Here is a 60,948-nt window from a genome sequence, read left to right as displayed (position 1 = left end):
TGAAAGGCCTTTATTTGTGCTGTCTATAACTGAATTTGGGGTGCTTCTGTCTGATGCCTATAAAATACATATTTGTCATATATTGCAATAGTTCACAAATTAGATTAATTGCGAGAGATATCTTTAAAAGAACAATAAAACCTGAACAGTTATCAGCCTTAAATCACAAGTTAGAACAGGGAAAAAAGATTGAATGGACACAGCACTATTTTGTAAAGCCATCCAGATTTCAGCTATTTTTATTATTATATATATATTGATTTAAGATACTGCAACTAAAACAGCAAACTGAATTCTTTAAGAGTACCCTTGATTAAAAACACCCCAAGTAATACAAACCATAAATAAATCGTGGGAGATAAATGATTCATTGTGGTTTATAAACTGCATATGTACAGTAGGGAATATTTAACAAGACTGCATAATAAGAAAATTAGGATTCTAAATCCAACTTTCAGATCATATATGATAACAAACATGTTAGCTTCAGATGGCTGTGTAACTGATTCCAAAGGCATCATAGCTTTTATGAGACGGATCTGTGCTTAATCCATGGATTGGTGCCACGGACATCAAAAGCTGATTCGTTGGAGTAAATGTAGTAAGCCAGTTCTTCGAGTGCTGGTTCTGGGTCAGTGGTGGCAAACTGTGCTGCTTCCTCCACCTCTTTCCTGACCCCAGCATCAATTTCCTACAAAACAACGCGGCTGTTAATATAACTGCAAGTAATACCATTGACAGCAATACTATTGTAAAAAGAGAAAGGTAGCAAGCACTATCACTGCAGATGGACCTTAATTCACCATACTGCAAAAATACTGGGTGCTGGCAGCAGTAACATAAATTCACAGATTGGGTAATCTCTTCAAATACCCAGTACATGAACTGCATAGGACTGAATGAGGGTATACATTTACCCTACTGTCTCCAAGAAAATGAAAAGATAACTCAGCAGGCTACTTAAAATAGGGATTCCCAATTCTAGTTTTTTTTAACTAAGAATGATTGGATAAGACTGCACTAATAATTGCTGAATTTAACTTTTTGCATATGTTTAATGCCTTTCATTTAAATGTCGTCAGTATTGAAGTACAACTTTGCAGGATCAAGTGTAACACCTTCCATCAGAAGCATACCACAAAACAACCACAGAAGGAATGAGGAATTAGTTATTTTAAGATGAAAGTCGATCTCATCATTTTATTTCATTCAAACTACAAATGCCAAGAAATATACCTTCAGTTCTTCGATGTTGGACATGTTATTCTTCAGCATCCTGTCCTTCAACATGGTAATAGGGTCACTTTTACTTCTCACCTCTTGGATTTCTTCTCTGGTACGGTAACTGTCAACATCAACGTGCAAACAAGTGTTTATTTAAATGTCTCGGACGCTGACTTTTTAAACTGATATTGGGATTACTTTGGAAACTTACTAAATACAATTGCACAATTAAAGATTGAGACCAAGTTAACTTTTGATAAGGGAATAGGTAATATATTTTTAATGAAATAAAATTACCTCAGCACCAATATGGATCTTTGGCAACAATGAAGAGGAAGTACTTTGTATTTTACCATTGACATTGAAGACCTTACAGATTGATATTCTACATTTAAGACTACTGATCAGAGGAGGTATTGAACTTCCCTTCTGTGATATATTTGAATGGTATGAACATAAACTAAGGTTCAATGTACAATTTTTTAAATGTCTTTTTTTGAGACACTATATAAAATGATTGCTGACAGGCTTATGCATCCCAATCAGAAATGTATTAAACTAATAAACCATGAGTGAATTTTATGGTTGGATTCAAATTGACATATATACTGATCAAATTGCAGCATTCAATTTGCAACAAATCTAGACAAATAAGTGCAAAAACATGTTACCAGTGGGTGGAACAAGCTGGCCCCTGACAACAATTACAATTCTTCATGGAAAGGGACAGTGGCCTTGATGGACGAAACTGTCCTATGTTACACTGTGTTATAATTTAGTGATTACTTTTTAAATAATATAAAAGCGCCAAACAAGGTCCAATGAACAATAAACGTTGTACATGACAGAAATGGGCCCTTTGGCAAATCGGGTCCATGCTGAATGCGATGCCCAAGTATGTTGATGCCATTTGCCCACACTAGGCCTTCATCCTTCTACTTTCCTTTGCTAGTACCTGTCCAAATGCCCTTTAAACAATGTAATTACACCCACTTCTACCACTTCCTCTTGCAGCCATGATTATTTGTACAAAAAAATTCTCTCTCAACTTAAACCCATGTCCTCTTATTTTAAATTCCACCCTGGAAAACGACTATCCCTCAGAATTTTATAAATCCCTAAACAAAATTACTCCAGCCTCCTATGTTCCATTGATAATAGACCTAGCCTTTCCAATCTTTACTTATAACTAGTTATTCATTCCAGGCAATATCCTAGTGAATCTCTTCTACACTATTGCTACCACATCCTTTCCGTGGTGTGCAACCAGAATTGTACACAATACTCCATGTGCAGTCTAATCAATGTTTTGCACAGCTGCAACTCTTATCCTCAATGTCTTGGCTTATAAAGGTAAGCATGCCGCCTTCACTATCCTATCTACCTATGTCGCCATTTTCGGGGAGCTAGGAACTATTGTCCCCAAGGACTCTGTCATTTGTCCTATTAGTATTTGATATTACAAAGTGCATCACCTCACTTGTCTAGATAAATTCCATCTGCTGCTGCTCCACCTAACTAATCCATATCCCTCCCACCCATTTCCTTTCACAACCTCCTTCCCTATCTACTTCTCTGCCATGTTTGTGTTGGCTGAAAACTTATCAATTCACCTACATGCTCATCCAGGTCATATATATAATATATATATATTATGACAAACAATGGTCCCAGCAATGATCCCAGTGACATAATTCAGATTTCCAGTTAGAAAATCACCCCTTAACTAAGATAGATTTGGATTCAGTTTGCCAACATATCTGGGAACCCATGTACCCTAACCTTCTGAATCAGACGACTATATCACTTTGCCAAAAACCTAACTAAATCCATGTTTAGTCCCAACTTCAATTTTCCTGATTGCCTCCTCAAATAAACTCAGATTTGTAAGACAGGATCACCCCTGAACAAAACTTGATGACTACTATTGAGTCCTTGTCTTTCCAAGTGAACATAAATACTGTACATTAGAATTTTTCCCCAGTGTCTATATATATCATACAAAAATAGCAAAGGGAAAACACAATTAAGCAAATGAAGTCAATAATCAAGGCAACATGTCTGATTTCAAGTTGAAACCAATATCTTGTGTGTTTTAATATCTCATTCAGATCTGTTATTACCTGACCCCTGGATCACTCATGCTATGTCCATGATAGCGATAAGTTTGAAGTTCCATCAAGATAGGGCCCTGAAGTTGAACATAAAGTATTAGAAATCAATGACGTAGCAACAAAGTATCTCAGTGCATCTTCAGCATTCTTTCCAATTTGCATTTCCCATTAAAAACATATTCAACTCCAGATTGAAAAATAATTTCCTTACAGCTTTACTCGTGCAAGGGAACCATGAGTCATCTTCATGTGAACACTCAAATGTGAAGACTTAATGTCGTTAACCACAAATTGCACTGATTATTAGCAATCCATCCAGAAAGCCAACCATTAGCAAAACTGTAGAAAAACTACAGTAAAATTTGGATAATCCTTCACTCTGGACTTTAGTGATGCTGAAATAAGAAGAATTTATTTGTATTATATCAGGATATTTTTTTTTATTAATACCCCAACAATTTTTTGTAAATGTCACATGGTATTACAATACTTTCCAATCAACCCAGTAGGTTTAAAGAAAGCCTGGGAACCGTGGCCAGAAGACAATGCACAAAACAATCTCTGAAAGGCTAGGGGCCAAACCATCAAGATTTCCTACTGATGACATAGTAGATTATAGTTTTACTATAATTCCAAAGAATTTCTATCAAATAGTTGACTGAATTGCTTCAATGGATTAAATATTCTATTGTTATCCTCAAGACTCATTATAGGCTAGACTTTATGACATTGTTCCACACGTACGTAGGGATATATTCCTTTTGAGTAAGCTCAACAAGGTCGTGAATCAACAAGTTAATCTCAATACTCAGATATCCTTCCTGCATTTTTCATCCAAATCTCTGACAATATTATCAACTTTATAACTCGCTGGTATGGCACTGTGACAATGGTTAGGTTCCTGGAGCACGAGCTATGGTTCCAGACCATTGGCCCAGAGAAAGGTTTAAATCCCATCTTGGTAGCTGGCAAGTTTTAATTTGGTTTTAGAGATATAGCGCGGAAACAGGCCCTTCGGCCCAACCAATGATCACCCCGTACACAAGGGACAATTTACACCTTTTTTACCAAAGCCAAATAACCTACAAACTTGTAGGTCTTTGGAGTGTGCAGCACCCGGAGAAATCCCATGCTGCTACAGAGAGAATGTACAAACTCCGTACAGACAACACCCATAGTCAGGATCAAACCAGAGTCTCTGATGCTGTAAGGTAACAACACTACTGCTGCACCACTGTGCTGCCCCACAAATTTAAGACCAAAACAAATCTAGACTCATGAAACTACCAAACTTGTTAAAAGCTCACTAAGAACTAATATTCTGCACTGCTAACAAATGAACTCCTTCCAAGTACAAAGGGAATGTCACATTTCAGTCAATAATACCTTTCCAGACCTGCAGTGGTCTGCTGCAAACTGTGTTGCTTCTCTGACACATAGCACATCCATACCATCGACCTGCAAACACATTGGTGCAAGGTGGATTCATAAAAGAAATAGAGGCAAACATAAATCAATCTTAAGATTCAAACAAGAAATACATATTGCTCTTCTTCCACATTTATATTATAGCATGTATTAGTTTAAACTTTTCCTTTCCTTGGAGACTATACTATTCTGTTCCTAAGTTAGCATCAGCTGACTATTGACAGCCATCGATAAATTGCATGAAAAGTTAATCAAGATGCTCCATTAGGTCTACGTGCAAGAGTTAGTACCCTGCTTTGTAGCAATGTGCTGCATCACTAAAAAATTGCACTGGTACCAATACCCCCTCAATAATAATTATTGTTCTTACTAATATTACTATCGCAAGTAAGAATTTAATTCAACACTCATGATAATAAACATTCCTTACAGGAAACAACTCACTTTTATCTGAATACAAGCACAAGTTATTATACAAAAGAGAATTCAAAATGTGCTTACCACATATGTAATTTGTACCACTGTTATCCAAATTATGACAGAATATAGTTACAAGTATCCCTGTGAATACCACTTAAGTGCTCTCTGTCAATGTGCACTCCAGGTTTACAATTCAATTATTTTCTCTCTAAATAAAGCATTTGAAGGATCAGCAGAAGTGTTAACAGTTCCTCTCTTTACTTATTGTATGTAAGTTGCAGCATAACTGCATGGATTATTTGTGTACATGTACACTGGCTGAAGAAACAAAAGACCCAATACCTCTGTTGTAACAAGGTAAGAAATACCATATCTAGTCCAGGATGTGCAATGTGCAGATTGCACAGTGGATTCTTTTTGATACACTTTGTACTAACAATTCAGGGTAGGTTTTATAATCCAATGCACTCCAACCAGACTTCTTATCAATTCTCTTATTGCTTAAGATATTTTGACCCAATGGATACCTTGTATAGTCATGGATATTGTGCAGAAACAGGCCCTATAGCCCACTGTCCATATTGACAACCAAACACCAATTTACACAGTGCTCCATTAGTACATGTTAAAATGCCCGTTAACTACATTCTCGTTAACTCTTCCCATATTCTAAAATATGGGACTTCCTGGTGTGGGGGGACTGCTGAGGGGGGTGGTGGGGGAGAACAAAGGAGGACCTGGTGAGGGGGAACAGTCAGGAGAGAGAGGGAAGGGGGGGAGATTCAAGGATCTGGCGCGGGATACTTTGTAACTTTGTCGGCACCCTTTACATGGTGACACTTTACAAACCTTGGGTATGTAAAACAAAGAATTTTACTGTGATTTGTCACGTGACAATAATGTATTCAATTCAATTCTATCCAACTCACCTATGTACTTGGGGAAATTTACAGAAGCCAATTAACCCACCAATCAGTGCATTTTTGGGATGTGATAAGAAATTGGAGCATCCAAAAAGAAAAATGGCACCAGGGACAACATGCAATCTTCACCTAGTCAGCACCCAAGGTCAGGATTGAACACCGGTCTCTGGTGCTATGAATCAGCAGCTCTACCAGCAGCATTACTGTGCTACATCATTGCAATTATATTAGGTATCTGTGAAAAATACCAGCTGCAGATGGACTAGCTGGTGATATCTCCACTCAAGATTGGAAAGAAAAAAGATGATTGGTTCGTAAATCACATAACATTTGCAGTCTTCACAAAGTGGGCAGCATCTTACCCTCAGACCAGGGATGTAGTCACCTCTCTTATAATAGTCCGTGCTGGCTGCTGCTCTCTCCACAGATGTACCCATACCGTATCTGTTGTTCTCACAAACAAATATGCAGGGCAGTTTCCAAAGCATAGCCATGTTGTAGGTTTCAAAAATTTGACCCTTTAAAAAAAAAGATTGATATATATAATGTGGTAGAAAAAAGATATAGTAACTACTCAAATAAATCCTACCCATGCATTCCACATTGATTTAAATAATGCAACACTTCAGAAAGTCCTGTCAATGGAAAATGTTTTAGATTTGGGATGTAATCCATCAGCCCATTCACAATTCAACGCATGTTCATATATTGTACTGAAGAGTGCATTAAGCCACAACAAGCCTCTAATGCTTGATACATTCCTAGCCACAGAGTATATCTATAGAACCACATAATCAGTTTAAAGATCCCAATTATTTATTTAGATTAAATTGCTAATGCTCGCAGATTTTGCTTCATGATTTAGGATTGCCTCATCTGGGAGGCAATAGCATCATGAACAAACCTTTCAGACTTGTAAGACTCAGAAATGAGCAAAAATAAAATAAACAAATGGTGCTGAGCCGCCTGGACTTCAACTTAGGCAGAGAGGTTGACCCTCCTATCCTGTCCTCTTCTTATCTGGAAAGTGGAGTTTTTAATATTTTAATGAACTTTCTGATTTGCAATTGACTCCTCGTAAAATGATTAAACACGTTGTTTTTACACACCACCTTTCAAAACCCTTGTGCCATGCCCCATAGCACTTTACAAGCAATTAAGTACTTTTTAAGTGCAATCACTGTTGTAATATAGAAAACGTATCTTTCAATCTGCAGACAAAGCTCCCACCAAATATAACATCAAATATAGATGCTCCCCGACTTATGATGCTTCGTCTTACGATATTTTGACTTTGTGATGGTGCAAACGGCAGCGACCCATAGCAAGCTGCACCTCGCTTCCGGCCAAGTGATCAGGTGCATTAAATGCATTTTGACTTACGATATTTTTGGTTAACGATGGGTTTTTCAGAATGTAACCCCATCGTAAGTTGAGGAGCACCTGTACACAACTTCAGTAATGTGTGATAATTATTGGCCAGGATATCCGGGATAACTCCCCTGTTCCTCTTCAGAGGAGCACTTCCAGGCAGAGAATTCAGACCATACAGTCTAGCTCAGCATGTCATCATTGTACCACAATGTTTTGACACACTGATACACAGTTGAACTTCAGGATCAGTTACCTCTATTGTTTCACACTGTCATACGACTGATCAGAAAGCACACTTTACCTGATTGGCAGCACCATCACCGTACAGAGTAACACAAACCTCGTTCTTCTCCAAGTATTTACAAGCCAATGCAATCCCTGCTCCAATAGGAACCTGATACAAAGGAACAACTATAAATCAGATGTATTGCTTTTCCATCTATTGCTTATCAGATACTTAGTTTCACTGTAGAGTCATGAATTAAACTGCAGAATTTTAGATCCAAACATTTTCCAAGTGGTGAGATCCCATGGACCCATGTTTACCTGTGCACCAACAATGCCATTGCCACCATAGAAGTTGTCAGCATACATGTGCATGGATCCACCTCTGCCTTTTGCACAACCACCACGTCTACCTGTTCAGATCATACATATGTTTGTGAGAAAAGGTCAGCTCGCAGCCAATTCAAGAATATTTAAAGTCGTAAGAAAAATGACAAGACCCCAGGGAATAGGGAGAAACATTCGTTTTACATAAACCCAGAAATACTTGAAGATGCAAGATTAACTTTGTGGTTCATGACAATTATCTGTAATTAATAGAATGTCAGATTCTGTTTGCAAATTTAGATCCTGTGTATTCTGACCTTATACATTACAAAGGGTGCTCCTTAAAGGTACAGGCTGGAGTCTCTTGGATAAATTAAAGGTTGGAAGTTTTTCCAGTTTCTCAGTACACGTGGCAATAATATACAAACACCAAATACCACCTAAATAAAACACAAAGTACAGGTTTAACTCAGTCTGTCAAGCAGCATCTCTGTACAACATGGATAGCGATGTCTCAGGTTGGAATTCTTCTCCAGGCCTGAAGAATGGGTCCCAAAATGAAATGTCACCTATCCATATGCTCCAGAGAAACTGCCTTACTCCAACAATTTGTGATTTATTTATGTGGTATTTGGTGTTTGTTTATTATTGTGTGTACTGAAAAACAGTAAAAAACCTCTAACATAATTTATCCAAGACACAATGCAATTTCAAATTGCTACCTCAAGATGGGGTAGAATATGATACATTTAAAACAAAATACTGTAGATTTTCTTAATAAATTAGCTTTTTGAGCTAAACAAAACATTTCTTACCGGTGAGCTCAGCCATGATTTCTTTAGCACTAATCCCACGCGTGTATGTGAAACCATGAGACCGATAAGCTGTTATAAGGTGATCCGTCGGCTTAATTGCAACTTCAATTCCAACACAACAAGCCTCCTGTTGTTGGAAAAAACAGTAGTCCATATAGATGATATTAACTGTATTTTCCCATCGACTTGATTAATGAGATATGATTTCCCATGCACAAAATCAAACTATCCCATATCAACCCCGACATTCCAAATGCATGTATATCTTATCCCTCAGAATCCCCTCAAGTCACTTTCCTATTCCAGATGTTAGGCTTACTGGTCTTTTGTTCCTGGGTTTTATTTTGCAGCCCTTTTTAAACAGAAGCACAATATTAGCCACCCTTGCCAGCACCGTAGCTGTGGCTAATGATGATGCATACATCTCAGCCAGGGCTGCTGCAATTTCTTCTCTTAGTTCCCAGTGTGTTTGGTACGCCTGTTCAAGCTCAAAAAAAATATCCATCTTCAACTGTTTTAAGATGTGCAGCAAACCTCTGCTGCAATGTGGAATATCCCCAAAGCATCCCCATTAATTTCCCCCAAGTTCGCTTATCTTCATGATTTCTCCAGAGTGGAAACAGGAGAAATATTCATTGAGGATCTCATTAAACTCCTGCGGCTCCACACATAAACATATTACCCCCTCGTTACTCTTTTTCCCTTGATTTATCAAATCTCTTTAGATTCTCCTTAATTTTCTCTGACTAAGCCAACTCATGGCCTTTTTTTCTCTCTCTAGATTTCCTTCTTAAATATAAACCTGCATCCCCTATACTCCTCCAGTAATACAGTTGATCCCAGCTGCCTGTACCTGACCAATGCCACCTTTTTTTTCTGGCCAGAGATTCATTATCTCTCCTGTTCTAGGATTCAGCTTATTTTCCTGACAGCCATGCCCTTCACTCTAATAGGAATATGCAGAAGAACTCTTGTTAGAAGCCAGTGTCTGGGCAGAAAAAACTGTCCCATAGCTTACCACATAGCACCTTGTCAAACTACAAGGCGAGGATCCATTCTGTGAGCCAGACCTCTTTCGCACAATAGCCTTCTGAACAACCAGTTTAGGAGAAGCTCAAACCTAATGACTAATATTACTTGCGATTTAAATTTGATTCTCTGATAGAATTTGAACATTCTCATGTTTCCGAAAAATTATTTCTACTTTGCACGAAGTTTCACGCATGGTTCAAGATACTTTGAATCAATGGAACAACAATGGAAATTTTCCCAAAGACTTTTCAGAAAATAAGCTGAATTAAATTAAACATCTTTTTTTTGGAGAGACAATGTTAGATGCTAGGGATGTAAAAATTGCAGTCACATTTCTAGCCCATGTAGTATTTTGTTTTTGGACTTAAAAAACAATTCTCTGAAGGAACAATACTGATTAATTTTCTATTACATACTTGGCCATCATACAAATGGCAGAAACCACGAATGATCTTCTGTTTGTATAGTTGATCTGCCTTCAGCTCCATGCGACGAATCAGTTGCATTGTCCGGTAGTATTTAAGGCCATCTTCTCTTGTCAGGATGGTTGTGCTGGGAGGACCTTCTTCAACACGATGCAAATCACATTTCTAGATTTAAAGAGGAGAGAATGAACGAAAGAGGGGTGGAAATGACTTATTTTTGCCCCATTAGAAAGTTAATATACAAACACCCATGAATGTAGCAGACGTTTGAGGGAGATAATATTACATTAGGAATATTGAAGAATTATTTAAAATGAGAATAAATGAAATAGCAAAGAGCTTCCAAAAGGACGTCCAAATTACTGACATGTTATCTATAGATATTTTGCAATTCATAGCTTGTGACTGACTTAAATTCAGTCATGTTTCAATTCTCTTATCTCTCATCTATTCAAATAAAGAACCTCGGGGGTTATATTTCACAAGAAACGAAGAGAAAATACCCAAAATTGTATTACCTTAATATCAAATGACGCTTCAGATGCGAAGTCTGCATAATTGCGAGATCCCACAAGAACTTTGGCAGGCTGAAAGAAATCAAATGCAGAATTTTGAAGGCCCAGCAAAAATCAAAAGCAATGAGATGCATAATGGAGTGTGCAGACAGTGCATCAAAAAAGAAGAGATAGAGAAATCATGTATTCGCGGCAGAACCACTAACAAATGGAACAGTAATTTTCTATGCTAAGGTATTAGCCTTACATTGGGTGCACAGGATAATTGAATAGGTGAAGTGCAAGCTAAGTGTAGTCAGCATTATTGGGTTGGGGTGGGGAATATGGATGTGTGCTATAAATTCACATATAGCAAATTAAAGCAGCAAGATCAATGACCAGTTAACATGCCTCTGGTAGTTTTGAAAGGAAGAACCATATGCTCAAATGCTCCAATATTCAAAAATGTATGCATAAACCAAACTTTACAACAAAAGGCAAATAGCATCATTAGCTGCTCCCCTTTGCAAATATCAAAGGGGAGAAATGTGTAGCTTTTGCCTATTCCCCTTGCAACGTGGCTAAAAATCAGAATTCAATGAAGGCTTCTGATATAAATACACTTGGCAGAATATATGTTCATGTCACAACATGAAATACCACACCATTGGACTTTCAGAGCATTATCGTCCAATGTTGGCAATTCCCCACGTAACCGGCAACAAATTTTGCCAAAGGGGTCATCCAATGCCAGAGTCCAAATCTCGAGAGTGATGTTGCAGCAAATCCCCTGCACTGGGTATGGGGAACCAGTCCAGAAACCTGCGCCAGGCCAGACAATGTGCAGGAAGAAAGAGCATCTCCATTCTTCGGAATGGAAAGGTACAGCTGTAAGCTTTTATAAATTTACATTGTTAATTGATTTGCTTGGTCAGTCTGGAGAAAAGGATAAAATATGCACAATATTTATTGGGTAACAACGAGAGGCAGAAGGCAAGAGAGGAAAATATATGTTTAGTCTGAGCTATTGTAAATTGATGTATTTGAAGTGATTTCTCATTCTTGTTCTCTACCTGTTCCAGACTACAGTCAGACCTGTTACAGTGAGTGAGGGGGAACTGATTTAATTTTTTTCGGTTTCATTCAATTCATTAGATGCAGTGAGAACGGGGCAAGGGAAATTTTATATTTTATTTAGTTAGCTCAATTGATTAAAGAATTGGAATAGATTTTTTGGCCAAATCAGTCAGGAGGTTGACAAGACTTGAGCCACAAAAATAAATTGACCATACCAATAAATAGGACATTAAAAAAAAAAATCAAATTGGCTGATCAGAAAAGTGACTGACGTTTAGCCTACAATACATTATTACCCAGTAAAAAGTTGTATTTGATTATCTGCAATAATTAAAACCATCATAACTCACTGGTACCTCTAGAGTTCACATAATGCAGGCAGTCCAGCCAATGATTTTGATTAAACCAAAATCATTGGTAGGAATCCTCAGTATAAATTCTGATTTCATTATTTGAATCTTTTGTTTTCCCTCTGAGATATAACATCATTCCACTTTCTCAAATGATTATCTATGAAAATTTGACAATCCTCCTTGGAATCCTGTTGCCGCTGTGCAAAACTTGAGGATGTCACCTATCCACTTCCTCCAGAGAGGCTGCCAGTACTGCAGAACTGAATTACTCTAGCATATTGTGTCTTTTTTTCACCAGTACATGGTCTGGATTAGAGAAAATTAACAATGAGGAGAGGTTGGCCAAACTTGAATTGTTTTCATTGGAGTGCCAGAGGCCAAGAGGTCGCCTGATATAAAATTATGAGAGGCATCAAAACAGTATACAGTTATTTTCCCATTAGTTGGTAGCTCATAAGAGGCAAACCTAAATCCTCCACTTTACTGTATTGTTAATTTATGCTATTTAAATAGGACCAGTTAACTTTTAAAAAATTACCTAATGAATTTGAATCCGGGGGCCTGATTATCAATTCAACCTTGAAAGTCATATAGGCCTTAGATTCAAAGTCATTTTCAAACACTGAACTATAAATAATTGCTCATGACATTGTACAAACACAATGCAGCACAACCTCAGAATTATAAACACACCAGATCTCTTAAAGATTGTATTGCATCACTAGATTCTCTACTAAATATTCAATCTCAAGATGAGGGAGATCCGCATTGCAAAAAAATTATTACCTAACCTGTTCCTCACTTTTTGCACTGTCATTGGATTATACTCTCCCAATCCAACTGCGACATCTTTCAGAACAAGATTAAAACACCATCTTTGGCTCTAATTGCTTATGCTAACTGCAATTCTTTGCCATTTTTGACCTATATAAGATCTTTGGGTCAGAAAGTCAAAGATCCAGTGGCAGAGGAGGGTGCTGATTCCTATATCCAGGAGTTTGGAGATGAATTTGGATGTGTTGAAGGTGGAGCTATAGTCGATGAATAGGAGTATGTGTTCTCTAGGTGTCATAGAGACTTACAGCATGGAAACAGGCCAACATGGCCCAACTACACTAGTCCCACCTACCTGTTTGGCCCATATCCCTCTAAACCTGTCCCATCATTGTGTTCCAGAGATGAGCTTAGGGCCAAGAAGATATGGTGAGTATATGGAATGAGAAATAGTTGAGACAGGTACAATAACATCATTTAAAAGATGTTTGGATAGGCACATGGATAGGAAAGGTTTAGAGGGATATGGGTCAAAGATGGGCAGCTGGACCCCACTTAGACAGGGCATCATAATCGACATGAATGCTTTGACCTTAAGTGCATCTTTCTGTGCTGTATGATTCCATACCATAGATCAGTTTTCTTCAGAACTAATCAGGAAGTGTTTAACTCGGGGTGAACTAAACTCCAGAATGAAGATCACCCAAAGCTCAGTAGTTGACCTGCAGCATGCAGACACTACTTACATTTGCACGTTTTTAGTCATCATTAGCTTCTTCACTCAAGAACACATGGATGTTCTTGCACTCAATATTATATAACACAGAACAGTACAGCACAACACAAGAACAGCCCCTTCAGCCCACATTGTCTATGTTGACAATGATACCAATTTAAACTAACTCCATCATAGTATATTACCTGCCTGTTCATGTGCCTGTCTAAATGTTGCTATCGAAACACCAGAGACAAAGGTCCTGTACCAACCTGCCTCTACTACACCACAATGCCCTCTTGAATAAAGGCTCACGACAAAGACGCTTGAAAATATGGACCACTTCTCATAACTCAGGAGTCACCAGTCAGCAAAGACAGACGTTGACCATGAAATTCAGCATCGTCCTCAATGAACCAACACAATTGTTGGATTGAAGAAAACAGCATTTGAAGATCAAAAGCAACTGACATGATACTCAGCAGATTCAATCACTTCCTGATCACTGCCCTCATATATATATCTAAGACCTACACCACCTACAATGGGCGTCTCAAGGCATAGGACAGATAGCACCAATGCTGTCTGCATAAAATTCCCCAACATCATTGGAAGGACCAGTGTCCTTTCCCAAGCTAATATTCCCAGCATTGAGGCTAGTTACACTCTATCAGCTATGCTGTGAAGGTCATTTGCTTGCATGCCCGACCAGACTTCAAAAACAAATAGTAGACACCAAAATCTGAAGTAATTCAGCGGGACAGACAGCATCTCTGGAGAGAAGGAATGGGTGACATTTTGGGTCGAGACCCTTCTTCAGACTGGTTAGGGATAAGGGAAACAAGAAATATAGACAGTGATGTGGAGAGATAGAGAACAATGAAAGATATGCAAAAAAATAACAATGATAAAGGAAACAGGCCATTGTAAGCTGTTTGTGGGGTGAAAATGAGAAGCTAGTGTGACTTGGATGGGAAGAGGGATAGCGAGAGAGGGAATGCTGGGGCTACCTGAATTGAGAGAAATCAATATTCATACCACTGGGTTATAAGCTGCCCAGGCAAAATATGAGATGCTGTTCCTCCAATTTGCGTTTAGCCTCGTTCTGAAAATGGATGAGACCGAGGACAGAAAGGTCTGTGTAGGAATGGGAAGGAGAATTAAAGTGTCCAGCAACCGGGAGATCAGGTTGGCGCACGCGGGCTGAGCAAAGGTGTTCCGTGAAACGATCGCCCAGTCTGCGTTTGGTCTCGCCGATGTATAAGAGTCCACGTCTTGAACAACAGATACAGTACATGAGGTGTAAGTGAACCTCTGCTAACCTGACAGGACTGTCAGGGTCCCGCAACAGAGTTGAGGGAGGAGGTATAGCAAAGGTATTGCATCTTCTGCGGTTGCAGGGGAAGGTACCTGGGGAGGGGGTGGTTCAGGTGGAAGGGATGAGTTAATCAGGGAGTTACGGAGGGAACGGTCTCTGCGGAATGCGGAAAGGGGAAAACACTTGGAAAACAAATCCCTTACTCCCAGCCCCAACATAGAAAGAAATGACCAGACGGACAAAGAAAATGATTCAAAATGTGCTCAGTGCCTCTGGAAAATAATGCACTGATGCTAGGATATCCTTGGTTTGTGACATCTCAATTTAATGAATAAAAATTAAGGATGATGTGAACCTTGAGGCCATATATTGGAAGCACACCAAAGCCCTGGATAAGCACATCTATCCAACCCATTGGGCATCACCTGCCTGACCCATCTGGCACAACCTGCCCCATCTGTGGCAGAGTCGACAGCTCCCACATTGGCCTTATCAGCCACTCCAGAACACACAAATACAGAAAGGAAGCAAGTCCTCCTCTATTCTGAGGGACTGCATAAGAGGAAGAAACCAAACATCAATTGGAGGGAATATGTTGGAAAGTATTATTAAAAAGATAATAGGGCACCTGGAAAATTATATGCCTATGTTTACACTCGCCAATTGTATATTGTGAAAGGGAAATCTCGTCAGACAGATCAAGAAAATGGAGGCGTGACTAATTAACTGGGACTCCAGCAATGATTAAAGACAATGTCTTTGGTCTTCCTATTAAACAGCAAGAACAAGTGTCTGCCCATCAGAATGAACGCTGATCAAGCAATCTGATAATTGAGAGACAGCAAAAGGCATCCAGAGAGTGCTCATTGAGAGTAGGAGAAAGCTTAAGGTCAGCCAGGCACCAGGAAAACATTTACATGGAACATAGAATGGTACAGCACAGAGGAACAGGCCCTTTGGTCCACACCGCCTGTGCTGAACATAATGCCAAATTAATCCAATCGCCTCTGCATGTGATCCACATCCCTCCATTCCCTCTACACTCGTGTGCCTATCTCACAGCCTCTTAAATGCCTCTGAACTATCTGCTTCCACCATTACCCTCAACAGCATATTTCAGGCACCTACAACTCTGAAAATTGTGCTCCACACTGACTGAAGGAAAGCAACCATATACCTTCTTTACCACTCTATCTACTTGTGTGCCACTTTCAGGGAGCTTATGGACATGGAACCAAAATTCCCCAGTATATCAATGTCTTTCTGTGTACTCCCCCCTTACATCCGACCTCCCGAAGTGTAAAACCTCTCACACTTATTCGTGTTAAACTCCAACTGCCATTTTCCCCATCCATATCTGTAACTGTTTCGCACTTGCAAACACCGGTCACCTTGAAGGGGTAGAGGACAATCCTCAGTCAGTTCTGAAAGGGTGGAGGTGGAGGCTGGGGACTGTGGTTAAAGGGAAAAGAACACAAACCCTGTGAAGCCTGACAGGTGGGTGCTGGGGTCAGGGGGGGGTAATGGTTTTGTTTATAACGTTGCTTTAATGTAACGTTGAAAGAGCTGAAGAATCCAAGCCACTCCATTCCCAGCGGCCCAGCCCCTATCTGCCCAGATAGATTTCTCCCTCCCATTGACAGCGGGGGGAATGGGGTTGTTGGCGCTGCTCGGAAGGGGCCGGCATTGGCTCGATGGGCCGAGTAGCCTCCGTGGGACACGCACGCACACGGGAGAGAGACACGCTCCCCACTTCACCCCCGGATCTCCCGCAGTCGCGGCCCCCCCTCGTCCTCCCGTCACCTTCAGCCCCGGGCGCCCTCGCCCTCGGCTCCGCCATCTGCACCGAGGCGGGGGGGGGGTAACTGAGCCCGACCGACCGCACTCTCCCTCGCTCTCTCCCTCCCTCCCTCCCATGGGCCATGGCCCCGGTACTCACGCCGTTGTTTCCCCGGATCAGACTGCCCAGGAGCCGCAACATCGTGGTCATCACCGAAAACCCGAGGCACAGGGCCAAGCGGAGCGGAGCGAAGCGGGCGGGCGGGCCGAGTAGCGGATTTCCGGAGTTGGGTGACGATCAGCGCACTCCCGGAGTGAGTGAAGAAGGACTATCGGAGCAAGTCTCACGTCTGCAGATTCTCAAGTGTTTTATTGTCATATGTCCCAGATAAAATAATGAAATTCTTATATTTGCAGCAACACAACAGAATATGTAAACATATTACGCTGTAAACAATATAATAAATTGGGCGGAGTTGCTGCCTTAATACTGACAGCGAGACCCGGGTTCGATCCCGACTAAAGGTACTGCCAGTACGAGTTTGTATGTTCTCTCCGTGACTTACATGGGTTTTCTCCGAGATCTTCGGTTTCCTCCCACACTCCAGAGACGTACAAGTATGTAGGTTAATTGGCTTGGTAAATGTAAAAATTGGCCCTAGTGGGTATAGGATAGTGTTAATATGTGGGGATCGCTGGTCGGCGTGGACCCGGTGGGCCGAAGGGCCTGTTTCCGCGCTGAATCGCTAAACTAAACTGAACGAGAGAAAAAAAAGTTCTGTATATGTGTATATACATTCAGTATATGTGTATACTCACAAATACACATATCATATATATACACACACACATGCACACAAACAATAATAGTGAAGGCGAAATGGGGAATATATTGTTAACATTCTTAAAACTGCATAAAACCTCATTCTTACTCTGCATAAAGAGGATGCCAACGACAGTAAGATATGCCCTTCACCCTTCTTATGGTGGCCACTACTATCTTCATTGAGTAAAGAGATGCCATGAATTTAGAACTGGCCTAGTTATACTACTTATTAGATAACATTGGAAACATATCTGTCAGTATTTGTCACTTTTAAAACTGCAAACATTCTCCAGTATTTAATGTTTATTCTTTATTTTATGAAATTCACAGAAGCAAGCCACTGTGTCACCAGGTATAAGACAACCAGTAAAATGCCCTGCACCTCCTCTCTTCTATCTTTCTTCCCGCTCAGAGGCACTGTAGGGAAGAGTGAAGTCAGACAGGGTTATAGTGATAGGGGGACGGACAGGAGATCCTGTAGCCATAAACAAGACTCAAAAATGGTGTGTTACCTCCCTGATGCCAGGGACCAGGTTTTTTTGGAGCGGCTGCTAAAACATCAGTGGGAGGGATGAGCGGTAAGAAGTCCTTGTGCACATTGGCACAAATAACAAGGTCCTTCAGAGTGGAAGTAGGGGGTTAGGCAATAGGTTATAAAGCAGGACCTCGAGGATAGACATCTTGGAATAACTCCCAGTTCCATATGCTAGTGAATAAGTATGTTCAAGGTGGTGCAAGGTATGCACGTTTTTCTTAGAGTGAAAGGCCAGGTAAGCAGGAGTAAGGAAGCCAAGATGATGAAAGAAAACGAGGCTCTAGTCAGGAACATTGAGGCATGAGTTAACTAGAGGCAGCTGGGATCAAGTGTATCCCCGGAGCATTATAAGTGATGAGGAAGCATAAGAAGAAAATCAGCAGGTCAAAAACCAGACATGAGTTAGCTCTGGAAGATATGATCAAGGAGAATCCAAAGAGAGTTTATAAGTATATAAGTATATTTATAAGTATAAAGAGAGAAAAGGCCCCTTCAGGAACCAAAGTGGTAACTGTGTGTGGAGTGCAGGAGATAGGCAAAGTTCACAATGAATATTGAGAATAAATATTCTTAATGAATATTAAGAACTTCCTCTGTATTTTCTGTGGAGAAAGACATAAAGACTAGGGTACTTGGGGAAAGTTAATTGTGATGCCTGTATTACAGTCTGGATGTGCTGGATGTCTTAAACGTATGATGGCATTTAAATCTCCTGGGCCTGATAAGGTGCACAAAGATCACCATGGTAAGCTAGAGTAGAAATTGCAAGATCATTGTTAGTCACAGGTGAAGTGCGGGAAAACTGGAGGGTGGCTAATTTTCTTGATGAGGCCATAGGACATTACAAATCACCTTTGCACAAAATCCTTAACACTAACCTTCTCTTGCTGGTCATTTACCATCTCCCAGTCTACCATATGATGGATCCCCAGTAGCTGTAGCCAGGGTGAGGGAAGATGCTGGAGCATTGCTGATGGTCAGCAGTACTCAACATGCTGACATCTTGAGTTACCAGATAGTGGCGAGAGTAAAGCAAGATCGCTGAAGTGGCAACTAAAAACTAGTCTGGTTATGGATTGTAAATATCCTCAGACCACTGCACCTGTATCATTTTAGTTTAGTTTACTTAATTTAGCTTCTTATTATTGCCACCTGTATCGAGGTCCTATGAAAAGCTTTTGTTTGCTTGCTATCCAGTCGAGCGACAATGATGCAGCAGTAGAGTTTCTGCCTTCTAGCGCCAGAGAGTCGAATTTGATCCTGACTATGGGTGCCTTCGGTACAGAGTGTGTATGTCCTTCCTATGACCTTGTGAACTTTCTCCGCGCGCTCCAGTTTCCTCACACATACCAAAAACGTGAAGGTCTGTCGGTTATTTGGCTTCTGTAAATTGTCCCGATAGAACTAGTGTGGCGATCATTGGTCGGCAAGGACTCGGTGGGTCGAAGGGCCTGTTTCCAAGCTGTATATTTAAGCTAAATTAAACTAAACATGAATACTATCAAGCTGTCCAGAGTGCACAAGTATGCACTCTTGTATGCAGTTCTGTGTATGTTCAAGTAATGCCAGCAGGGGGACACCTGGAGCTAAACATGTCCACAGTCAACTTTGGAAAACTGGAAAGCACTTGAGAAAAAGGAGGTTGGTAGCACTCATAAGCTCTTCTGGATCACTGTTCAGTGAGGCAAATTAAATTATGCAAATAACTTATTATTCATTTACAGAAACACTTTGCCTATTCCTAACTATAAATGCAGTAGAACATACATTTATAAGCGTGTAACCTCAAACTTAATACACAATACCCAATGACTAGTACAATAATTACAATTATACAATAGTTCAAAATTACATTAGGATTTACAAAGAGAGTAATTATTTATTTTGCATAATTTTTAGTTTTATATAGCTTGGAAACAGGCCCTTTGACCCACCGAGTCCACGCCGACACTAGTTCTATTTTATCCCATTTTCACCTCCTGCACACCAGGAGGGGAATTTACAGAAGCCAATTAACCTCCAAACCTGCACATCTTTGGGATGTGGGAGGTAAGCGGAGCACGCAGCAGAAACCCACATGGATACGGAGAACCGGAAAACTCCACACGGACAGCACCCGAGGTCAGGATTGAACTGGGACTCTGGTGCTATGAGGCAACAACTTCACCATTGCCCCACTGTACCGCTCCTTAATGCATCCTTCTTTTTGCCTTTGCGCACACTCTCTGACTTGCGCTGCAGCTCTCTCACCAGCTCGGCACGGACAGTTGTCCTTTTGCAGTTCCCTGTTGCCCTTTCATGTGTGAAATTCCATGACATTGTCCATTAATTGCGCCTCAATAGCATATAACCCAGTCATCGCAGTTCCCAGTGCCTTGTATTGCACCTTGGCTGCACCATAGTGAACCAACATCAGGTCTTGCTCGGGACCTTGGTGTAAAATCCAAGGATCCCTGAAGGTGGCAGCACAATGAGATGTGGTGAAGAAGGCAGTTTGGATATTTTACTTCATTACCTGGGACGAAGACTACAAGAGCAGGGAGTTTATGGTAAGGCTATATAAAACATTGATCAGACAACACTGGAGGATTGGATGTAGTTCTTGGTCACTGCTCTATGGGAAGTATGTGGTTACTCTGGAGTGATATCCGGAGATTCATCAGGATTTGCCTGTACTGGAAAGATTCAGTGATAAGGAGAAACTGGATAAACTGGATTTGATTTCATTGGAGCAAATAAGGTTGAGGAATGACCTGATTAAGGTGTACAAAATTCTGAAGGGCATAGATGGTTTAGAGAGCAGGAAACATTCCTTTACAGCAGAAGTATCTAAAACTAGAAGATGTAGCGTTAGGGTAAAGTAAAAAAAGGGTTCGGGGGATCTGGGGAAGAATTATTTTCACCCAAGGGTATTTGGAATCTGGAATCTGAGTGAGTGGTGGAGTAGAGAAGCTCACAACACTTAAGAAATATCCACTTGAATTGACAGGGATGTACCAACTGGCAGTAATAGAGATGCGTTTTTAATGCTTAGCATAGACATGCTGGGCCAAAGGGTCCGTTTCTATACTGTATCCAATACCTGAAATTATCTTATCTTTCTGGTGGACTCCTTGCCCCAATACCCAGGTGGCTGGCTGTCTTGTATCAACCAAATAAATCAGTCTGAAGGTCTGAAGAAGGGTCTCGACCCGAAACGTCACCCATTCCCTCTCTCCTAGATGCTGCCTGACCTGCTGAGTTACTCCAGCATTTTTTGATACCCAAATAAATCAGCAAGTCGTTTTCCAAACTGACCATTTCTCAGGACAATAAATACTCCCATCATTCAGAAATGCCCACCAATTGTCCAACTTTGGAATCAAGGGTGGTGAGAGCCTGGAACGTGCTGCTAAGGGTGGTGGTTTGAGGAAAATACGATAATGGCATAAAGGAGACTTTTTGGTAGGCACTTGAATTTGGAGGGATATGGATTGTGTGCAGGTAGATAAGAGTTGGTCTAGACATCATGTTTGGCAAAGATGGGCCGAAGGGGCTACTCCATGAACTGTGCTGTATGCTATGCAATTTTATTAGTCATTGGAATGGTGTAAATGCATTTGTTTGGATTGTTAAAGGGTTGGGTCATTAGTATTGGTTCAGTCAAGGTTTACTCATGTGAACCTGACGTGATTTTCCCTTCAGCCATGCAATACACCTACTGCATCATTGCAAAGGAAATCAGATCAAGCAGTCCTGGGTGTGGTCATCAAAGGGTACCTTTGGAACAACTAAGCTTTCACAATGTATTGCTGGATTGGAGCCCTCTATGATTAGTTCCATACTTACCTGTATTTTTACAAACCTAAAAGAACCCATCCTTTTGCTACATAGATAACACCAATCCATTTCTGCATTTTTGATCTCTCACCTCTCCTGAGCGCTCATTGGCGAACCCCAACCTCTACTCCCCATCCGCTGGCTCTGATCTTGCAGCTGGTGGAGCTACTGATCCACAGTTCCAATGAGTTTCAAACATGATCTCGAGTGCTGACTGCGTGGAGTTTGCATCTTCTCCCTGTGACTGCAAGACCTGCATGTCTTCCCAGAGGATGCCCATACAGTCATGAGGAGAATGTGTAAACTCCACACAGGCAGTGTCTGTAGTCAGGATCGAACCGGGCCTCAGGCTCTGTAAGCCAACAGCTCCACCAGCTTCGACACTATATTGCCACTATATCACTGGAGCTTATTTCTTGCACTGTTTCCTGTCTACTTTGTTAAGTATTACTTCCTCTTGAAATTTCTTTAATACCATACTAATGATATTAGTTTAGAAGCAGGCTTAACCAATTCATTTTATATCTATTTATTAAAAAAATAAATTTCCTTTATCTTCTATCTATTCATGTATCTTTTATAATTCCAGGAATATTGATCTTTACTCAGTTCAAAACCAAAGGTATTTATTCACAAAATGCTGGAGTAACTCAGCAGGTCAGGCAGCATCTCAGGAGAGAAGGAATGGGTGACGTTTCGGGTCGAGACCCTTCTTCAGACTGAAAACCAATGTGTTTTCCTTTGAAAATCATAACCACTCATCCAAAATGCTGCTCTGTACACAACCTTGCTAATTTACAACCTCCACAAGGAATAATATTCACCATTGACATTTTGAGATAAAGCTGGCCAAGGTGGTTTCTGAAGCAGATGCACAGTTCAGTGTTTTGTGCATGACTCCATCCTGGTAAAGGAGTGAAATGTTCAACACGAGACTTCCTTAGCAGTTGTATGTCATTTAAAATGCCTGCTGACATTCATCAAAGAAGATATCTGGCATTAAGTGCCAAGCACTTTGATTAATGGCCTCTCTTACCAATGATCAATGCTTTGGGTAGAAACAAACAACTGCAGATGTTGGCTAATGCACAACAGGACACAAAGTGCTGGAGTAACTCAGCAGATTTGGCAGCATCTCAGGAGAACATGGATAGGTGATGTCACCTATCCATGTTCTCCAGAGATGGTACCTGACCTGCTGAGTTACTCCAGCACTTTGTGTCCATCAATGTACTGGGTCTATACCCAGCATTGATTCCATTGTCAAGTGCTACTCAATGAGACAGTCAATACTTAAAGGGATAGTTATCGTACACTGCTGCCAGAGCACTGAAGAGAGTAGTTGTGCGGAGACAATCTGCAAAACAAATGGAGAGGTTTGCTGGAACATTCTCTGAAGGTTGTAGTATCAACCAGGCAGAGTAAATGTTGCCCTACTCCACCTTACAAGAGTCACCTTACAAGAACAGAAGCCTCTTTGGGTGAGAACTGAGGAGGAAATGAGGCCAGGTACTGAACAGTGGGTGCTGCTATATGGAGGGAGAGGCAAGAGGAACAGGAGGAGGAAGTGAAATACTTCATGGCAGCACAGTTGCATAGCGGTGCAGTTGATGGCTTACAACGCCTGAGCCCCAGGTTTGATCCTCTGTACGGAGTTTATACGTTCTCCCCGTGACCATATGGGTTTTCTCCGAGTGCCCCGGTGTCCTCCCACACTCCAAGGACGTAAAGGTTTTTTATCTTAATTGGCTTTGATAAAATTGTAAATTGCCCCTAGTGTGTAGGATAGTGCTAGTGTATGGGCTGATCGCTGGTCAGCATGGACTCGATGGGCCGAGGGGCCTGTTTCCATGCTGTATCTCTAAAGTCTAAAGTCGAAAACATCCAAGAAGTGGTACCCACTCTCCTTCAGCACAGACTATACCACATGCATCGTATCTAATCAATGCATAGATGCTTAAACGGCAGCTGCAAGTTTATCAGCGTCAGGAAAACGTTTGGTGACCAGAAGATTTGTCCACTGGAACTAACTTTTCATGCAGGTTTGGCTCATTGGCCCCAAATTAAAATCAGCAAATGTTGGAAGCTCTCTGCAGATTCAAGAGCATCTGCAGATAAAGAAGCAGAGTCAACCAGATTCAGGTCCACAGTGGCGCAACTGCTGCTTACAGCACCAGAGACCCCAAGTTCAATCCTGACCAGGGGTGCTGTCTGTATGGAGTTTGTACGTTCTACCTGTAACTGCGTGGGTTATCTCCGGGTGCTCCGGTTTCCTCCCACATTCCAAAGACTTGCACGTTTGTACATTAATTGGCTTCTGTAAATTACTCCTAGTGTGTAGGATAGGGTACGGAGGATCGTTGGTCGGTGCGGACTCAGTGAGCCAAAGCCCTTCCACTAAACTAAATTAATATTTTGGGTCAATTACTTTTCTCAAACTTTAACTTTCTTTCCCTCCATCAGTGCTGCTTCGCAGCAACTTGTGTTAATTTCAGATTTCTGGTGATCGCAATATTCTGTCTCACTAATCCAGTGTTGCATTTTTCTTTCCCCTTTCCTCTGATTTCATTCATTTCCTTCTGTTTGCATCGATGCCAGATAGATCATGACCACCCTCTCCCAGCCAACACGACAACACTTGATTACTAAAGGGCCTGTCCATTGGCGATTTTTTTAGGCGACTGCCGGCGACTGTCAAAGTCGTAGCAGATCGCCGAAAAGATTAACCCTACGACAATGTCCACGACAATGACTACGACAAGTTAAGACAACCTACCACGTAGGGGACAGCAAGCTGACGACAACTGGCGACTCAGTCTTCGCTACCCAGGACGTCCACTACGACAGGGACCATGGCAAGCAAGCCAACCAACGAAAACCTGCACGGTAGCGCAGCGGTAGAGTTGCTGCTTTACAGCGAATGCAGCGCCGGAGACTCAGGTTCGATCCTGACTATGGGTGCTGCACTGTAAGGAGTTTGTACGTTCTCCCTGTGACCTGCGTGGGTTTTCTCCGAGATCTTCGGTTTCCTCCCACACTCCAAAGACGTACAGGTATGTAGGTTAATTGGCTGGGTAAATGTAAAAATTGTCCCTGGTGGGTGTAGGATAGTGTTAATGTACGGGGATCACTGGGCGGCACGGACTTGGAGGGCCGAAAAAGGCCTGTTTCCGGCTGTATATATATGATATGATATGATGATATTATGTGGAGGTGTCAGAAGCACAACTCACACGTGAACAAACCGACAGCAAGGTCGGTCCAGTGAAGTTTCTAGGTATATTTTGCATTTGTTTGAAGTGTCCGTTTAAAAAATATATATTTTTGCATGCAGTTATCCATCTTTCATAGGAATATGTTGTTTTAGAATAAAGTTGATTTTGTTGATTTTTTAAAAAATAGGTGTCGGAATTTATTGAATTTCTAAGTACTTTATCATGACATCTCATTCACAGATTCTAATCGCATTCATTTTGACCATTAAAATCAAACGCTGACACACGCGCTGTGCTATGAGAACTCTTTTCATTAATTTAGATCAATGAGGCAAACACACACACAGGCATTTCACTACGTTTATTAAAAGCCAAAGCTCACACATAGACGGACACTACTAAAAAGATATACTGAGTTTTACTGCTATGCTGTTTGTAGGGGGACTGCACATAGGGGGAAAGCACACCTGACCATAAAGGACAGCAAAGTCCGGCCAGCCCATTTCACAGGTCAATGGCACCTCCGAGCACGACATCTGTGGTCTGGACCCATCCACTGAAAAGCAGCTGCAACAGCCAGGTGTGGATTGTGGGCGGAGTCCACGATGCATGCAGTTTCCCATCTTTCATAGGAATATATTGTTTTTGAATAAAGTTGATCTTGGTGATTTTAAAAAAAAAGAATCGGAAATCATTGAATTTCTAAATACTTTATCATGACACGTCAATCACAGATTCTAGTAGCATTCATTTTGACCATTAAAATCAAACGCTGACACACGCGCTGCGCTATGAGAACTCTTTATTTGTTTAGATCAATGAGGCATACACAGACACAGGCATTTAACTACATTTATTAAAGGCCAAAGCTTACACTTTAAAAATCAACTTTATTCAAAAACAATATATTCCTATGCAAGATGGAAAACTGCATGCATCGCGAACTCCGCCCACAATCCACACCTGGCTGTTGCAGCTGCTTTTCAGTGGATGGGGTGGGTTTAGACCACAGATGTTAAGTTTGGAGATGCCACTGACGTGTGAAAGGGTATGGCCGGACCTTGCTGTCCTTTATGGTCAGGTGCGCATACCCTCTACAAACAGCAGAGCAGTAAAACTCAGTTTATGGCGAGTCTAGAGGCTCGTTCTTTGTTGAAGAAGTTTATTGCGACAGCAATATTCGATCGCAAAGTTTACATGCCCACGAACTCTTGCAGACCCTTCACAGTGGTGGGCCGCGGGAATGCACGGATAGCCTCCACCTTCTCGGGCAAAGGGATGGCGCCGGCAGGGGTGATTCTGTGCCCTAAAAAATCGAGAGAAGGGAGGCCAAATTGACACTTGGAGGGTTGGATGATGAGCCCGTGGTCTTGGAGCCGCTGGAATACAGTCCGCAAGTGGACCAAGTGTTCCTGCTCCGAGGGGCTGGCGACCAGGATGTCATCTAAATAAATGAACACAAAAGGCAAACCTCGACCAACACGGTCCATGAGTCGCTGGAAGGCCTGTGCCGCATTCTTTAAACGGAAAGGCATGCGCAACCATTCGAACAACCCGAACGGAGTAATCGTGGCAGTTTTTGGTATGTCTCCCGGACGCACAGGGATCTGGTGGTAGCCCCGCACCAAATCGATCTTGGAGAACACCATGGCACCTTCCAGCCCAGACGAGAAATCCTGGAGGTGCGGTATGGGGTAGCGGTCGGCCGTGGTGACGGCATTGAGGCGCCGGTAATCGCCGCATGGTCTCCACCCCCCAGATGCTTTGGAGACCATATGCAACGGCGAGGCCCACGGGCTGTCGGACTGACGGACAATGCCCATTTCTTCCATCTTCCTGAATTCTGTCCGCCCCACCACCAGCTTGTCGGGTGGTAACCTCCGGGCCCGAGCGAAAACGGGTGGGCCCTCGGTGCAGATGTGGTGGACCACGCCATGCCTGGCCGAAGGGGCGTCGAACCGTTGGACGAGCAGCTCTGGAAACTCCGCCAGGACCTCAGCGTACGGGTCGGGGGCCACGATGATGGCCTGGACAGTTGGGCTGGGCAGGGTGGCTGCCGGCGGAGCGGCGGGCTCATTGCTGCTGGCGTATGGTCGGAGGTCGTTACCATGGATATCAGGGACTAGTGAAAAGGCCCAGAGGAAATCTGCACCTAGGATCGCCTGGCCGACGTCCGCGATAATGAATGGCCATTCGTACGTGTGGATGCCTAAAGCCAGGGACATTGTCCGCGTACCGTACGTGCGGATGGGGCTGCCGTTTACCGCGATGAGGGTAGGACCTGTCTTACCCGATCTGGTCTCGAGGCCGGTCAGCGGTACGATACTGACTATGGCTCCCGTGTCCACCAAAAATTCTGTGTCCGTGAATCGAACTCGGACGTAGAGACGTCGGTTCTGGCCAATCGCAATCGCCTCTATGTACGATCGGCCGAGGCATTTCCCGAGAAGGTACAAGGTGAGCGGCAGTTGCGGGATTCTCCACCCCATCGTAGATGGTAATAGCACCAGCCGTGCTTGTGCGGATCCTTTCGGCGGGCTTTTGGAGAATTGGCGGGAGACACGGCGCCATCTTTATGCTGCTGTGGCACGGCCGCTGATGTCGAGACCTTGCTGATCGAACTGCTTCTTTTTGATTTGGACGCCATGAGCGCATCGGCTTTTTCTGCATATGCCACGGGATCCTTAAAAGAACAATCCGTGAGCATGAGTTTGACATCTTCGGGAAGCTTCTCTCGGAATGCCTGCTCGAACATGAGGCAATCCGTGTGTTCACCTACTAACGCTAACATTTCAGCCATGAGAACTGACGGCAGCCGATCTCCGAGATCCGGTAGGTGCATAAGCCTCTTAGCTCGGTCATGCCTACTGAACCCGAAGGTTCGTAGTAACAGTGCCTTCATGGCCTCGTACTTGTCTTCTGTGGGAGGGTTGACGGTGAACCGCATCACCCGTGTGGTCGTCTCCGGCGGTAGAGCGCTGACGAGGTAGTAGTATTTCGTCGCATCTGCCGAGATGTTTCTTAAGTGAAACTGGGCTTCGGTATGGACAAACCAAGATTGTGGTTGATGTGCCCAAAACGACGGAAGGTGAACGCTGACCGCGCTTAGCTCCGGTGCGCCGGGCATAGAAGCCAAAAACGAGGCTTCGTGTTCACTCATGGTCGGTGATCGGCTGGATCACGTTGGGGTCACCAATATGGCGAGTCTGGAGGCTCGTTCTTTGTTGAAGAAGTTTATTGCGACAGCAATATTCGATCACAAAGTTTACATAACGAGATTACAGACAACCATTAAAACTAACTGTTCTCTTCGAAGAAGTCTCTCAAAGCCGCACGTGACCACGCTGTCCAATCAGCGATCTCACTCCCTGGACCAATCCCTTCGGTCGCACCCACACGTGACCTCGCTGGCCAATCTGAGGGTTCGACATCTAGGACCACTCTCTATGGTCGCTACAAGTTTATCTTTTTAGTAGTGTCTGGCTATGTGTGAGCTTTGGCTTTTAATAAACGTAGTGAAATGCCTGTGTATATGTTTGCCTCATTGATCTAAATGAATGAATGAAAAGAGTTATCATAGCGCAGCACGTGTGTCAGCGTTTGATTTTAATGGTCAAAATGAATGCTACTAGAATCTGTGAATGACATGTCATGAAAAAGTACAGGCGACAACCTTGCATACCTGGGGACAGCATGCGACAATGCCCGCAATAAGCAAAGACACCTGGCGACAAGCCAGCTGTTGCCGAGAAATTTCAAACCGGATGATTTCTTAGCGATTCGCCAAGATCCACTACGATTCTTTGAAGACTCCTCACGATCATGCCCCGACACCCCGGCGAACTGTCGGCGACAGCCTAGTCGCCGGCAATCGCCTTAAAATCGCCTAAGTGGCACAGGCCCTTAAGGGTGTTGAGGGTTATGGGGAGAAGGCAGGAGAATGAGGTTGTGAGGGAAAGATAGATCAGCCATGATTGAATGACAGAGTCGACTCGACGGGCCGATTGGCCATAATTCTGCTCCTTTGACATGAACTTATGAACTCGTGCCATTCAGATTCTCTTGTTTTTCCATCTTATTGGGGGCATTCCCTTTGTTCACACTGTCACTGCAATTAAGTGCATATGTTTTCTAACTTTCTAAGGTTAAGATGAACGATCATTATTGTGAAACATTAATCCTGTTTCTCTCATTTCAAATGTTGCCGAACCTGCAAGTATTTCTAGTATTTCTTGTCTTAATTTCAGATTTCCCAGCATCTAGAGTTTTGTTTCCTTTTGGCCCTACACCCTTTTAGCATCTATTTTCACCCACTTGCCAAAACAAACATAAGCCTCCCTAAACTGCACGGAATCGCAAAGGTTGGAAATATAAATTTCCTCGTCACAAACTGCTTACAGGCCAATGGATCACTGAATACTCTTGGCATGAAAGAGGTAAAGAGTTGACCAAAATACGAGCTTAAGCTGAAACACCGTTTTAAGCTACTTAGTGGGAGATGCCATCATGTGAAACGTGGTGCTGTAGCGACCATAGAGAATGGTCCAGGTCGTCGAACCCTCGGATTGGCCAGCGAGGTCACGTGGGAACGCGACCATGGGGATTGGTCCAGGAAACGACATCGCTGATTGGCCAGCGATGTCAGGTGCGCGTTTGGCGCCCGATTTAGGCAGTTCGGCGAAGTCTTCAAGGAAGACAGTAAGTTTATATTGGTTGTCCTGTAACTTGTTGTTTTGATTCTGTATTCGTGTATTGCGGCTGCAATAAACTTCGTCTACAACTAGCAAGTTTCGGACTCGCCATATTGGTGACCCCGAACGTGATCTGGACGATCACCAACTGAGCAGGAACCCGACGCCTCGTTGACGATGACCGAGCAGGGCACACCGGAGTCAAGCGCGGCAGGCGTTCATCTTCCGTTATTTTGGACGTACGCACCGCAAGCTTGGTTTATCCACGCCGAGGCTCAATTACACATAAAGAAGGTGTCGGACGATTCCACGAAGTACTTCTACCTCGTCAGCGCTCTATCGCCGGACACAACCAAGCGCATGATGCGGTTTATCATAAATTCACCTGCGGAAGACAAATATGAAACCATGAAGAAGGCATTACTGCGAACCTTCGGGTTAAATAAGCATGGTGGTGCGGCAAAACTTCTGCACCTACCGGAGCTTGGAGACCAACTGCCTTCCGTCCGCATGGCCGAAATGATGGTGCTAGCCGGTGAGCATACGGATTGCCCGATGTTTGAACAGGCATTCCGCGAGAAACTTCCCGAGGATGTCCGACTGCTGATTACGGATTGTTCTTTTAAGGACCCCGAAGCATATGCAGCGAAAGCGGACGCGCTCATAGCGGGAAAAAACAAGGCAAGTGATTCCATCAACAAAGTCTCGACATCGGTGACCACGCCACAGCGACGGCAAGATGGCGCCACGTCTCCCGCCAATTCTCCGAAAGCCCGCCAAAAAGATCCGCACAAGCGCGGCTGGTGCTATTATCACCTACGATGGGGTAACGAATCCCGCAACTGTCGCTTGCCTTGTACCTTCGCGGGAAATGCCTCGGCCGATCGTACATAGGGGCAGTTACGATTGGCCAGAACCGGCGCCTCTATGTCCATGATCGATTCACGGACACAGAATTTTTGGTAGACACCGGAGCCATCGTCAGCATAGTGCCGCCGACCGACCTCGAAACCAGATCGGGTAAGACAGGTCCCACCCTCATCGCGGTTAACGGCAGCCCAATTCGCACTTTCGGCACACGGAAGATGTCCCTTGCTTTAGGCCTCCGCACGTACGAATGGCCATTCATCATAGCCGACGTCAAACAAGCGATCCTGGGCGCAGATTTTCTCTGGGCTTTTTCACTGGTTCCTGATGTCCGCGGTAACGACCTCCGACCCGCTGCTGAAGACGAGCACATCGCTCCGACAATCGCCTCCTCGCCCAGCCCTACTGTCCAGGCCGTCGTCGCGGCCCCCGACTCATATGCTGCGATTCTGGCAGAGTTCCCAGAGCTGCTCGTCCAACGTTTTGACGCACCTTCAGCTAAGCACGGTGTGGTCCATCACATCCGCACCGAAGGCCCTCCCGTTTTCGCTCGGGCCAGGAGACTACCGCCAGACAAACTGGTGGTGGCACGGGCGGAGTTCAGGAAGATGGAGGAAATGGGAATTGTTCGTCAGTCTGACAGCCCGTGGGCCTCGCCGTTACACATGGTCTCCAAGGCATCTGGGGGGTGGAGGCCATGTGGCGATTATTGGCGTCTCAATGCTGTCACCACGGCTGATCGCTACCCCATACCGCACCTACAGGACTTTTCATCTGGACTGGAAGGAGCGGTGGTGTTTTCCAAAATCGATTTGGTGCGAGGATACCATCAGATTCCGGTGCGACCGGAGGACATACAAAAAACTGCAACTATTACTCCGTTCGGGTTGTTTGAATGGTTGCGTATGCCTTTCGGTTTAAAGAACGCGGCACAGGCTTTCCAGCGACTGATGGACCGCGTGGGCAGGGGTTTACCCTTTGTGTTTATTTATTTAGACGACATCCTGGTAGCCAGCCCCTCAGTGCAAGAACACCAGGCCCATTTGCGGACCGTGTTCCAGCGGCTCCAAGACCACGGGCTCATTATTCAACCCTCCAAATGTCAATTCGGCCTGCCTGCGCTCGATTTTCTAGGACACAGAATTACCCCTGCCGGCGCTGTCCCTTTGCCAGAGAAGGTGGAGGCTATCCGGGCTTTCCCCAGGCCCACCACAGTAAAAGGGCTGCAGGAGTTCGTAGGCATGGTTAATTTCTACCATAGATTCGTTCCGGCAGCGGCGCGAGTCCTGCGCCCACTTTTCCACTGCCTTGCAGGTAATCCGGTAGAGTTGTTGTGGTCCCCGACCGCAGAGTCGGCTTTTACGGCAGCTAAGGCAGCCTTGGCAGACGCCACCATGTTGGTCCATCCGAGCCCCTCCGCCCCCACGGCCCTGACGGTTGACGCCTCTGACGTGGCGGTGGGCGGGGTTCTGGAGCAGCAGGTTGGTGGCCGTTGGCAGCCTTTAGCGTTTTTCAGCCGGCAACTAAATTCGGCCGAGCTGAAATATAGCGCATTTGACCGAGAGCTTCTAGCTCTCCATTTAGCTGTCCGTCATTTCAGGTATTTCCTCGAGGGCCGCCCATTTGTGGCATTTACGGACCACAAGCCATTAACATTTGCTTTTTTGAAATTGTCTGACCCATGGTCGGCCCGCCAGCAGCGGCACCTGACTGCTATCTCAGAATTTACCACAGATGTCCGTCATATCGCGGGTAAGCTGAATGCCGTTGCTGACGCCCTGTCTAGACCTGCTTTTCCCCCTATTTCGGCGGTGGACTGCGAGGTGGATCCCCAGGAGCTCGCGGAGGCACAGCTCCTGGCGGATACCGTTTCGACGTACCAGTCCACCACTTCGGGATTGAAGTTGGCCCAGGTAGCTTGTGGGTCGGAGGGCACGAAAGTCTGGTGCGATGTTTCTCTTCCTCGCCCCAGGCCGGTAGTACCGCCCTCCCTTCAGCGCCGGGTTTTCGATGCCATTCATGGGCTGGCGCACCCGTCCATCCGCTCCACCTCTGCCTTGGTGGCAGCGAGGTTTGTCTGGCATGGCCTGCGGAAACAGGTAGCGGGGTGGGCACGTTCCTGCGTGCCCTGTCAGACCGCTAAGGTCCAGCGCCACGTCCAGCCCCCCGTACAGGATTTCGAAGTCCCGGCTTTTCGTTTTTTCCACATCCACGTGGATTTGGTCGGGCCTTTGCCTTCCTCCCGGGGCTACACCCACCTCCTCACGGTGGTGGATCGGTTCACCCGGTGGCCGGAGGCTTTCCCATTGTTTGATATCTCGTCAGCGTCTTGTGCTAGGACTTTGGCCCTTCATTGGGTAGCTCGTTTCGGGGTCCCGGCAGTTATTACAACTGACAGAGGACCACAGTTCACTTCGTCCCTCTGGGCCGCGCTGGCGGAACTGTACGGGTCCAAATTACAACCCACAACTGCATATCACCCCCAGGCAAATGGACTCGTAGAAAGGTTCCACCGCCAACTTAAGGCGTCCCTCTGTGCAAGGCTTGAAGGCCCAGACTGGGTAGACCAACTCCCTTGGGTTCTGTTGGGCATCCGGACGGCTCCTAAGCCAGATCTCGGTGCGTCGTCCGCAGAGCTGGTATATGGCTCGACCCTTCGAGTACCTGGAGATCTGTTTCCGGACACTTCAGCCCTGCTCCCTACAGTCCCATCAGCGTTAGCAGCTCTCCGGGAACGGGTGGGCTCCCTGGCTCCAGTGCCGACTTCACGTCATGGGTGTCCCATGGTACATGAACCGTCTTCCCTGAAGGACTGTGAGTTTGTTTTTTTGCGTAAAGATGCCCATCGCGCCCCGTTGCAGAGGGTCTATCAAGGGCCGTTTCGGGTTTTACGTAAGGGAACGGCTACTTTCACCTTAGACATGGGCGGCAAGAGTGAACTCGTCTCGGTGTCCCGGCTCAAACCTGCCCATTTGGACCCGGATCAACCAGTCCTGGTCGGTCAAACCCCTAGAAGAGGCCGACCTCCGTTAGTTCCGCCCAGTCCACAAACCCCCATTCCGACAGTTCCTCCGGGACCCCCAGTTTCGGCAGTTCCCCTAGGACCCCCCGTTTCGGCAGTTCCTCCAGGACCCCCCGTTCCGGTAGTTCCTCCAGAACCTCCCGTTCCGGCTGTTCCACCAAGTCCGGAACCTCCGGCTCCTGTGGTTCAGGCTGTCCCTCTCCGTACTCGTTATGGTCGCGAAATCCGGCTCCCTGCTAGGTTCCGCACCTCGGGTTCTGGGGGGGGTCATGTAGCGACCATAGAGAATGGTCCAGGTCGTCGAACCCTCGGATTGGCCAGCGAGGTCACGTGGGAACGCGACCATGGTGATTGGTCCAGGAAACGACATCGCTGATTGGCCAGCGATGTCAGGTGCGCGTTTGGCGCCCGATTTAGGCAGTTCGGCGAAGTCTTCAAGGAAGACAGTAAGTTTATATTGGTTGTCCTGTAACTTGTTGTTTTGATTCTGTATTCGTGTATTGCGGCTGCAATAAACTTCGTCTACAACTAGCAAGTTTCGGACTCGCCATAGTGCAGCCATTTGTGTTGTGACCTTATGGTTCCAGAGTCCTGGGTTCAAATCTAACCTCGGATGATGACTGTGTGGATCCTATCATATCATATCATATCATATCATATATATACAGCCGGAAACAGGCCTTTTCGGCCCACCAAGTCCGTGCCGCCCAGCGATCCCCGTACATTAACACTATCCTACACCCACTAGGGACAATTTTTACATTTACCCAGCCAATTAACCTACATACCTGTACGTCTTTGGCGTGTGGGAGGAAACCGAAGATCTCGGAGAAAACCCACGCAGGTCACGGGGAGAACGTACAAACTCCTTACAGTGCAGCACCCGTAGCCAGGATCGAACCTGAGTCTCCGGCGCTGCATTAGCTGTAAAGCAGCAACTCTACCGCTGCGCTACCGTACATTCGCTCCACGACTGCAAGGATTTCCCTTGGGTGCTTCAATAACCACCTACATCTTAAAATATTGCTGGCAGGTGAATTGACTGCTGCAATTAGTGTAAATGTGGTAAAAGTATCAAAGTGTAGTTGATGACCACATGAAAGGGAACACAGCTGGTAGAATTGCTGCCGAGTGGTGAAGACCCAGTTTTCTCCTGACCTTGAGTGCTATCTGTGTGAAGTTTGCATGTGCAGCCCTGTGACTTTGTGCATTTCCTCCCGGTGCTCCAGATTCCTCCCACATCCCAAAGACATTTCTGTTTCTGTTTCTGTTTTCTACTGCACAACCGCCAACAGTTGGGCTATCTCGTGCAGGTTTCGCTCGCGTGGGTACTGGTTGCAAAAAGGTTATTTAGATTTTTATGTGGGCAAGTTTGGTGCGATGATCCATGTCCAAGTTGTCGAGCTGTGACTTGAAGAGAGACAAGGTTGGTGCACATCTGGTGGTGTCAGGAAGGATGTTCCACTCTGGGATAGTCCATGGATATAGTGACTGTAGGTAGCTATTTTTGTTTGCTCTAATTCTAGTATAAATGAAGTGTCCTGAGGACCGTCTTGTAAATTTCTGGGTATTGGATTGAATAAAGTAAGATATGTTACTGGGGATGATGCCACGAGTCTCTTTGTAGACAGCACATAAGCGGGCTGTGGTGCGTCTTGACTCTAGCGTCTCCCAGCCAAGGCGATTTAACATGTCAGAGACACTTGAGTAGTCTTGAGTAGTCGTCACAAACAAACCATGCTGCACGCCTCTGAACCTTGTCAAGGGTGTCAATGTTATTTTTCTGGTGAGGGTCCCATATTGTCTGGCAATATTCCAACGGTGGGCGGACAAGTGTTTTGTACGTGCGGGTTTGTTGGTTAATTGCCCTCTGTAAATTGACTGTAGTGTGCATGGAATGGATTCTAAAGTGCGATAACATAGAACCAAAGTGAACAGGTGATTGATGGTCAGTGTTGGCCGAAGGGCCTGTTTCCATGATGTAACCTTTCAATCAATCAAATCAATCAATCAATCAATAAATAGCAGGGATACAGGGAAGCAAGGAGAGGAAGTCTAGGATCAATGGGATTGTTCTTCTGAAAGCTAGCATGGACCTAATAGGCCAAACAGCCTCCTTCTGTTTTGTTGGTAAGAAGACAAGGCTGACAACATTCCTGGACAAAAGCCATTAAATTACTTAAGCTCAGTTGGACACAGCAGACACAAGCCTGAAATTCTACACATGAGTCACTGTGAAACAGGTTAATAGAGTAATTCCTCAGACACCCTGCTGAGAGAGTATGAGAAATGTTCAAGAGACATTGAAGCCGCGTATTAGATTGCCAACAACACATGTGCCGAAAGTACCTTTCCTTCCTATTATCTGTAATCTTTATTCTTATTTTAAATATTCTTACTTTGCTTCCAGTGTACTTGTTTCTAACATGTGGGGATTTCTTCTGATTCTAAGTAATTGTGGGTGGCGATAATTTACTGTAATGATTTCACAAGATATTAACATTATAGTGCAAATAAAATTTGATGCTGATCAGCGATCAAGGAATGTTGTCTTTCTAAGTCCATAGATTGTAATATCTTCATATACTGTATCTTGGGCTTAGAGGAATTTATTTGTTACTGACTTCCGGAAATGTTATTATAGAGACAGTTTAGTTTAGTTTAGTGATACAGCGTGGAAAGAGACCCTTCAGCCCACAGAGTTAGCGCCGACCAACGACTCCTGCACACTACCACTATCCTACACACACTAGGGGCAATTTGCAATTATACCAATTAACCTACAAACCTGTACATCTTTGGAGTGTGGGAGCATACCAGAGATCCCAGAGAAAACCCACGCAGGTCACGGGGAGAACGTACAAACTCCATACAGACAGTACCCGTATCTGGATCTCTGGCGCTGTAAAGCAGCAACTCTACCTCTGTACCTCTGTGCCTCCCCTTGGCGAAGGAACCCTAACAAAACCTGGAGACTGCCTGTGGCATATATATTTTTAAGAAAACCTTCAGTTAGTGTGTGCAACATGTTAACAATAGGCTGCTCTTCAAAAAAAGCTTATCTTCAAAAAACGAGGGAACATGGGGGACTGGGGTTACCGTGCTTTTTATATTACTATTGGGCGGCCAATGTTAGAGTCATGGTATACTGGCAATATGCATATGAACGGGGAGTTGGATATGACCTGCCCCCTTGGCTGGCGATTGAGAAAAGCATAACCCCAAAAACTTCTCTCCCTGCTCTCCTTTTTTCATTACCCAGATCTCTCACCTCTCTTAGAGAGGATCACTTCACTCTGTCCAATGCTCAGAGAATATGGCACCAAATTAGGAAAGCTTGTGAGCTTCCGAATACGTCAATGCACGCCCCAATCTGGCATAACCATGCTTTCCCCCCATCATTTACAGACACAGCGTTCAGAGAGTGGAGCTGTAAAGGGATAGTTACAATAAAAGATCTTTACATAAATAGACACTTTGCATCATTTGATCAGCTACAATCCACAGTTCTCATTGCCCAAAACTCAATTCTTCAGGTACTTACAGCTGAGAAATTATGTTCGACAAAACAATTAGCTTTTTGAGTCCCTGCCCGAAGACGACTCATTGTCCAAAATTTTGCTGGGTCCCCCGGAAGCAAAGAACCTAATCTCATCTTTTGTAGGAATCTTTTCAAACAAACTAGATACATCTACTTTAAAAATAAAACAAACCTGGGAAGAAGACCTTAACATTGAAATTGATGACGATGTCTAGAAGGTAGTACTGAAAAGTATAAAATCCTGTTCTATTAATTCTAGGCTACAACTGATTCAATTCAAGGTTATACACAGATTACACTACTCTAAGGTTAAGCTGCATAAAATCTTTCCTGATCTCTCACCTTTGTGTAATAGATGCAAGACCGCTGAGGGTACACTCGCTCACCACTTTTGGACTTGTCCAAAACTTCACAACTTTTGGTGTCTTTTATTTCAATGGTACTCTACTGTTTTAAACGTCACTTTAACTCCGGACCCTGAAACTGCTCTATTCGGGTATTCCACAATGCTTGAGAAGCTAGACCATAATGCTCGCACAATCTTGGTTTATGGTATGGTAATTGCCAACAGATGTATTTTGAAACTATGGAAATCAGACTCTGCTCCTCAGTTTGAGACTTGGTTAAGAGAATTAATGGGCATCTTACACGTAGAGAGGTTGAGATATGAATTGTCTGGCAACCCTCAAAAGTTCTTCGACATATGGAACCCAGTGCTGCAGCATATTAAGGACAAGTAAAACTATCCCCTCAATGCCACATGCTTTTGTACCTTCTTTGAATCCAGCAGTGAAAATACTGAAATATTTGACTTGTGAAAATTACCTTGCCTCATGTTTTTGTGCTTTTGTCTTTTTTTGTCACATTGTAGTTATGTTGTTTAAAAAATAAATAAATATATTTATTTATTTGTTTGTTTTTGTTTGTTTGTTTTCATGATTATGTAGGGAAGGGGAGGGATGGGGTTTACTGTTGTTCTTATATGCACTGTAATTAATTATTTTATTTTTATTTTTTTTAAACATTAAAAAAAACCAAAAAAACAATAGGCTGCTCAACCCATTGTCCATATCGTGCCATTGCACAATATCAATTCCATTAATAAAATAATAGCAAATAAGTTTCAGCACCTGGTTGGTGTCACATTGCATCAAAGAGGACTCAGTGCTAAGGTTTTACTTGTGCAGACCATATGTCGTGTGATGACCTTTTCTCTACCATCATAGCCTATTTTTCTCAGCTGATGAAATAGACTCAGTGCTGTGTCAAAAGCTAGTGCAATGTTAGATCATGCCAGGAAATGAAGATCAGTCAGGCTTTTTGGCTCTGATGATGGTCTGAACTTCTCTTTTACTGACAACAAGACTAGTCTGGTCTACACTTGCAGACCAAAATGAATCACATATATTTTCCGCATATTTGCTTCCTTGCAGCTTGAATTCTTGTTAATGATGCGTTCTGAACACTTCTTCAAGTATGTGAAGATTTTTGTTTGACCAGGAATCAACCACTCAATCCGATGCAGCAATACAATGTAATATGTATGTTATGTATCGCCAATGACTAACATGTTTGTAGAACAAGACTTCTGTATTATGACACATCCATGCATTTTGGTAGGAGGAATAAAGGCGTAGACTATTTTCTAAATGGGGAGAGTATCCAGAAATCTGAGGTGCAAAGGGACTTGGGAGTACTGGTGCAAGATTCCCAAAAAGTTATTCTGCAAGATGAATCGGTAGTAAAGAAAGCAAACTCAAAGCTAGCACTTATTTCAAGAGGGCTTGTACACAAAACTGGGATGTAATGCTGAGGCTCTATAAGGCACGGGTAAGGCCGCATTTGGAATATTATGATCAATTTTGGGCACCATATCTGAGGAAGGATGTGCTGGCCCCAAGAGGGTCCAGAGGAGGTTGATAAGAATGATCCCAGGAATGAGTAAGTTAACCTATGATGGGCATGTGTCGGCACTGGGCCTGTACTCGCTGGAGTTTAGAAGGATGAGGAGGGACCTCATTGAAACGTACAGAATAGTGAAAGGCTTGGATAGAGTGGATGTGGAGAGGATGCTTCCACTGGTGGGATGTTTCCACTGGTGGGAGAGTCTATGACTAGAGGTCATAACTGTAGAATTAAAGGATGTTCTCCTATGAAGGATATGAGGAAAAATGTATTTAGTCAGAGGGTGGTGAATCTGTGGAATTCTTTGCCACAGAAGGCTGTAGAAGCTAAGTCAGTGGATATTTTTAAGACAGAAAAGGATAGATTTTTGATTAGTACAGGTATCAGAGGTTATGGGGAGAAAGCAGGAGAATGGAGGGAGAGATAGATCAGCCATGATTGAATGGCAGAGTAGACTTGATGGGCCGAATGGCCTAATTCTACTCTTATCACTTATGACCTTATGGCACGAATAGAGAAGTTGCAACTACGTGTTTGCACCGATGACCTCAATGTAAAAGTACAAGAAAAGAGGTCAAAATTAATGGGAATATGTTTTGTTCTTCAGAAATCCCTCACTTGGTGACGCACATTGCCATCAGGATGAGCAACAATATCAAATTATAGAGGTGGCTATGAAACCTACACATTCCATAACATTTGCAGCAGGTTAATCAACGGCTGTGGAAATCAAAGGCAGGTTATAATTTTTTTGTAGATCTGAGTTGTTCACAAATTTGCACATTCCCATCGTTGCTGACCTCGTTTCTATGCTATTTTAATGTCAGATTTCCAACTTGCTTTGAACGGCCTTTTTGATTTACTGAGCTTCACCATGCCACCGGCACTCACTTCCTCAGAGCCTCTTGCATAACTTCTCATGCATTCATCGGCCCATCTTAGAAGTTCTTACACCACACCTTATGGATAGCATTTGTCATGAGGCTAAACCAGAAACCAGATGGATTAGTTTTTGGGCAATTGCTGCCCTATTGTTTAGAATTTTTTTTTTAATCCAAAGGTCATGATATGTTGTTGCATTTAAAAACGTCCCAGGGGAGTAGCTGGATGCTTCTAAATTAGTATCTATGGATTTTGGTTAATTCTGTGCTGATAAAGTGGGACCGATAAAGGCAGACAGGCACGTGGGAATAGCAGGCCAAAGACCCAAAGCATTTTTATGAGGACCTGCTTTATCTTAATTGGGCAGAAAGGTGGCTCGATCCCAATTCCAATTTAGAAAATCCTACCCACCCGTCCAGCAGTGGGGATGAGGTTAATCTTGCAGCTTTATCAGGAATCTGTGCCAGCAGTGTGGAGGCTTGGGAATACCTGCCTAGCTCATAAAATGGATGATCGAAGCTGCCAAAGAGGCTTAACCTGGCTCTAATTTATTATTTTGATGATTATTTGACCAAAGGGGATCCCAATGAGATGTCAGCCTCATCCAGGGTTCAAGTTGATGAGTTCTCAGCCAAAAGGTTGCAAGTTTAATTCTCACTCCACTCACGAGTAGGGGATACATCAAGGCTAACATCCCAGCACACTTGGATAAAACATTAGTCCGAGTACCCCTTTGTCTGCTCCGCCATTATAAAATATCCCAGAGCAATACTTCTGAGAGTAGAGAGGTTCTTCCCAATGTTCTGGCCAATATTTACCTTTCAATCTACTTCACTCAAACAAATTAATTGGTTATTGTCACAAGGTTTTTTATGGGAGTTTGACGTGTCTTAACTGAGGCACTTTGAAAACTCGCCGGGAACTTTGGGACTTCAAGGGGTTGTGAACGGTGCTATTTAAATACAAGATTTCTTCCCTTTTAGTCACAGCTTCCCCTGCCTCCACCTCCCATGCAGATAGTATTTGAGAACTGGTCACTTTGTTTTCTCGAGTTATTGTTGGTCTAATTACTATTATTAACAAATCCATATGTCAAGTCAAGTCAATTTTATTTGTATAGCACATTTAAAAACAACCCACGTTGACCAAAGTGCTGTACATCTGATTAGGTACTAAGGAAAAAATGAAACATACAGTAGCACACAAACATAACAGCACATACAAAACAGTTCACAGCGCCTCCTCAATGAGCCTCAAACGCTAGGGAGTAGAAATAGGTTTTGAGCCTGGACTTAAAGGAGTCGATGGAGGGGGCAGTTCTGATGGGGAGAGGGATGCTGTTCCACAGTCTAGGAGCTGCAACCGCAAAAGCGCGGTCACCCCTGAGCTTAAGCCTAGACCGCGGGATAGTGAGTAGCCCCAAGTCGGCCGACCTGAGGGACCTGGAGTTAGAGAGGTGGGTTAGAAGATTTTTGATGTAGGGGGGGGAATGTCCATTTAGGGCTTTATATCTGAATAGGAGGAGCTTGAAGTTGATTCTGTACCGTACAGGGAGCCAGTGGAGAGAGGCCAGAATCGGGGTGATGTGGTCCCTTTTACGGGTACCCGTCAGGAGTCTCGCTGCGGCGTTTTGGACCAGTTGCAGGCGGGACAGGGAAGATTGGCTGATCCCAGTGTATAGGGAGTTGCAGTAGTCTAGGCGGGAGGAAATGAAAGCATGAATGATTTTTTCAGTGTCGTCGAATTGGAGGAAAGGTTTGATTTTAGCTATGGTTCGAAGTTGGAAGAAGCTGGCTTTTACCACAGCGTTGACTTGCTTGTCAAACTTGAATGCAGAGTCAAATATCATGCCGAGGTTTTTGACATGCGGTTTGACTAGGCAGGATAGGCTTCCAAGACTGCCTGTTATCGATTTGATGGAGTCAGGGGGGCCGAATAGGATGACTTCAGACACCATTGAAAGGGGCAAGAGTGATCAAGACCAACTATCACGCTTGATGTTGGCTCTGATATTTTCTGTTGGTTTGGCTACTGCAGTCACAGTTTCACTAGAAAGTGCTTGCACTGAAAACTCACAATTGAACCAAGCTCCTTTGTGTTTCCAACCTATGTAAATGTTTGACTTGGACTCAAGTAGGTGTCTGTCCAGTTTTGGTGGGAGCAGACCTCACTATTCTCCCCATTTCAAAACTGTGGTGAGATCAGAATGGGGTGGAAAGAAGATGAAGCTCACTCTCGTTGGTCTGCAATGAATGCGATCCCCCTGAACTCAGTGCCAATGAGAGAGATTTAAAGACCATAAACCAATGTCTTACTCCTTGTGGCAATACTGAAAGTATATCACTGTGCAGGAAGGAACTGCAGATTCTGGTTTAAACCGAAGATAGACACAAAATGCTGGAGTAACTCAGCGAGACAGGCAGTATCTCTGGAGAGAAGGAATGGGTAATGTTTTGGGTCGAGACCCTTCTTCAGACTGAAGAAGGGTCTCGATCCAAAACATCACCCATTCCTTCTCTCCAGAGATGCTGCCTGACCCGCTGAGTTCCTCCAGCATTTTGTATATAATTGTGGTTTGATTACATTGACATCATGTAAATTGTTGATGATTAACAGTGACATACAGTGAAACAACACTGTAACCAGCTTTGTATTTATTTATAAGACATTTTAACAGAGGAAATTCCAGCCCAACCATCTTCAGCTGCTTTGTCAATGTCCTTCCTTCCATCATAAATGGGGATGTTCATGAAGCATTGCACAATTTGCTATTCCACTGCAAATGAAGTAGTCCACGTCTGAATCCTGCAAGACCTGGACAACACTGGGCTGATAAGGAGCAAATAATATTCATGCCAGATTACGATCACCTCTAAATATTTACCCTTGACATTCAATGGCATTCCCATTGACGAACCTCTCCCCATCATCAACAACCTCATGGTCACATTGATCAGCAACTCATCCAGACCCACCACTGTGGCTGCATGTGTACGCAAATCCTTCCTGACACATAAAAAAGTGTTTTCTTTCAACCTGGCACGTCAAGAGCCTGATGGAGTACTCTCTGCTTGCCTGGGATAAGTGAGGCTCCAGTAACTCTCATGAACCTCAATACCATCCACAACAAAGCAGCACACGTAATAGTAGACCATCAACCATTCTAAACATTCATTCCCTCCACTGATAGTGGATAGATGTGTCCCATCTCTAAAACCATCTACCACCAAGAAAGGCAAAAGGCAACAAGTGGATGGGAACATCACCACCTGCAAGTTCACATTCGATGAACCTGTAGGTGGTGATGCCTGAGCCATAGGGAGAGGTTGAGAGGCTAGGACTTTATTCCTTGGAGTGCAGGAGGATGGGGGGTGATCTTATAGATGTGAACAAAATCATGGGATAAATAGATTGGGTAAATGCCCAGAGAAGGGGAATCAAGAACCAGAGGACATAGGTTTAAGGTGACGGGGGAAAGATTGAATAGGAACCTAAGGGGTAACATTTTAACACAAAGGGTGGTGGGTATATGGAATAAATTGCCGGAGGAGGTAGTTGAGGCAGGTAGTATCATCTATATACTAAAACTCTCATTTGTTTGTTTGTTTGTTTCTGAACTACAGCCAAAACAGTACACAATAATGCAACAATTTTAGGCCCGCCTTACTCACCTTTGTCGTCCTTTTGGTGCTAATGGAAGACGTTTTATTGGAATCGGTGTTATATTTTTAAAGTTAATCACATTTTAAAGTTTAAATCTATCTCCTAGGGAGGGAGGGGGGAGGGAGGGACAGAGGGAGGGGGGAGGGAGGGAGGGGGGAGGAGTGAGGATAAAAGGGGTTGAGTGGGATGGAGTGGGAGGAGGGCAAGGGGAGGGGAGGGGGAGGGGAGGAGGTGGAGGGGGGAGGTGAGGAAGGGGGGGAGGGGGAGGGGGGTGGGGGAGAGGAGGAGGGAGGGGGAGGAGGGAGGGGGTTGGAGGGGAGGGGGAGAGGGGAGGGGGAGAGGGGAGGGGGAGAGGGGAGGGGGGAAGGGGGGGAGGAGAGGGTGCTGCAGGAGAGGTTTGGGCCCAACGGGTCTACTTGGTCTAGTAATAATTATGAGACATTTCGACAGGCAGATAGATAGGATAGGTTCAGAGAGTTATGGGCCAAGCCATGTCCTTTCGTGTGCTATCAAAATGTACTCCAAATATGTTATAAGGTAAGACCTTTATCAAAAAGGCCACCAAAGATATCCCGTATACAGACTGAACAAGTAAATGCCAATAAGTGGACCTTTAAATCCTTGTTATTTTGAAAATATGCCTATAAAGGTGTCTTGTTTACAGTGGCGCCAGTTCATTCTATAAATAAAATGAGCAGCAATAGTCTGTGACTGTCAGATCATTGAAATAAACAAATGGTCAGTCATAATCTGAGACTCAGTGATTTACTCATTTGTTCCAGAGTGGAAAAGCTTCCTTTATCCATCCTTGGAGGAGACATGAGATTTAAAATCGGTTTTAAAACATTTTCAAAAGTAAAATGGAAGGATATTATTGGTTTTACAGGATGATTTTCAGTTTAACATTCATAAATAATTTCTACCCACTGCGACTCTATAACAGTAGACAGGGCTTCAGATTTATGATCCCTATCACTTAAAATGTCCCTGGTAAAACATGGGACACTTATGCAGTCCAAAAATGAAAACCATAAGCCATTTGCATTCACATTGATTTACAAATTGCTGGCAAGAGATTTTAAATATTGTGTGCGTTTTCTCCCAATGTAATTGAGCTTATGCAATTCAAGATGTACTCCAATTGACTTTACATTATAAAGAATCTACTAAGTAAGCATGTTTAACTGGACTGGCAAAGCAAAGAGGATTTTATCTGCATTGCTGTGAAACAGAATACGTAGATTCATAGAGTTATACAACATGGAAAGGACTGTTCTCTGTGAAGTAAAGACACACATTCATAGTTATAGTGTAAATGAAACAATCCCATCGGCCCATACGGTCTATGCAAACCAAGATACTATTCTACACTAATCCCATTTACCTGTATTTTGTTGCATATTCCGCTAAAAAATTCCGATCCATGTATCTGTCCAAATGTCTTTTAAACATTTTAATTGTACCTGCCTCTACAATCTCCTCTGGCAGCTTATTCCATAAGTCACCACCTACTGTGTGGAAAAACCTGCCCCTCAGATCTCCTTTAAATCTTCCCACTCTCACCTTAAACCTATGCCCCTTCTTTTTAGACTCCTCTACCTGGGAAAACGATTGTGACTGTCTATCATATCTATGCCCCTCATAATTTTAAAATCTCTGTGAATCACCCCTCAGCCTTCTTCACTCAGGCAAAACAAACACATCTTCATAAGTTCATAAATGATCAGCACAAAATTAGGCCATTCGGCCCATCATGTCTACTCCACCATTCAATCATGGGTGATCTACCTTTCTCTCTGAACCCCATTCTCCTACCTTCTCCCCGTAACCCATGACACCCATACTAATCAAGAGTCTATCTATCTCTGCCTTAAAAATATCCATTGACTTGGCCTCCACATTCCACAGATTCACCACCCTCTGATTAAAATATGTCCTCCTCCTTCCTAAAAGATCATCTTTTTATTCTGAGGCTATGACCTCTGGTCCTAGACTCTTCAACTCGTGGAAACATCCTCTCCACATCCACTCGATCCAGGTCTTCACCAATTTCCCCTTATAACTCTGGCTCTCCAGTCCTGGCAACATACGTGTAATTTTTTTCTGCACCCTATCCAGCTTAATAAAATCTGAAGAATTTCTGAAGAAGTTTTCATTACAGGTTAAACAGGTTTGATCTGCATATCTTAGAAACAGGCTATTATCATCAGCTAAATTCACCAGTAGCACAGCACCACAAAACAAGTTGCAAGGACACATTGGCCTTCCTGAAGGGCTTAGATATAAATGATTGCCCTATGGTATGCTAAGGAAGATCAAATACACTTTCTTTGATCCATTTTATACTGTTAGAAATAGAGGGTTAGAATGTTCTTTGTGGAACAACAGAGTCCATCTGTCAGCAATGGCTGGATCTCTGCACTTAACTTGACATGTGCAGCATTGGTTCTTGCTGACAACTTTCCCTCTAGTTATCACAAAATGCTGGAGTAACACAGCAGGCCAGGCAGCATCTAGGAGAGGGAATGGGTGACGTTTCGGGTTGAAACACCCTTTTCAGACAGGTCTGAAGAAGGGTCTCGACCCGAAACCCATTCCCTCTCTCCAGATGCTGCCTGACCCGCTGAATTACTCCAGCATTTTGTGATACCTTCGATTTTTACCAGCATCTGCAGTTATTTTCCTACACAACTTCCCTCTAGTTATGATAGGGCAGCAGCCATATTGTTATAATTAAAGTAAAATCCATTTTTAGATTTAGTTGTCACGTGTTACCAAGAGCCATATCACAATGAATGGCGGTGCCGGCTCGAAGGGCATAATGGCCTCCTCCTGCAGCTATTTTCTATGTTTCTATGAGATACAATGAGAAGCTTTGTTTTTGCATGCTATCCAAACAGATCAGATAATAATATGCATAAATACAATCGAGTCAATCTCAAGCACAATAGATAGAGCAAAGGGGAAGCTACAAAAATTTTCTACATGCTACAAATCCATGTCTCTATACGTCAATGGCATAGCAGATCTATGAGGAACTAGGTCAGCAAGATGGAGCAGGAGAGGAAACGTAATTGAGCTTTGCATGATTTTTCCCACATGATAATGTACTTGTTTTAAATGGTTTACTATTGTACTTTTGCAAATCCACTTGGGTAAGATTTTATTTTGTTTAATTTTGTTTAAACATACAGCACAGAAATTGTGTAGCAAGGGAAATTGAGGAGGAAATTGTACAGGCAAAAAGATCCTAATGGGAATTATCTACAGGCCCTCAAACAGTAGCCTGGATAAAGGGTGCAAGTTGCATCAGGAGTTAAAATTGGCACCTAACAAAGGTAATGCTCCAGTGGTTATAGGAGATTTCAATATGCAGGTAGACTGGGAAAATCAGGTTGGTACTGGAGCCCAAGAAAGGGAGGGTCTAGAGTGCCTCCGAGATGGATTCTTAGAGCAGCTTGTACTGGAGCCTACCAGGAAGAAGGCAATTCTGGATTTAGTGTCGTGTAATGAACCGGATTTGATAAGGGAACTCAAGGTAAAGGAACCATTAGCAGGTAGTGACCCTAATATGATGTTTTGATCTGCAATTTGAGAGGGAGAAGGTAAAATCAGAAGTGTCAGTATTGTAGTTGAACGAAGGGGACTATGGAAGCGTGAGGGAGGAGCTGGCCAAAGTTGACTGGAAAGGGACCCCAGCATGGATGACGGTGAAATAGCAATGGCAGGAATTTCTGGGAATAATCCAGAAGGATCATTTCATTCCAAAGGGGAGGAATGATTCGAAGGGGAGTAAGAGCCAACCGTGGCTGACAAGGGAAGTCAAAAACGGTATAAAACTAAAAAAGAGGATGTATAACATAGCAAAGATGAACAGGAAGCCAGAGGATTGGGAAACTTTTAAAGAACAACAGAAGATAACTGAAAAGGCAATACGGGGAGAAAAAATGAAGTACAATGGTAAGCTAGCCAAAAATATAAAGGAGGATAGTAAAAGCTTCTTTAGGTATGTGAAAAGGAAAAGATTAGTTAAGACCAATGTGGGTCCCTTGGAGGCAGAAACAGGTGAATTTATTATGGGGAACAAGGAAATGGCAGACGAGTTGAACAGGTACTTTGGTTCTGTCTTCACTAAGGAAGACATAAACAATCTCCAAGATATACTAGGGGACGGAGGATCTAGGGTGATGGAGGAACTGAAGGAAATTCACATTAGTCAGGAAATGGTGTTCTACCGCACGGTAGCGCAGCGGTAGAGTTGCTGCTTTACAGCGAATGCAGCGCCGGAGACTCAGGTTCGATCCTGACTACGGGTGCTGCACTGTAAGGAGTTTGTACGTTCTCCCCGTGACCTGCGTGGGTTTTCTCCGAGATCTTCGGTTTCCTCCCACACTCCAAAGACGTACAGGTATGTAGGTTAATTGGCTGGGTAAATGTTTTTTGAAAAATTGTCCCTAGTGGGTGTAGGATAGTGTTAATGTACGGGGATCACTGGGCGGCACGGACTTGGTGGGCCGAAAAGGCCTGTTTCCGGCTGTATATGTATGATATGATATGATATGAACATGGAACATGCTATCCATTTGCAAAACAAAGCTTTTCATTGTACCTTGGTACATGTGACGTTATTAAACCTAAAACTAAAACTACGATGGGTTTCAGGTCGGGACCCTTCTTTAAGACCTTTCAGTGGTGTCGGTTCCTCTTCCCTCTCCCCCCTTCCCCCCAACAGGAAAATGTAATTTATTTAGAAAAGGAAAATAAAATTAGACATCGAAGCATAAAAGTGAACTATTCTGATTCTTGAGATGCAAACTAAAAGGGATTGTTCTGTGGCAGAGTTGCAGCATTTGCCCAGTCACAGTTCAGAGAATGTTATTACCACAATGGGAACAATTATTGGATGACCTCCAAAGCAGAAGAAGCTCCAATGAAGTTTTAATAATTAAAGGGAACTATTGTTTTATTTTCAAATGTCATGTAATTAAAATTAATTACATCATTCAAATGATGTAAAATCTTCAGTATTTTACAGATATCAACAAACCTTATGCACTGGTATAACTTTGGAACATTCAGATTGCAAGTACTGCATAGAATCGTAGAATCATAAAGAACATAGAAACTGAGATTGTATTGGCCCTCAAATACCCTTTTGCACCCATTTGATACTAAACCCATTTAATTCTCCCCCATTTTCATCAACTCAACCCCAGATTTTACCTTTCACGTGCGCTGAGAGCAATCTACAATCAAGCACCAAACCTGCATATTTTTGGGATGTGGGAGGAAATCAGGGGAAACAAATACAGTCACGGGGAGATCATGCTTCTCTCACCTTAAATCCAACCCATGCTCTCCAATTTTAGACTTCCCCAACCGAGGAAAAAGTCTTTGCCTATCTACCTGATCTATGCCATATCACTGTATAAACCTCAATGAAGTTACTCCTCAGTCCATTCAGAATAAATCCACCCACCCATTCTCTTTAGAGTTACAGGACATGAAGGTGTTGAGACAGGGGAGGATAGGAATTGTATCTGCACGGGAGAGAGATATAACCCTGTTGTCATATCCAACAACAGGATGTGCTGTTTCTGTTCCTACAACAGGAACAGCACATCCCTGTTCTTCCAGTTCCGTAGGGAGGGAAAGGGACAACTGTGAGAAAGTGTTTTATTTTGGAACTACCAATCTGTTGGCCTGCAATCAGTGGTAAGGAATATGCCCAAATCTATAGCGAAGAATGTGTTGAAAAGAGTAATAGGACTAAGCAGAATCGGTGCGGATTTATAACGGAAAATCATTTTTTGACTAATCTATTGGAGTCCATTGAAGGTGTGACTGAAAGAATAGATAAACCTTAAGTAGTGGATATGGTAGATTTGGATTTTATGACAGCTTTCAACAAGATTCCACACAGGAGGTAGGTCAACAAGTTTCGGGCATGCCCGAAGTGGGATTAATATATTGATGTAAATTGAGATTTGGTTATCGAACAGAAAACAATGAATAAATTAATTATTCTCAGGTTGGCAGCCAGTGATTGATGGGGTACTGCAGGGAGATACTTGGCCCTAGCTTTTCACAATCAATGTCAACATTTTACTGAGTGACCCAAATGTCATGTTTCCAGGTTTGCTGATGATACAAAATTAAATGTTACTGTGAATGCAGAGGAAGAAGTACAATGGCTTCAAGGGAAGAGATCGCCAAACTGAATGAATGGGCACCAACTTGGCAAATGTGATGTAATGTAGAAACAAAACAAGATTTTAACCTTGGGAGCACAAAGTTGTATTTTTTTAAATGAAGATAAATTGAGTTGTGGTACGGTATATTGGTAACAAATAATTGGCTGGGTAAATGTAAAAATTGTCCCTAGTGGGTGTAGGATAGTGTTAATGTACGGGGATCGCTGGGGGGGATCGCTGGGCGGCACGGACTTGGAGGGCCGAAAAGGCCTGTTTCCGGCTGTATATATATGATATGATATGATATAATATGCAGGTGAAACAGGCAATTGGGAAAGCAAACGGTATGTTAGATTAGATTATGAGACAATTTGACAAAAGGAGTAAGCAAATCTCATGTCATTTATATAGACTGCTTATGGAGTATTACTTACAGTTTTGTCCTATTAAACTAAGATACAATCTGCTTGCCATAGAAGGAGTGCAGTGAAGATTATCTGGTATGATTCCAGGGATGATGGGTTTACTGTATGAAAAGAGATTAAGTAGACTGAAACAGTGCCCTTTAGAGTTTGTGATATTGAGAGGCAATCTCACTGAAAGTTTGAAGGAGTCTGAAAAAAGGTCTCGACCTGAAACATCACCTTTTCCTTCTCCCCAGAGATGCTGCCTGTCCCGCTGAATTACTCCAACATTTTGTGTCTCTCTTTGGTTTAAGCCAGCATCTGCAGTTCCTTCATACAATCTCACTGAAAGTTTTGACAAGACTTGAGAAGGTGGATGTAGGTAGGCAGGATGTTCCCCTCGAATGAGGAATCTAGCACCAGGAGTCACAGTCACAGATTAAAGTGTGAGATGTGCAGGGCAGAGATGAGGAGAACTTTCTTACTGTAGAGATTGCTGAATCTTTAGAATTTACTATCTCATAGAGATATGGAGGCTTAGTCACTGAGTTTGTTCAAAACAGAGATCAATCGTTTTCTGGATATTATGAAATCAAGGAATTTAGTTAGGTATGGTGCAGGAAAAGATTTCAATGTGGAATATCAGCCAAGAGGTTAATGAATAGCGGAGCAGGCGTGAAAGAAGGAGACTGAAAAAGGGTCCCAACCTGAAATATCCTCTGCCATTCCCTCCACGGTTGCTGCCTGACCCACTGAGTCCCTCCAGCATTTTGTGTTTTGAAAGGTCTGATGGACCACTCCTGCTCCCATTTCTTATGTTCCTATTTTCTAATGTCACCATATACAAGACATGTCGGGGGAGTCTTGAGGCTTTTTGAGGATATCAAATTCAAGACCCCGTGAGATGTGCTAATGTCTCAAACCTTTGACGAGGTAACTTATTTCGACTACTTTCTCTGGTCAATTAATTAACTCCTCTTAATTTGTTGCATCAGTCAGATGCGTCTCATTAAATACAAATGTTGTCAATAATTTCTAATTCAAAGCTCTCTTTGATTAAAAACAAGAACTTAATTAAATATTAGTTTCAAACTTCTCTGACATTGATTGAGCAATTGCAAGTAAACATATTTATTTGCATGCTAACTGAGCCTTTGCTTTGATAAATCTGATGAAAACCCTGAAATTCAATGACGGTGATTGTAATGTCAAGTTACATTTAATTGGAACAAGATCAATGATGAGGGAATCTGAGATGCTAGCCTTTGATCAATTGTGGGGTATTAAATACATAACACCAAATAACTTTGTGGTTTACCTTCATTTGGATAAAGGAATCGGAGCAATGCCAATTTAGGGTTCTGATGGTAACGTTCAGATTACCTTTGATTGGAAATAATCTTTTGGAAGCTGAATTGTTTTTAAAGGCAAAAATATTTCTTCAGGTCATTTCATTTTAATTAAAAAAGGTAAAGCAGGAGACATAAAGTCAACATTTCACCCAAGATTGTTCCTTTTGTCTGCACAGTATTATTCATTTCAAAACACCACATAAGAGACTCTCAAGGAATTTGTAAATTTGTTTTGAGAAATAACATTTTATTTTTTAATATTATATAGTAATAGACAAACAAAAGATCAACACTCAGGACCTTTTCATGTCCACCATTAAAGACACCTACATAAATTAGAGATAATGAGTCATTGTTTCCCTCTCTGTGGATGCTGTTTGACATGCTCAAAATTTCCAGCATTTCCTGTCTTTATTTCAGGTTTTCCATAGTTTCTTCTGCTCTTCAGTACTTACATAAATAGTTACTCGTAGTTATAAGCAGAAGTGTCCAGTCTTTATTGTGGCTTGTCTACACTACAGCCACAGCATGTGAAGAAGCCTGTAAATATTTCAACACTAGAATTGATAACAAAATAAGATGGATATCGTAAGGAATTTGTAATTACCAGTTTTAAGTTAATGAAAAACACAATGATAGCAAAACATGGCAAGTGTGTCAAGGTGCGTAGGGCCAATTCATTCGCCTTGGAGACAAGTCGATAAGATCAATGATGCCCAATTTGCTTGCACCAGTGCTGATTTGCCAGTTATCATCAAATTGCAATGGGAGGGGGAGAGGACTCAGAGAATTTTCTCTTTATAAGCTTTTTGATCAACAGAGGAGAATCCAGAGTCAATCCTACATCCTGGTATTAAGCTCAGATGATTGTCTCAGCAGGTTTTAGTTGAAAGGAGAGTTATTTCTGGCACTGAGATGGTACTTCGGTTTTTGCTGTTACCCCAGGTAACCAATGGATTCTCTAAAAGACCTAGGATAAAGGCTGGTAACAGCTGCAACATAAATGAAACTTTTTAATCCAAAGACAGTCCTGAGCTACAAAACCCCTCTGTGAAGCCCCTATGTATTTCCCTGTTGTTTTCTGTGAACAGAGCTTTATGCCTGTTGGTGGATTTCCACAGATGAAGAACAGTATAAAATTATTTTTATATGCCCTAAGTATAAACAGGAATTCACTATAACATAAATTTATCAGTGCTTCTGCAAATTATTTGTAACGTTTAACAACCATAAAAAATGCTTTCATAGTCCGATGTCTTTGAGCAAGATTATTTGGGCGACTGAAGCATTAAATTTCTTTAAATGTCTTTAATTTTCTGATTGTCCACCACAGCTTCAGCTTCTGAGCCTGAACCAGGATGTCTGGTGGACTCATTAAGTGTTTGTGTTCAGTGGAGCAAGTTTAGTTTTAACGTAATTTAAAGATATGGCATGGAAACAGGCCCTTTGGCCCACTGTGTCCATGCTGATCATCAATCATCTGTTCATGCCAGTTCTATATTATCCCACTTTCTTATCCACTCCCTACACATCAGGAGCAATTTACAGAGGCCAATTCACCCATAAACCTGCACGTTTTTCGGATGTGGGTGGAAACCTGAAAACCCAGAGGAAACCCATGCCGTCACAGGGAGAATGTGCAAGCTCTACCAAGACAGCACCCGAGGTCATGATTGAATTTTTGTATCTGGAGCTGTGAGGCAGTGGATATACCAGCTGTGCCACTCATTTTTCAATAATTAAAGTATCACGGAAAGTGTTGAGGTTAAAATAATGTTTGATTAGATATTAATGGTATTCCTGGCGTGGGAAATGTATTTTAAACCATTTCTAAAGCAAATTCCCGTGTATTGCATAAGACCACGTCAAGAGATGGGAAAAGCCACGGTATGACTACAACTGCTTTGCTACAGGTTCCATCCAATCTGTTTTAATTTTCCAAACTTTCCCCCATTTTCTCCGTAAGTACAGCTAAAATCCACCATATTTGTGCTGCCTATATTCTATGTGATGCTGCAGATAAATGACTGGTTCGAGAAAAGTAAGGCAGTTAACTGGTAAAATAAAGTAAAATAATTCCACCCCCTGTACATTTCTGACCACCACTGCTCCTCTAGAGAGCGGACCAGACTGGAATTGTAACAATAACTTTATGAAATCAGGAATTCCCAGCAAAGTGCTGCTCCTCTAATTAATTTAGGGGAAGCTTGAAGTTGCTAGGGATGTGGTGGGGAGATGTAAACTTTCAGATCAGATATATAATTGGCAAACAATTTTCAATATGTGTGTGTGAAGTGTTGCATTTGTAGAAAGAATACGTAGGTTTAATGGTATTTCATTGTTACATGCACCAAGGTATGGTGAAATTTATTTTTACATACAGTTCAGTTAAAAAAATCTTACTATACATAGGCACAATCATACTTAAGGCAAAAGTGTAAGAATAGTAGATTGCACTGAGACAGTACACAAGTGAAAACCCAAAACACTGTGCTGGGGTGGGAGAACGTCTATGAACTGGGATATAGAGAGCATTAACCTTCATCCTACAAGCAATAAAAAAGATCGATATACCTAGAGTTTATTCCCAGGAAGCACTTGGGTTAACGTTTACAAGCTTATAACAATCGCCTCATGAAACACATCCACAGTTTGTGCTGCTTGTAAACTCACCAGCATATGTCTCCAGCCCTAATACCAGCAGAAATGTCACTTTCCTCTTCACATATACTTCCTCAGTCAATGTAAGGAATAGCATCTGTAACAAGATATTTGTTCTGTTGACCTCTCCGTTTGACTTTGGATTAGATAAACCAATCTGTCTCCTTTAATATTTTGAATTTATTTTGGAAGTGTTTCTAACAACAAGATATACCGTCATTATTTACCCAAATATGCACAGTCCAAGTTATTTCTTCTGCCACGGGAAGGATATTAATGAATGGTTATCCGTTGCTAGTTTATTATTTTGAGCTGAGTGTATTAGATGAAAGGTCCAAAACGAAAGTGAAAGATCTGCTGGATAGCTTCTGTTAAAATGTCTGCAGGAATGGGAGTCAGAAGCAAAGAAGCTTCAGCAAAAATTACAACCAGAAAATGCTGGAAATACTCACAAAGTCAGACAGCAGCTCTGAGGAGAGGAACTGACTTGGTATTTCAGGTCCATGACCTTTCATCAGGAATGGGCAAAGTTAAAGATGAACATCATTTAAAATGCAGAGTGAAGGGGAAAGAGGAAGAGAGAACATCTTCCATTTTTATTTCAACTTTCCTACAGCCACAGATTTCAATTTTATTAAAACAAGAATTATTATTTTTATAATTATTTCATGTTTTAGAAAAGTACTTTGCAAATTTTTTTTTTCTTCTCAACTCTGCTTCCTTGACTTTTTCCTGCTTTATGACAGATCATAATTACATTTATTACCTCCCACAGTGGAGCAAAAACATTGCTTATTCATCAGCCAAAGACATGATGTAATCAATGATCATTAACAAATCTTGGAGCAGTGCATTTACTAATCTCATATCAGACTCTTGAAACAGCAATGTTCATTATCTCTCAATCAATAAGGACCACGATTTATTGAAACAGAATGGGAAACATAGAAACATAGAAAATAGGTGCAGGAGTAGGCCATTTGGCCCTTCAAGCCAATATGATCATGGCTGATCATCCAGAATCAGCACCCCGTTCCTGCTTTCTCCACATATCCCTTGATTCTGTTAGCCCTAAGAGCTATATCTAACCCTATCTTGAATACATCCAGTGAATTAGCCTCCACTGCCTTCTGTAGCAGAGGATTCCACAGATTCACAACTCTTGGCTGAAAAGGTTTTTCCTTATCTCAGTCCTAAATGGCCTACCCCTTATTCTTAAACGGTGACCCCTGGTTCTGGACTCCCCCAACATGGGGAACATTTTTCCTTAAAATTCTTTAACTAAAAAGAATACTCCATTTACTTTTAAACAACTTATCTACTGGTCATCAGTTGGAAGTTTCCTTGCCAGTGCTTGATCTGTGCATTGGGACTTCATGGGATTGGGATGACTCGAAGGCCTACACATTTGTACTATTATATTTAGCAAGTCTGTCCTTCCAGTGTGACAGGACAATAGACAATAGACAATAGACAATAGGGGAGTAGGCCATTCAGCCTTCGAGCAGCCCGCATTCAATGCGATCATGGCTGATCACTCTCAATGGCATGGATGTTCACTTCTCATCAGTACCCGTCTTGCCTTCACTCCTTAAGAGCTCTATCCAGCTCTCTCTTGAAGCATCCAACGAACTGGCTCCACTGCTTCTGAGGCAGAGAATTCCACACCTTCACCACCCTCTGACTGAAAAAGTTCTTCCTCATCTCCGTTCTAAATGGCCTACCCCTTATTCTTAAACTGTGGCCCCTTGTTCTGGACTCCCCCAACATTGGGAACATGTTATCTGCCTCTAATGTGTCCAATCCCCTAATTATCTTATATGTTTCAATAAGATCCCCCCTCATCCTTCTAAATTCCAGTGTATACAAGCCCAATCGCTCCAGCCTTTCAACATACGACAGTCCCGCCATTCCGGGAATTAACCTAGTGAACCTACGCTGCACGCCCTCCATAGCAAGAATATCCTTCCTCAAATTTGGAGACCAAAACTGCACACAGTACTCCAGGTGCGGTCTCACCAGGGCCCGGTACAACTGTACACCTCTTTGCTCCTATACTCAACTCCTCTTGTTACGAAGGCCAACATTCCATTGGCTTTCTTCACTGCCTGCTGTACCTGCATGCTTCCTTTCATTGACTGATGCACTAGGACACCCAGATCTCGTTGAACTCCCCCTCCTCCTAACTTGACACCATTCAGATAATAATCTGCCTTTCTATTCTTACTTCCAAAGTGAATAACCTCACACTTATCTACATTAAACTGCATCTGCCATGTATCCGCCCACTCACACAACCTGTCCAAGTCACCCTGCAGCCTTATTGCATCTTCCTCACAATTCACACTACCCCCAACTTAGTATCATCTGCAAATTTGCTAATGGTACTTTTAATCCCTTCGTCTAAGTCATTAATGTATATCGTAAATAGCTGGGGTCCCAGCACCGAACCTTGCGGTACCCCACTGGTCACTGCCTGCCATTCCAAAAGGGACCCATTTATCCCCACTCTTTGCTTTCTGTCTGTCAACCAATTTTCTATCCATGTCAGTACCCTACCCCCAATACCATGTGCCCTAAATTTGCCCACTAATCTCCTATGTGGGACCTTGTCGAAGGCTTTCTGAAAGTCGAGGTACACCACATCCACTGACTCTCCCTTGTCAATTTTCCTAGTTACATCCTCAAAAAATTCCAGTAGATTTGTCAAGCATGATTTCCCCTTCGTAAATCCATGCTGACTCGGAATGATCCCGTTACTGCTATCCAAATGCTCAGCAATTTCGTCTTTTATAATTGACTCCAGCATCTTCCCCACCACTGATGTCAGACTAACTGGTCTATAATTACCCGTTTTCTCTCTCCCTCCTTTCTTAAAAAGTGGGATAACATTTGCTATCCTCCAATCCACAGGAACTGATCCTGAATCTTTAGAACATTGAAAAATGATCTCCAATGCTTCCACTATTTCTAGAGCCACCTCCTTAAGTACTCTGGGATGCAGACCATCAGGCCCTGGGGATTTATCAGCCTTCAGTCCCATCAGTCTACCCAAAACCATTTCCTGCCTAATGTGGATTTCCTTCAGTTCCTCCATCACCCTAGGTTCTCCAGCCCCTAGAATTGTATTGTACCAGGAATTACCAGGAATTGTATTGTAAGTGGGCACATTGTCTCCAAAGTATGATTTTATGAGTAAAGTTATGTTAGCCTTTTGCTTGACAAGTCTGCGAGGTATATTTTCAAATTTAAACACTTGTCTCCAGATATTTAGGAAGAGGTCTTTGCAAGGTGAATTGGGCTGGGAATGCAGGTGCGGTGTTGAATTTAATGCCGATGTCTAGGCTGGATGTTCTGTTCAATGGTATCCTTTCCATCTATTAATTCAGTGGCAAGAGGACAACCGAATGGCTTGCTGAGCCACTTCAGAGGGCAGGTAAAAGCCAACCACAATGCTGTGTGTCTGGAGTACACATATACCAGAGCAGCAGATTTCATTCTTAAAGGACATTACTAGAAGTAGGTAGAACAAGTATCAAATGTAAATGAACAGCCCTGCGAACATATCTCACCCCAACCAAGAATAATTCCCATCATTTCTCAGAGCCCCGATCACGTGGAATGGTCAGAATAATATTGTTATGTCGGTACATTTTCGCAGCACTCTTCCAACCGTTGAGAGACTATACGACACTCACGACCTTAATTGACTTGAATATTGGCAGTGGTATAGAGCGGAGACTTTCATCTCTCTAGTTTGGCTTGGATGTGTTTGAGCTCCTCAAGGCTGCACCTCCCTGCACCACCTAGTTACCTCAGTATTTCACCTTTGATTGCAGATAATGAATGTTTCTAAATGTGTTTACCACTTTTCTTTTTTTAATGACATACCAAACTATAATGGGAGCTTTGTATGGAATGTAAGCACACACGTCTGCAGCTGCATGCAACTCCATTTCAATTTTGGAATAAAATACGTCACTGCGGAGTTCAAACTATTAAAATGTTTCAATCAATAGTCTTCCTTCTCTGAGGTGAATTCACTTGTATGCGCAAATCTCTTACAAACCCCACTTGTCAGTGATCTTAAAACAATGCACATTAATGGAATTAGAATGGATTGGGAGTTCAAGTGCTTGGTCATGTGTGGTACCTTTTACCCTTCAGCAGACCATTTTGGTGCACTGAGGAAACTGGAATCTCCTGCAAAGCATGAGGTGCTGGAGTCACTTCAATGGGTCAGGCAGAATATGTGGAGGGAATGGATAGGTGGTGTTTCAAATAGAGATGGTTCTTCAGACTAATTGGAATAGAGTCAAGAGTTGAGTGTTTTAATGTCATATGTACCAGATAGAACAATGAAATTCTTACTTGCAGCAGCACAACCGAATATCTGTGGCATACGGAAAATTGTAAAACATTGCTCTTGTGTCAATGCTAAGCATAAGGCTGACTGTCTGTCATGCTTTATGTTGAAAGGCAGAAAGCTCCAGGATGTCCACATGTGAAGGCCCTCTGAATCAGATTGTGTAAAACAAGGTCCCAGATAACTAGTTTAACTGCTGCCTTTGCCTTTGCGAAGTCTCAATGAGGTGTGTTTCTTGATTGTTATATCGCGCAGGAAATACTGGATAACTAGAGATACATGGAAAAGGCTCTGCAAATCTTTGGCCATATATTTGATTGAGTTATCCAGGTAATTCTCGAGCTTTGTGGAAATGCCTTCAATCCCTCAGCAGACAAACTGGTTGACAGGGTGGTTTTCATTGCTCAAACCTGGTTCTGAATCATCCCAGTGGCGCACCACAACCTTGACTAGAACATGGTGAAAATGGCTGGTGATGCCTAGTGCGGACTGATGAATGAAAATCTAAAGGGCGGCACGGTAGCGCAGCGGTAGAGTTGCTGCTTTACAGCGAATGCAGCGCCGGAGACTCAGGTTCGATCCTGACTACGGGCGCTGCACTGTAAGGAGTTTGTACGTTCTCCCCGTGACCTGCGTGGGTTTTCTCCGAGATCTTCGGTTTCCTCCCACACTCCAAAGACGTACAGGTATGTAGGTTAATTGGCTGGGTAAAGGTAAAAAAAATAAATTGTCCCTAGTGGGTGTAGGATAGTGTTAGTGTACGGGGATCACTGGGCGGCACGGACTTGGTGGGCCGAAAAGGCCTGTTTCCGGCTGTATATATATGATATGATATGATAAAGGGGGATTGCACAGCAGGCGAGGTCATGACCCCTGACCCATACTGTTGCCATGCAACGCCAACTTGGGGGCACGCCTTATACTGCGGGCAATCACTCTTCTGCTTAGTCTTTTTCTTCTATTTTATGTTTGGAACGACTTCTGTTGTGGAACAATTCACCAGTCCTAATGAGAGGGTATTGCAGTTCAATGCTGCGGCTGCACTTTGCTACAGCTCGGCTTCACCCGTCTTCAACCATCAGCGTGTCTCCAGCTCCCTCCCAGCCCTCCGTGTCCCGCCACCTCTCCCCATTCCTGCGCTCCTCGCTCCTCCAGGCTCAGCACCACTGCTCCGCGCCTCGCTTCCTGCGGCTCTTCGGCCCTTCGCCGCTCCTGTTGGCCCTCCAGCCTTTCTCCCCCCTTGCCCTCTCCGTCAGCTGGGCTGCCAGGCTCCGATTCCACTTGGCCGGCGCTCAACACCTCGTGGCTGGGGCCGCCGAGCAATGGTGGCCTGGTCCTCTGCCTCGGCTCCCAGTGCCTGGCCCAGCTCTCGCTGCTGCTCGACCTCCGCTGCCGATTGGCCTCTCCCTGGTCCTCTTCATCCTCCTCTTTGGGCTCGACACTCCGCTGCTCCTCCTCTTCCACCACCTCCTCCTCCAAGGCCATTGAGCCTTTCCTCCCTGGGCCCTTCGCCCTAGGCCCCGGCGGGTCACCGACCTCCAGTGCTCGTTGCTTCTGCCCCTGCAGACCTCCTGGCCCCTCGGGTCGGGTTCTTTCCACTGCTCCTCTCCCAGCTTGCTCAACCCCGTCCTTCTCCTCCTCCTCCTCCTTTTCTTTTCCCCCCGCCGGCCGGTCGGCGACCCTCTGCTTCTCGGCCCTGCTCTCCTGCCTCCCTTCCCGGCCGCATGTCCCCTTCTCCGGCCGGCTGGCCAGACATCTTCCCAGCTGCTTCTTGCTTCCGGGGGGCTTTGCAGCCCTTCTCCTGGTTCCTCTTCCTTCGCCGGATCCTCCAGTTTCTTCCTCATTTTTTACAGCACAAAAATTGGCCATTTTGGCAGTTTTTTCAAGGTGAGGATGTACGTGTTACATGTGTTACTAGTGTATGCCGGAAGCTGCCATGTCCTTCAGAAGGCTTGAGCGACTCCGTGTGTTACATACTTTGACCTTACGACCTTACATGCAATATGTTTAACATAAAACAAGATCCCAGGAGCAAGCATCAAGCCGTGTAACCTGCACACAATGAAAGACACAAAGTGCTGGAATAACAGTGGGTCAGTCAGCATCTCTGGAGAACATGGATAGGTGACGTTTCGGGTCGGGATTAGTGTGAAGAAGGGTCCCGACCCGATAGTTTAGTTTAATTTAG

The 60,948-nt window shown here is 43.3% G+C and overlaps 1 protein-coding gene across 1 annotated transcript; it reads right to left on the bottom strand.

Annotated features, from left to right (window-relative positions):
- Window positions 1-206: 206 nt before the first annotated feature.
- LOC144598914 (pyruvate dehydrogenase E1 component subunit alpha, mitochondrial-like) lies at window positions 207-17,114 on the bottom strand. The gene is made up of 11 exons (XM_078409492.1): window positions 16,978-17,114; window positions 10,826-10,894; window positions 10,299-10,472; window positions 8,851-8,977; window positions 8,030-8,121; window positions 7,785-7,877; window positions 6,472-6,627; window positions 4,725-4,796; window positions 3,348-3,415; window positions 1,237-1,345; window positions 207-691 (listed from the first exon to the last, which is right to left on the bottom strand). Exons 1-11 carry the CDS (start codon window positions 17,026-17,028, stop codon window positions 527-529), a joined length of 1,176 nt encoding a protein of 391 aa, XP_078265618.1. The 5' UTR covers window positions 17,029-17,114; the 3' UTR covers window positions 207-526.
- Between the last annotated feature and the right edge of the window lie 43,834 nt (window positions 17,115-60,948).

This window comes from Rhinoraja longicauda, chromosome 12 (assembly GCF_053455715.1).
Source record: "Rhinoraja longicauda isolate Sanriku21f chromosome 12, sRhiLon1.1, whole genome shotgun sequence".
Classification (NCBI taxonomy): domain Eukaryota; kingdom Metazoa; phylum Chordata; class Chondrichthyes; order Rajiformes; family Arhynchobatidae; genus Rhinoraja; species Rhinoraja longicauda.
Note: the sequence above shows the minus strand (reverse complement) of the source record. Positions and strands in the feature narration are given on the sequence as shown.

Excerpts from the sequence above, each read along its gene's own strand:
- LOC144598914 (XM_078409492.1), bottom strand. The coding sequence starts at position 17,028 with ATGACCACGATGTTGCGGCTCCTGGGCAGTCTGATCCGGGGAAACAAC. Across the intron at positions 6,628-7,784 it reads GTGATGGTGCTGCCAATCAG|GGTCAAATTTTTGAAACCTA; the intron begins GTAAAGTGTGCT and ends TTTTTTTTAAAG. Across the intron at positions 1,346-3,347 it reads ATGAGTGATCCAGGGGTCAG|TTACCGTACCAGAGAAGAAA; the intron begins GTAATAACAGAT and ends TGATGTTGACAG.